Raw genomic sequence first — 72,089 nt, 5'->3', positions numbered from 1 at the left:
TGTTAATTGTGCAGTTCTTACGTGTTTGCAGCACTCATTTATTAATATATAATTGCAGGTTGTAACTTCGAACAATGATGCATCTGGAAGAGTTCTTTATGAGTCTAGTGCCTGCATTACGGTCATTTTGTCTAAAGTTGCTCAGGTGCTTAGATTATCTCAAGTGTCAGGCTCAGAGACACTGAACGCAACAGCTAACAGAATTATAGAGCATGCAAAAACATCTGGTTTAGTAGACCATTTGTGCCAGTGCTTAGCGACTTCAGGCTCGAGTCTTATTGCTGGTTCTTCCAATATGCTACGGGCTGCTTCTGAAGCATGCAGAGCTGCCTGGTCCTTGATTAATGCTCTGGACACCCTTTTTAATAAAAAAAGTGCCATTTTGTTTCCAATCAGTGCATTGCCGAGTCATTTTTTGAAGAGGACAGAAATTGTGGATCACAGACAAGATCCCTTGTACGATGAAGAATCAACAAAAATGGTTGATGCAGTGACAAGAGCATTCGTGAGATCCAAAGCTGTTCAGGTTGCTGTGTACTATTGTTTTCATCAGCGCATTGAGTCCGCTACGATTTGTGGTCTTCAGGTACTTCTCGGCTTTGCCCTTGTTTTAGGGATTCCTGTTATGACAGAAAGATGCATGTTTTATATTGGCTTCCTAAAGTAGATCTTTCCAATATTTATTTTATTGTTTCTCTAAAGTTATAGTATTTATTTTTGTTGGTACAAAGGTTATTGTTGCAGATATGGCATAGTTGAAGGTAATTCAAATTTTTATATTCCATCATTCTTTTGCCTTTTCAGCTTTTGTCTAGGTGCTGCCTCCATAGTGGAATTGTTCCAGCCGTCCTTTGTGGTATTCCCAGTTCGCTTCCTGTGACCACTGTTGTTAGTGGTGGTGGTGATGGAACAATTGTTTCAGAGATTTTCTCGGTTTTGTCAATATGCAGTTCCTCTCTCAACAAAGATGAACACAGTGTAGAACCAAGTAACACTAAATGCAAATTAGCAAATCCTTCTGCTCTGATTCGTCATTCATGTCTTATTCTTACAATAATTGCACAATATTTGAAGTCAACTGGAAGAAATTCTGCAATTTTTATGCTCACCAACTCACCAAAGAAGCAGCTTGCTCGACTCTCAGTTCTTGCTCATCATGTTTCTTATGATGATAAAACAAAAGCCTCTTTCCAACTTCAATGTTCATCAGCCATGTTGGCTTTGGCATCCATTCTTTCGCTCGAATCTGGGACTTTGGTTGAGTCTCCGATATCTGAAATTGCTACGCCTTTAATTCCTCGAGCTTCTACACTAAGTGATCATCTAAAATTTTCTTCAGGAAATGAAAATGAACCGGGCCCTGGTAATTTTACTGGGAAGCTCCCATATTGGCTAGGGGTAAGAGATGGGTGTGTTGGTCTTGTAGATTCCAAACTCAAGTTGGGAGGACCATTAGCTATTCAGCAGTTGTGTGCAAGTGGTATACCACTACTTCTAATCGGCTTATTAAGCGATGTATTTTTAAATCCTTCTCAAGAAAACGAGTGCCTAAATGATAGAGTTGGATTATCTCCTATAGGCGTTGTGTGGACAATTTCATCATTATGTCATTGTCTCTCTGGTGGTGCTTTGATTTTTCGTCAGATTTTGATTAGGAATGAACATGTTAAGCTTGTATCCAACTTAATATGTGATGTGCATCTTAAATTGATAAAATGCTGGACCGGACCTGGAGGAGGGAGAGCAGGAGTCAGAGATATCATAAATGCAGTCATAGACCTCTTAGCATTTCCTTTTGTTGCTCTTCAAAATGCACCTGGCTTGCCATCAGCCACTGCTTCTGTCAGCAGTGGGTTTCTTCTTAACGTTGGTTCCCCTGGTCAGAGAGTTTACATGGAAGATAAGGATACAGTTAAGGCAATAGAAGAAGACATGAGCAAATACATTAAGATCCTCGTGGAGGTAAAATCCTCTTTCAATCACCTTTGGTTATCTATTTGAAAGTGGTTTCAAACAAATATCATTCTTTCATGGGATACTAATATGCTACTGCATGTAATTAATGTTTGTTATTAAGCAGTAGCTGATGGTAGGTTACGTTTTTGAAAAATCACAGCTGGTACACTATTTAATGCATCAATTATTAGTTTCTGTGATTGTAAGTTTACTTTTAGTACTCCCTCCGTCCCAAAATAGATGACCCAAATGGAATAAAATTTGTCTCAAAATACTTGACCTACTCTACTTTCAATGCAATATTTTGCCATTATACCCTCTAATATTTACTACTTTCATGACTCCCAAGTAAGTCATCAATTCTTTTTAAGGGAAATTAAGTAAAAGTCACATTCTCTCTCTCTCTCTCTCTCTCTCTCTCTCTCTCTCTCTCTCTCTCTAATTATTACAGTTTTCTTAAACTGTGAAATGGTCAAACAGATCATCTAATATGGGACGGAGGGAGTATTATTTTATCCGTTGTTTTAAGTTATAGAAGTTTATAATTATATTTGAAATGGTTGCTGGCTAATTATCTTTTATTTTCACTTGACTACTAGTTGAATTGCCATCTTATAACATCCATCCTCCTAATCAATTGCTTTGAAGTTCAGGTTGGTGTGCCTAGTATTATCCTTCGATGCCTCGATCATATGGAGTTGCACGATTTGGGCAAGCCTGTGGCTTTCCTTGCTAAAATGGTGTCCCAGCGACCTTTAGCAGTTCAACTTGTGAGTAAAGGTCTTTTGGATCCAAATAGAATGAGAAGGTTGTTTGACTTGTCTGGGCCAAAAGAGGTTTTGCTGGATACTCTTATGATAATTTCCGATCTTGCTCGTATGGACAAGGTTAGTTTTGACTCCACCAAATTGTTTCATTATATGAATGCTAAGTTGATTGGTTATTGCCTTTAATATACAAAGGGTAGTGGGTACACAACTACACATTAAAGAAAAGACATAGATTTGTGCACATATTGTAGAACGCATTACTCCCTAGAAAAGTGATTTTTAGCTTATAATAAGGAGCGAAGGAGTAGTTTAGAACAACTAACTGGCATTACACAATGACGATGAAAATAATTAGATATACTAGAGAGAATCTCTCAAAATGAGGATAAATAAGAAGCTAAGGAAACTGTCTCAATAATAATAAAATAGAGAGAATAATTCTAGTTATGGCTATGATTAACACTTCCTGTCAAGTTGGTGCATATCCAATATCCATCATATGCATCCAACTTGTTACATATAAAATCAATTTGAGGTCCTCTAGAGATTTGGTGAAGCAATCATTGAACTGATTATTAGAGATAGATCCAATGACTTCATTTAATCCTTATAGATGGATTGGAATCAAGTGTTTTAAGGCTTAGTTCAAGGTATTTGTTCTTGTAATGTCAAAATATCTGTGATTTCACCTGATTAAAATTTTACTTTGAAGAAAATTCTTTTGTGGTTTCTAGAATACAATGCACATGCATTGTTTGGGTTATTTTATATTTGGACCAGGATAACTGTTTCACGTGTATTTGCTTTCTGGATGTTCCATAATGATAGTTTGAAAAATTATTTTTACTTTCTGTTTCTTGGTGTTCAGGGATTCTATGAGTACATTAAAGGTGCTTCTATTTTGGAGTTCTTAAAAGATTTTCTTTCACACGAGGATCCGAATGTGCGTGCCAAAGCTTGCAGTGCTCTCGGTAATATGTGTCGCCACAGTGCCCTGTTTTACAGTTCTCTTGTAAGTATAATAATGAAAAATATAGAAATATATTATTGTCGGCATTCTCCTCATTTTTTCCCCCTATAATACAATTTTTATATTTTCATGTTGACTTGTTTTTATATATTAAGTTTTCATTGAATGAGTGTACACATTTTCATTACATTAAAAAAATTTCAGACTCTCAATAAAATATGAAAAACCAAAATCTGACACATGCAGTTATCATATTTTGAATTCTCTTATAATACAATTGCAATTTGCAGGCAAGATATCAAATTATTAGTATCCTCATTGAAAGATGCTCTGATCCGGACAAACGAACAAGGAAGTTTGCTTGTTTTGCTGTAAGTTTTGTCTCCTACTGCTAAAGCCAATATTTGATAGTGTATTGTAGATTATGTTATGGCCTTTTGGCATCCGTACGATGTTCGGATGAACTTTTGCAATGAATACTTTCTTTTATGTTTTACGTGTCAAACATTTTAAAGTTAGTTCTTGTCAATTTACATAGATATGTGCATAAATTTCCCTTCCTGTTTTTAGAACAGATACCATCATGCTAGTGCTTAGTTCTTGTCAATTATACTTTTTCTTATCTCTTTTAATCTACTATCCTATACCTGAATTCAGATTGGAAATGCGGCTTACTACAATGACGTGTTGTATGAAGAGTTGAGGAGGTCGATTCCTCATTTGGCCAAATTGTTGCAAGTGGCAGAGGAAGACAAAACCAAGGCAAATGCTGCAGGTGCACTTAGCAATCTGGTTCGCAACTCTGACAGACTTTGTGGAGACATTGTGTCTAAAGGAGCAGTTCAGGTACGTGCACACTGCATTTTTTAAAGTGATATTATTTAGTTTCTAATTCTATTTATACAGTCAAATGCAATTTCATCAATTTTCATAACGAAATAATTTAACGGTGAACTGTTTGTCCTAAACAGTTTTAGTTTCCTTTAAAATTTAAGATGACGCAAACATTTTTTTTTTTACTAATGACGAAAACATTTCTTATTTTTAAAAATATATGCAATTTGATGTTTGTCTTGGATGGCCTCTTCTCTTTGCAGTCTCTTCTGGAGTTAATTTCCGATTATGCAGTATCCGCTCTAAATCCAAGCAGAAATGATTCAACAGGCGAGTCTCCTTTAAAGATTGCTCTCTTTTCCTTGGCAAAGATGTGTGCCCATCCACTCTGCAGACAGTTCATGCGTTCATCACCTTTGTTCCCTGTAATTGGAAGGCTTCAGCAGTCTCCAGAATCATCCATTGCCAAATATGCATCTGTGATTATTAGCAAAGTTGAACCTTGACGTTCAAAGTCTCGTTGATGGTTGTACCACTGTTTGATTGACTTTCACTGAAGTCAATTCGGTTAACTCTTGAATATTTTTGTAAGTAGACTGTAAAATTGCATATAAGTTACTTTGTCATGTCATGCTTTGCATTGGCCGTTGGAAAGATATAGTAATATTAGTATGTGATCTGAACTGTTTCATATTTAACCTGTGCCAATTTCAAGATATTCATGTAACAGAAATAGTAAAAAATGGTATTAAAGTTTAGGTTGTGTAACTGAAACTCGAGTAAATTGACTAAGCCGCCGATGCTGTTACACCCAATTTTTTTTTAGTAACACCCGTAAAAAATACCTGGTTACACCCAAAATTTATTTAAAATTGTTTTTGTTCATATAATTTTTTTTTCCATCTCTTCAAATCTTCACCTCTCTAACTCACAAACATCCATGATTATGATTATGTGATGACCAAATTAGATGAAAGATTAAAAATTGAAGCACTTAGACCATCTCTAATGAGGATCTTACAGTATGGATTATTTTAAAAAGGAGGAAATGATATTACTAACTTTGGTTATGTAATGACATAATGACAAAATGTATACATATTTGTTTTTTAAAACTCCCGTTTTGAGTTTAATAGGAAACAAATCAATGAAGTATAATTCATGATGCTCTTGCAAACATAACTACATCTATAGCTAATCTTAATATTTTTATGGATGTACCAATATGTATTAGTTGATTACAGATGAAATGCTCTAAACATATCTTTTGGTAAAAAAAAAATGTGAAATAAAAAGTGCACATGACAAAATTTTGATTTCCCTTCGAATTTAATTTATATGTAAAGTTATCTTAGTCATGTATCTAATAATGTATCGACACAAAATGTAATGTGTTTCAAAACACATGGCGTGTCACATTCATTAAATGATATTGTAACACATAACTGAATGCATATGTAAAATAACTTTACATTTTTTATTTTCCTTTGAATTTAATTTATATACACGATGTAAAGTTATCTCACACATGCATCTAATAACGTATTAACACATCATGTAATGTGTTTTAAAACATATGACGTGTCACATTCATTAAATGATGTTGCAACTCATAACTGAATGCATATGTAAAATAACTTTAATCAAAGAATTTAGAATGTAAAACCAATAATTGAGTTTAAGTGGTTAGTGAGCTCCACCTAATACGAATCGTGTCGTTCGGAAGAACCTGAGTTTAAGTTTTTTTGAGAACAATTCTTGACAGACTTTATATATCTCGTGACCGAACTCTGGATTATCAAGATCCATTTCCCCATAAAAGCATATAGTGTTAAAACCGGAAAAAATAAAAAAAAATAAGAATATGCATAATTAAAAACCTTATCAAAGAATAAAACTTTTATGAAGAAAAACAGAATACAACCTAACAAAAATGATGATTTTAAAAGGAAATGATTTTAAAAGGAATAATCTCTTGTGTTACAAAATATAAACTAACTATGTAAGAGTATATTTTAAGCATTTATATATTGATAATGTAAAACTTTTTACACATGTATCTAATTAAATTATTTTATAACGACGCATTTGTTTTTGTTAGTTCCTAAAATATCTCAATAAATACTAATTTTGTATAATTTAATTAGATGCATGTATAATTTTTTTTACACCACCAATGCATACAAATCATTCTTTTGGTCAAAGGAATTCGCTATATGAATACGTCCTCCGATACAATCAAGGCCAACAACTAGGCCAACAACTGCAAAATAAGTTGTATGAGTTAGAGATCATCATATTCAAACCACATAACAAAAGACAAGGTAACAACAATAATACATGCTATTACATACTTTAAACATTAAAATGGAGACACCTTAAATGACACACATATATATGTATAATAATACTAAACCACTTTTTAAAATAAATTTATTTATATTAAGCTAAGCCTAAAATCAATTCCATTTTATAAACAATTTAAAATAAAGACAATGTTTACACCCAATCTCAAATATAAAATAAATGTTCATTTTTCAAGTTTATTGAATATTTAATCTATTTGGCCTACATTTTAAATAAAAAATAAAGACAATGTTTACACCCAATCTCAAATATAAAATAAATGTTCATTTTTCAAGTTTATTGAATATTTAATCTATTTGGCCTACATTTTAAATAAAATACATCAATTTAAGGTGAGAAAGGCAGGGGAAAGAGGGAGAGAATGAGAGGGGGAGAGATGGGAGCAGAAAGAGAGTAACAAGGGATGGCCCCAATATTTTGGATCTAGATCGACTACGGTACAAAAAGCATGCAGTTTCACACAATTTTATATCTCAACCGTTAAATAGAGATTAAACAGCGGTATGTATTACATATTTATAAAATCAACTAATAATGATCTCAAATGTTCCTCTTTGATCAGACGACTGATGTAGTAACCGTGTATTAAATCATTATCTCAATATTCTAGTATTCTAGTATGTCATATTCTAGTCTAAGATTCCATTATTTCCAAAAGAAAAAATTATTTTCAAAGAGCTAAAAGTTATGTATGTATTGTTGCACTTACATCTAATGAGAGTTGCTTGCAGAAGATGGTCCCAATGAAGAAGAACCACCAGAAGCTTTTGAATTTTCACATTCATCGTCCTGCCACATGAAGTCATTAATTTTTACATAATGTATAGATAACAAAAAAAAATTCACATATAAAAGAAAAAAGTGAAACCATACAAGTTTCATGTCAAAGATGCTTTGGCGCTTGTTTCTAAACATTGGGTCAATCTCACTTCTTTGAAAATACTTTTGTGCATGACTAGCAACTTGAGTAGGAGTCCTGGTAATCACATAGTTTTTTGATATAGGCTTCCATTTGCCTTTTCCAACTGCCTTTAAACCTTCCAAGAAAGCCATATGCTCTTTCGGTGTCCATGGTATCACTGTAATGCAACAGCTATGTTGTTAAACTCAGATAGTGGTTTGTAGCGCCGACTCCCAAAAATGCTACGGATAGCGGGATGACGGCTATTGTGAAAACTGAAAAGTCACATAGAAAGTAAAAAAAGTATCACATAAACATATCTTATCAAGCATGTTATTTTGGTAAACAAAACTAATCTCTTCGCATAACTGAAATCCATTTAAAAGGTTGATTTTTTCTAACAAATGTTTTTTCAAACTCAAAGATCATAGATCTAACTCTGGAAAATACTAAGAGATCATAGTTCCATTTAAATGCTTGAATTATATTTGATAATATAAGTTTTTTTGAATAAAAAATATATTATATATAAGGAAAATACTAACTAGTGCACCAAGTCACCGGTTAAGAGTACAAATTTAGAAAGTTAAAGTAAAAAAGAGAATACAAAGGAAGGAAAATAGGCAAAACAAGACACCCATCACCCACCAAAAATCACCCATAGAAGAGGAGAAAATATCATATACAAAGAAATGAAAACAAGCTGCTGCAAGTCAGTAGCCAACCCAACCCTTTGAGACCCATATCCTCCCCCCAAAAAAACTCTATCGATTTCGGCACAAAAGAGGTTGCATCTTCATATTACAAAATTCTTATGCATTAAGATGAAATATGTATTAGGAGTACATTTATGTTTTGGGTTTATGAATATGATATTTTTTGGACATTTCTAATAATATCGATCTTTATTCTATTTTGACATTTCTAATTTCTGGAATTTTAGCTCCGATTAGAAAAGGTCCAGAAAAACTTTCTAGTTATGAATCTGGAATAGAACCGATAGACGATGCTTGGTTAAAATTTCAAATCCGTTATTATATGTTTGCTCTAGTTTGTTTTTGATGTTGAAACGGTCTTTCTTTATCCATGGGCAATGAATTTTGATGTATTGTGGGTGTCCGTATTTATAGAAGCTTTCATCTTCGTGCTTATCCTAATTGTTTGGTTCAGTTTATGCATGACGCAAGGGAGCATTAGAATGGTCTTAATTCTTGAATATTTAGATAATTAAACAAAACATTGAGACAATTATGAATTCTATTGAGTTTCCCTTACTTGATAAAAAAACCAAAAAATCAGTTATTTCTATTACATTAAATGATCTTTCAAATTGGTCAAGACTCGGTCATAAACAGAGCAGGGGTACCAGAGTTTTTACTTCCATGAGGAAAATATCACCCTATCAACTAGAGATTCAATATATGAGATTCTCTATGCAAAGATTATTTCATTACGGAAGTTCCAAATAGACCACACAACAAAACGCCAAACTAACAACCACGTGGATGATCAATATATCTCTCATACCCAACATCCTCTAACCTATAGAAAACACAAAACATATTACCAGGGACCCTAAAAAGGTTTTGTCTAATTGGAAAGTCTATCCTGAACAAGTTGCAAAGAGAAAAATATTAACTTTTTTAGGAGTCCACGACTTCCACACTATAGGCAATAACCTACTCCTCCCTAGAGTAACCATCCTCTAGATGTGGTTAAGTTTAGAAGATCACTAATCTATTAATGTACATTTGATATATTTTTAACATTGATTATATATAATTATTAATACTATTTGTTCTGGGCCGAGCTTAGACGCTCGAAATACAAGTCAGCGAGCTTGTACAGCCGAGACAGCACCCAACGTGCGGACATATCATGAATGCTCGGGATACCAACGGCTACTTCCCTAGGGCTTCTGTAACGTCAAACTCACCGGAATGATGAGCATTAACTGCTCATCAAGGCTCATTAGCCGTTTTCCGGCAGCCACTTGATGGCCATTAATGCCATCAAGGGCCTTGGCCCTGCGCTGGGGGCTATATATACGTGAACTCACTTCATTCCTAAGGTACGTATAATCTAGCATCAGAAAACCTTCACTCCACACTTAAACTGACTTGAGCGTCGGAGTGCCTGCAGGTACACAACCCCCCTCCGCTTCAACAGGGGCTTCGCAACTTCAAACACCGGCGCGGTCGCACATTTCTGGTCAGACATGATCACTATTAATATAGGTTCTCAAAATTTTGATACACAAAATTTACTGCAAATTTTTTAAGCCCAGTGCAGTCGCGAGTCGCACACCCGACACATGCATTGTGACCGAGTCTGATCTAGACATGTGAATTTAGAAGATCAAAGATTACAATTATGGTAGTCTAGACGTGGTTAATTAAGTTTAAATCCACTGGAAGAGCATAACAATAAAAAAGCTCCGGAAAGAGTCACTTGTTCAATTATTGCTTATACTCTTTTGATCAATATATCTTCTACCGTTTCAAAACAAAAAAGTACATAAACTACTCTAGCCAAGACAAATAACATGAACAAGTTAAACTATAATAAAATATATAGCTACCATCACTAATTAGGAAGCAAGCTTAATATATGACTTTTACAAACATACCCTTTTTCTTTTCATCATGGTTGGCAATTTGACCAATATCCATGTTTGGATCTTCGTTATTATCATTGTCATTATCACTCTCACTCCGTTGTTCATATTCTACATAAGACAAAAAATCACATGAACTATGAAGATTATGAACAACAATTATGGTAGTCTAGACTCTAGACATGTGCCAAGTTTGAATCCAAGGAAGAGTATAACACTAGAAGAAAAAAAAAAAAACAGAAGAAAGAAAAATATTCTAGAAAAGAATCACAAATTCGAATATTGTTTATACTCTTAGAAAGATATATATTACTCTCTCAATAATCAATTCTACCATGAATCTAAGAAGTAAATTTTGGATTAGAGGGATATTGTTTCAATTCTACAAGAATACATAGCTAAAAGAGTGCATAAGATACTTTGACCATAATATTAAGGGTCCGTCTAGTTCAACTAAAGTGAGATGAGACCCCGAACTAAACACACCCTAAGAGAAAGCAAATGACATGAACAAATTAAACTATATAATAGAACATAGCTACCATATCCATAACTAATTAGCTATAATAACCTTTATATATATATATAATAGTATTTACAATACCTCTTTCCATGTTTTCATGCTTTGAAACTTCATTATTCCCATTCTCATCCTCATTCTTGTGTTCAACAATAGAAATATCTTTATTGTCATGAGGGATATAATTGATATTTTCCATACTAGAGCTGTCCTTCGGGGTGACATGAACTTTGGTTGGTTTCTTTCCGATGTTCACACCAAACAACATCACAATCCTTTCACCATTATCATCGTACTTGTTGGAATCGCACGTTGTTGGGTCATTCCTCATGATAATTGTTTCTTATCTTTTTTTGGTTAAGGGTTTTGTTTTTTGTTGTCGGGTTTATATTTATAAACAACGCTGTCTTTTTGGTATCGGTTTATATTAGGGTTTGTAGAACAGAATATCCTTTAATATAGAAAAATAAATACACGCTTAACATATCCATTACAACGGCGGTAAAAAAAAAACATATCCTTCTACCAAAAAAAAAAAACATATCCATTACAATTATAATTTCTTATTTAGGGAAATTTTATTTTATTTTATCAAAGATATGATTTGGATATAATACTTAATCCTTACCGTAGAAAACAAAAAGATAAATCTCATCACCTTTTTTTTTTTTTTTGACTAATAAATCTCATCACTTATATATTTATTTTACTGAAATTGTTACGATAGAAAATATAAAGATAACAAATCTCATTACTTATATATCTTTTTATAGGAATTTTTTTTTCTTTTTAAATAATTTTTTTTATCAAATATCCTTCGTTGATAATTTTTTTTTTTTTACGCTGCTTTTGTTGTTGGTTTATATTTAGGGTTTGTAGAACTAAACGCCCTTTAATCTAGACAAATAATTATGCGTTTAACATATTCATTTTATTTTTATTTATTTATTGGTCAAGTAGTCTAGTGACTACAAAATTTTCCCGACATATATAATGCAATGTCCTGCCAACCGAGTTAAGCTCACACGACAACATATCCATTTGATAATTATAATTTCTTATTTAGAGGAATTCTACTTTATCAAAGACTAGCTGCCAGATAGGGCGTGTTCCGCGTCTGTCTGTGTCTATTTGTAAGTAAATTAATGTAAAAAAAATAATTAAAAAAGGCATGTCTTATGTTATATTAAATTTGTTAATATAAGATTTTTTGCTGCTAAAAGAAAAGATATGCATTTTGTTATGGTAAGTTTGTTAATAAAAGATTTTTGCTGCTAAAAAAAAATCAATGATATTGCTGATATTATGAAAAGTCCACACCAAATTTTCTTTTTCTCTTTAAATATAAGTAAGATATAATTTGGATATCATATGTAATCGTTACGACAGAGAAAACAAAAAGATAATAAATCTCATATCTCATTTTGGCTTGTTCAAAAATAAAAAATAATAATTCTCATTATTTATTGAATATTTATTTGATTGAAATTATTATAATAGAAAATATATTTATTTTACTGAAATTATTATGATAAAAAATACAAAAATAACAAATCTCATTATTTCTATATTTATTTGACGGATTTTCTTTTTCCTTTTTAAATTATTTTATCAATTTTATCAATGATCCCCTCACCAAGATTTATTGAATTTCTTTTTGAATAAGACATGTACTATTTTTAATTTTTTTTAACAGAATCCACTATCGAACCATGAGTGTAGACTATTTGAATTTAATAAATAAATAAAAATATTATATTTGTCGCATCATAAACATCGTTTCTTCTATATAAAAAATGTTATATTTATTTATGAAATATTTTTTTAACATTAAAATTTTTACTCATTTATAAAATGTTCATTTCCATGTATAAGTATTAACTTTAATATTGTTCATAAAATGATGCAATATTTTTTGACTAGAGAAAATATGTTTGGGAAAATTACACTGAACTCCCCTAAGGTCATCTTAAATAGCACCGACACCCTCTATTTTTTAACTAAACACTAACCTCCCTTAATTTTTATTCAAAGCAACAAATACCTCCCCTCCATTTAATACCGATAGTTCTCAGTTAAGTGAAAAAAAAAAAACTACTACTCCCTCCAACCCAAATTGAGTGACACAGTTGAATGTTTCGTGCATGCCGATGCATAACTTTGACGATTAATATTTTTAATTATATTAATGTAAAAATTATAAAAATTTGATATTTTGAAAATACTTATCGAGACGAATCCAACAACATTTTATATGCTAATATTTAATTTTATTTATTAGTAGAAAAATATGATCAAAACAATATATGTGAATAGTGTAATATAGTCAACTATGTCACTCAATTTGGGAGCAAAATCCACCAACAAATGCTTCTTCTCAATTTTCAACTGATTTTAATTTTTTGACTACATAACTTCTCAATTGGTTGGTCAGCGTTATTGAATTTGTGCTCGACGTTTCTCTCAACGTCTCCAATTCAGTACTGTTCTCATCATTAAATTGCTTGATTTAAAAGTAAAGGGGATGTTCGTATTATTTAAGAAGACCTCAAGGGAGGTTAGTGTAATTTACCCATATTGCTTTTACATATTTTTTAAATCAAATATATAAATATATTTTAGATTGTAACAAAAAAAAAATTTAGATTTTCTACAAATTATAGATCGTAATAATTAAAAAATAGTTTAACATTTAATATTAATCCTTTTTTTTGTTGACAAATTTAATATTAATCCCTTAATATTAGGGTTTCCTGTTACATATCCGTATAGAATTCATGGCGCAATCCGTATAGAATTTGATGGTTTATGGCAGAATAATATTGAAAACTAAAGTAAAGTATGTTGAAGAGAATAATACTGAGATGAAATAGGGAAATTCAGTTTATTAATGACTGCAGCAATACACTAAATAGTAAGTTCAAAATATCAAAACAGAACACAACCACATCACCATAGAATTAGGAATGTGGGATAATAAAAGCTACTTTCTCTCGTAGGAACCACTTATTGACTCAAATAAAAAACTGAAACAATAGAAAATAAAGATAAAACAGCCACGTAATGCAGTCCAAAAGCAATAATTAACACTCCTCCTTGCTTTAGGATCTGCAAACTCCAATTTTCTGCCTTAAAAACTCAAACTTGCTGACAGGAAGTGGCTTTGTAAACAAATCTGCCAATTGATCTTCTGACTTGCAATAAACCAAATTCACTTCTCCATTTTGCTGCATTTCTCTTAAAAAATAGAGCTTGATGTTAAAATGTTTAGTCTTCCCATGACATACAGGATCCTTTGAAATTGCAATTGCTGCCTGGTTGTCAATAAATACCTCTATCTTATGATTTTGTTGGAGATGTAAATCAAATAAAATCTTTTTTAGCCACACAGCTTGATTTACAGCTGCTGTTGCTGTTATGAATTCGGCTTCTGCAGTGGATTGTGCTACTGTCTCTTGCTTCTTTGTGCTTCATGAAAAAACTCCTGAGCCTAGACTGAAACAATATCCAGAGGTACTCTTCATGTCATCAATGGATCCAGCCCAGTCACTATCAGAGAATCCACACAACTTGAATGTTGGACAGCTCTCAAATTTGACACCATAATCAACAGTGCCCTTAAATGCATTTCACTAGCACAATGCATAAATCGAGAGAGAATACTTACAGCAAATAGAATGTCTGGCCTTGTTGCAGTGAGATGCATTAAACATCCAATAAGACTCCTATAGTATCCTTCATCAACTTTGTCAAACCCATCTTCCTTGCTCAACTTCTCCTTTTGGTTCATTGGTGTGCTAACTATTTTGCACTCCTCCATCTGAAATTTTTTCAATATTTCCTTTGCATACTTGTTTTGGTAGATGAACACATCATTCTCATTTTGCTTGATCTTAATTCCAAGGAAAAATGTCATCAAACCAAGATCTGTCATTTCAAAAGTTTGCATAATTTCTTGTTTGAATTCCTCAACAAGCCTTGTATCATCTCCGGTTACTAAAAGATCATCAACATAGAGGGAAATTATGAGAGAATTTTTACCCTTATGTTTTACATAAAGAGTGGACTCAGATAAACTTTTTTCAAAACCTATGCTCAATAGGTGATCATTTATCTTACTGTACCAAGCCCTTGGTGCTTGTTTTAAGCCATAAAGGGCCTTCTTAAGAAGATAGACTTTATCTTCTCCACCTTGCACCACAAATCCCTCTGGCTGCTCCACATATATCTCTTCTTGTAAATCTCCATTTAAAAAAGCTGATTTAACATCTAACTGGAATACTTTCCAGCCTTTTTGTGCAACAATTTCTAACACCAATCTAATTGTATCTAATCTTGATACAGGTGCAAAAGTGTCAGAATAATCAACACCAAAAATTTGTGCATACCCTTTAACTACGAGTCTGGCCTTGTATTTATTGATCGAGCAATCTGCATTAAGCTTTGTTCTGAAAACCCATTTAACTCCAATGATGTTTCTATCTTCAGGCTTGTCAACGAGTTCCCATGTCTTGTTTTTGTGAATCATTGACTTCTCCTCCTCCATTGCATTTTTCCGTTTTGGATCTTTTAGTGCTTCTTCACAGTAAGCAGGTTCACATACTGCAACATTGCATCTTTGATAGATATCTGACAGCAGCCTTGTGCCTCTAATGGGAGGATCATCTTCTAATTCGTTCTCACACAACTCTGTTGTTTGCTTTTCAAGATAATCATCTTCAATATCATTGAAAGATCCAATTGTTTTTTTAGGATTCTTCCAGTCCCATTGTTGATCTTCATTAAAATGCACATCTCTAGAGACAGTCATCTTTCCACTTTGAGGATGATACACCTTGTAGGCTTTTGAAACAGAACTATATCCGACAAAAATTCCTGGAATTGCTTTCTTGTCAAGTTTATCACGCTTAACTTGTGGAACATATGCAAAACAAACATAACCAAACACTTTAAGAAAGGTTAGTGAAGGCTTATACCCATACCAAGCCTCAAAAGGAGTTTTATCTTTCAAAACCTTTGTGGGGAGTCGATTTTGAAGATAAACAGCCGTGTTGGCTGCTTCTGCCCAAAATTGTTTTGGCAAGTCTTTCTCATGCAACATGCATCTAGCCATCTCCATTATGGATCTATTTCTCCTTTCACTATCTCCATTTTGCTCCGGAGTGTATGGAGTTGTGAGTTGATGTACAACGCCAGCTTCTTCACAAAATAAATTAAACTGTGTTGATGTATACTCCTTCCCATTATCGGATCTTAGAAATTGAATCTTGCAGCCACTTTGAGTTTCAACCATATTCTTGAACTTTACAAATACTCCAGCCACTTAATGCTTAAATTTCAAGAAAAAAATCCAGCACATTCTTGTAAAATCATCTATGAAGAGAACAAAGTACAGACTACCTTGTAATGACGGTGTTCTTTTAGGTCCTGCCACATCAGTGTGAATGAGTTGCAGCTTTTGAGAGGCTCTCCAAACAGTTTTTGGAAATGGTTTTCTGATTTGTTTACCAAATTGACAAGCATTACAATTTGGCAAATGATTAGAAAGCACCGGTAGACCTCTTGTCATATCATTATTCTTCATGTTCATCATTCTTTGAATATGACAATGACCAAGTCGCTTATGCCACAGTTCAGTGGGACTGACTTCAGTGAAATAAGCACTCTGCTCCTCCTCAATTGGATCAAATGAGAAGCTTTTACCTCTCATCTTAACCCTTAGAATCTCCCGACCAGTGGTGTCGAAGATTAGACAAAATTGATTTTCAAAAGATACTTTAAATCCTTTTTCAATCAATTGGCCTACACTAAGCAGATTTTTGTCAATATCAGGTACATAAAGAACATCTGAGATTGTCTTTATACCTGAACTCGTTGAAATTACCACAGTTCCTTTTCCTTTTGCTGAAATATAGCCACCGTTCCCAATTCTGACTTTTGATATTTGAGTAGGCTTCAAATCTTTGAAGAGAGTTCTATCATATGCCATGTGGTTTGTACAACCATTATCAATCAGCCAGCATTCTGAACTACTTTTAGTTGAAAAGCACGTTGCCACAAAAATCTGATCTTCTTCATCTTGCTCTACAACCTGGGCATTGACTTCATGTTTTTGAATTTTGCTTTTGCAAATTATAGCTTCATGTCCAAGCTGATTGCACTTGCTGCACTTTGCGTCTGGTCTTCTCCAACATCTAAACGGTGGGTGACCGTCGAGGCCACAGTGCTTGCAAGAGGGATAACTTTTCTTTTTACCTTTGTCTTTTCTTGGGTTGTTTGCGGTACTTCCAACTTCATGATGCTTGGCTTGTAAAGCACCTTCCACCGCATGATCCTGTCTCATAAGCCTTCGTTGCTCCTAGGCTTGCAAGGCGTGCAACACCGCTGCTAAAGTGATTGTGGACAAATCTTTTGTGTTCTCCAAAGCCGTTATTGATGCTTCGTATCTCTCTGGTACTGTAACCAAAATTTTGACTACGATCCTCGAATCAGCAAATTGAGTTCCGAGTAACCTAACCTTGTTTGCAATGGAAATCAATCTATCTGAGTAATCTTTAACTGTCTCAGACTATTTCATTTTCTGCAATTCGAATTCCCTCATCAAGTTCAGCACTTGCATGCCTCGAGTCCTCTCATCCCCTGTGTATTCTTCCTTCAAATAGTCCCAGATGGCCTTGGCTGTTTTGAGCGTCATGATTCTAGTGAAAACAGTTTGTGAAACACCGGCAAAAAGACATGATTTTGCCTTTCTAGTTTTTTTCTCCTTGTGATTTTTTAACTGAGCCATGGTTGGATTATTCGGCAGCGGAGGAACTTCATAATCCTCTTCCACGGCTTCCCAAAGGTCCAAAGCTTCTAGGTAAGACTCCATTCTTACTGCCCAAAGGTCATAGTTGTCCCCATCAAAGACAGGAGGAGCAACTTGTGAGAAACTTGTTTCAGTTTCCATTTTCACAGGTCCCGTAAGATGATAGCTCTGCTACCAATTTGATGGTTTATGGCAGAATAATATTGAAAACTAAAGTAAAGTATGTTGAAGAGAATAATACTGAGATGAAATAGGGAAATTCAGTTTATTAATGACTGCAGCAATACACTAAATAGTAAGTTCAAAATATCAAAACAGAACACAACCACATCACCATAGAATTAGGAATGTGGGATAATAAAAGCTACTTTCTCTCCTAAGATGTAGGAACCACTTATTGACTCAAATAAAAAACTGAAACAATAGAAAATAAAGATAAAACAGCCACGTAATGCAGTCCAAAAGCAATAATTAACAAAATTCGTGGCAATCATAATATCTATATTGTTTTTTTTTTTTTTTAGTTTGGCAATACATAAATAAATGGTAAAAAAAAGTTGAAGGCAATCATATATCTATATTTTTTTGAGAATAGATTAATTTCATATGTTACTTATATGGTCAAGAAATTGTTCAACCCAAGAATTAAACTCGAGGACCATAGTACTATGAAGTTCGGCTACATGATAAATAAAGTCTAACCAATAAATTGTTCTATCTAAAAATCGAACTGAGGTTCTCCATGAAGGAGGAGTATCAGAATGTTAAAACTAAACAAAAATCGAAAGAGGTGTCCTAGAAGTACTCCCCACCTAAAAACAAAAAAAGAGAGGTGTACTACTATCTAACAAAAATGACTCCTCAAAAAGCAAAACCATAAAATAGCAACCCTACAAACCAAATTATCTAAATCTGAACTAAGACATCTAATAAAGCAGACGACAGACCATCCACCAACAGGAGGCATTAGACCTAAGCAGCAAAAGCCTTTGAATTTTGATGTTCATCATCCTGCCATATCAAGTAATGAAATCATAAATTTTTTCATATGTTATGGATAACAAAAAAAAAAAAAAAACTCACACATAAAAAAGAAAAAAAGTGAAACCATACAAGAAGTTTTATGTCAAAGATGCTTTGGCGCTTGGTTTTATGGACTATTGGTTCATTTCTTTGATAATATTTTTGTGCATGACTAGCAACTTGAGTAGGAGTCTTGGTTATCACAAAATTTCTTGATATATGCTTCCATCTGCCTTTTCCAACTGCCTCTAAACCTTTCAAGAAAGCCTTGTGTTCCTTCTCTGTCCATGATTTCACTGTGTAGTGCAACAGTTTTTTTATTTACATGATTAAGAAAGGTAGCACATAAAAAGCTTTTATATATCAAGCATATTGTTTGGTAAATCAAACTAATTTAATGGAGATCAATTTAAGAGGTTGATCTCTTCGAACAATTTTTTTCTCTCGATCAGAGAACAAGTTTGGACCAAATAATTAATTAAGGGACACAAACATCTACCACTTTTGGTCCCCTTGTATCTTATGTTGGAATGCATGAATTAATTAATTTTGATGTATCTCAATATCAAATGATTTTGTTTATAGTGAACCATTGGTTATTTATGGTGGTGTGTATTGAACCATTGGATTGTCTCTCAAGGTTATAGTGATATAGTGGCCTTGTGGTCTTTGATTCCTTTGTCTCTTCATTGTTATAGTACTATCAACTATCAACTCCAGCCAGGTGAGATGAGGTAGTTCAACTGGTTGAACTAGTTGAAATAAAAGTTAAAGGAGATGGAGATCATACATAGAGTCAAAAGAGATATGGAGTCCGACTGGGAGGGGGATTTCTTCAGGCTTGAGAGATGAAATAGATAGGGCTCAAAAAGTGTTGAATCAGTCGGAGAAAAAACTAACATAACAATTAACATGCTAACAATTTACCATAAAAAAAAAAATTAAGCTCAATTGATACTGGAAATCTAAGAATGAATATACTTAAACACCAGATAAATAATGAGTCCCATATAAATGTTCAAATTCTATAGAACATAAAACTTCACATGTTCAAATTCTATAGAACATAGATACCATCACAAATTAGCTAGCAATCTTTATATATAATTTTCACAAACATACCCCTTTTTATCTTTCCATGGTTAGCACTTTGACCAATTGCTAATTCTAATTCTGGAACTCTGTTATTATCATCGTCATTCCCATTCTCGTTCTCACTCTGATGTTCAAATTCTACATAGACAAAAATTCACATAGCTAAGAAAATCGTGAATAATAAAAGTTATAAAATACATTGCTAATAATAATAATAATAATAATAATAATAATAATAATAATAATAATAATAATAAGTGAGGTCTATTCCTTTTGGTGTATTTATCCAACAATTAACAGGTTATTTTATTTCAGATTTATTCTCATTAGTTGTTGGCTAACAAAATTATCAAAAGGTAGATAATAAAAAAAAAAACTTAACCGAAATGCAGAGAATCCTGTATCCGGCTTAATGACCAATTTCACCCTCCACTTAGGCGATCCATTCAAAGCCAAAGGTTTTTCTATGGATCAGCCTAGCGAAATTGACACTAAGGTGAATCTAACCTAAGAAGAGCACGCTGCAGATCGCAAGCCAACACCGCTATGTCAAACCAAATGAGTAATAACATAGCCACCATGACCGTTTGAATTGACTTATGCAAATAAATAAGCTGTTATGTATTATTCTAAAGTAGTCTATAAGAAAACAAGTATAAAAATACAATTTTTGCAAAGGAACTTATGAATTTACAAAAAAAAAAAAAAAAATTTCATAAGCTAAAAAAATAAGACAAATTCAAATGGTCGGCTTAACAAACAATGTAAGTGGTTTTTAAAAACATACCCTTTTCCATCTTTTCATGGTCGGAACTTTCACCAGTATCATGAATAGAAATCTCATTCTTATTGTCACCATGGATAGAATTGATGTCTTCCATGATGTTCTTGATGGTGTCATCAACTTTGGCGGGTTTTTTTGCAATGTTGACACCAAACAACATCACAATCCTTTCTCCATCATCATCATACTTCATTGAATCATATGTCTTTGTTTCATTCACCATGACTTGGTCTGAAGATGTTTCTAGAAAAAAAAAAAAACTTTATTTGTTAAATATTGATTTTGCACCGATTTATGACTTTTTTTTTTTTGGGGTACAAACACCGATTTATGACTCTATCTCTAAACTAGTATTTATAAACAAACGCTGCCTTGTATCCCAAGTAATGTGGTCTATTTGTTAGGTCCGTAGAACTGAATATTCCCGTATAATAGTGTAAAAGAAAACGTATCCAATTATAATTATGGTATCTTCTTATCTAAGGAAATTTTATTTTATCAAATATATAGTTTTTGATAATGTAAGGAATTATTACAGTATAAAACAAAAAAATAATAAATCTCTAAACCTTAAAAAAATAAATAATAAATCTCATTAGTTATATAATTATATATTTTTTTGGCTTAAATGCAGTTTTGCCCCCCCCTATTTTGATTAAATCGGAATTTTACCCCCCTGTTTTAAAACGCGGACTTTTATCCCCTCTGTTTTATAATTTTTTGGATTTTGCCCCCCCTAAAATTCTGCTTTCGAGTCACAACTTTAAAGCTTCGCACACAACTCAATTTTGATCAATAATTCACCAAAAGGATACCTAAATGACCGTAATCGAGTTATCTTTCCACATAATCAAACCCCACTGAATTTGGAGTTACAAAGAGAGATTAATTACCGTTTTAGTGAAGGTATGTCCCCCAAAATTTTGCAAAAATCTGCTTTCGAGTCACAACTTCAAAGCTTCACATACAACTCAATTCGGATCCATAATTCACCAAACGGCTACCGAAATGACCGTAATCGAGTTAGCTTTACACAGAATCAAACCCCACTAAATTTGGAGTTACAGAGAGAGATTAATTACCGTTTTAGTGAAGGTGTGTCCAATTACTAATTCTGCAGAAATCTACTTGTGATCTTAAAATTCAACATCGTCTACCGAACCCATCGTAACTCCAAAATCGACGAAATTGAAATGCCAACAAGGGTAATTTCGTTAGATTTCCATACATGTAAATAGTATTAAAAAATGAGCTACAGGGTGAGAGGAATGACGAAAATACTAGTAGTAGTTTCATACGATAATTAATTTGAACAGACCTTCACTAAAACGGTAATTAATCTCTCTCTGTAACTCCAAATTTAGTGGAGTTTGATTCTGTGGAAAACTAACTCGATTGCGGTCGTTTCGGTACCAGTTTGGTGAATTATTGATCTAAATTGAGTTCTGTGCGAAGCTTTGAACTTGAGGCTCAGAAGCAGATTTTGTGCAAAATTTTAGTGGGGGGCAAAATCCAACAAATTATAAAATAGGGGGGGTAAAATTCCGCATTTTAAAATAGGGGTGGTAAAATTCCGCATTTTCCAAAATAGGGGGGGTAAAACTGCATTTAAGCCTATTTTTTTTATTTGATGGAAAATCCTTACCAAAAAAAAAAAAAATTGATGGAAATTCTTTTTCTTTGCAAATAATTAAGATTTCCCATTCCCTCACTGAGATTTTTTATTTCTTTTAGAATAAGTCGTATACTATTATTGGTTATCTTTTCCAAAAGAGAAATTATTGATTTTGCCTAGGATAATTAAATTTAATTTTTTAATATATAAAAATTAAGGTGATGAATATACGGTTGTCTTTTTTAATATACCAGCTGTTGTATATTTGTAATTCGGATTTGAATTTTTTATATATATGGTGCCATGGTGCTAATCGCAGAAAATTTGTTGGATTTGATTTAATTAAGATGAACATTATTAACACGTTGAATGTTTATGAAGATTTTTCCAGTATTTGATAAAGTTCAAATTCAAACAGATAATATTAATATATACATATCCATCACACACGTAGGCCGTAATTTTCGGAAGAAAAAAAAGATAATATCCATATCCGATATTGGATTAAGATTATTATTATTTTATTTTTTATTTTATGGACATTCACTAAGATATTTTTTTTAAGCCATTCACTAAGATATGTAGTATTCCATTTCCGAAAAGAGAATTATTGATTTTGCAGAGGATAATTAAATTTAAAATTAAAGTGATGATGTATAAGATATAATCTCTACTTGTACCAAAAAAAAAAAAAATATAATATCTACTTGTATATTTGTAATTTGAATTTGAATTCTTGATATATTGTGTTTATCACTACTTGTTTGTAGGACTATGATGAACATTTGCGTATCAAATATCTAGTGGAACAAATAAAAAGTTGATCTCTCATCTCTACTCAGGCCCGGTTTTGGGCCAAGGCAACCAGGCCTCCAGTCCAGGGCCTCAAAAAAGCTTGGGCCTCAATACTTCAGGGTTAAGTATTTGTTCGGACAATTAATTTCAACAATGAATTTAAGTATTTGTTCGCCCAAATTTTTTAAAATATGGGTTAAGTATTTGTTCGGACAATTAATTTCACAAAAGACTCCTTAGCCTGTTGGCGCGCGCACTTGCTTATTATTTAAGACTTCAGGGTTATGAATTCAACTCCCCCTTGGGCAGTTTTGTTTTTATTTATTTATTTAAGACTTCTATAATGAATTTACACAACTATTATTTTTTATTTTATAAATAAAAACACTCTATAACTCTGACAAAAAAAAACTCTATAACTTATAAATAATTTGACTACTTTATTTATTTTTTTCAAGAAAATTATATTAATAAATAATTAATTTCTAAATTTAAGTTGTAATTTTTATTAAAAACACTATCAATATTTCTTTTTTAAAAAAATTGTATTTTTATTAGTTGTCCATTTTTATTATTTGTCCCGAGGCTTCCAAAATCTCGGAACCGGCCCTGTCTCTACTATTATAAATGATGGAACACTTGATTGATGATTTGTTCTTCAAAGGAACTCTTTTCGAGAATTGATACAAAAAAAAAGAAGATAAATATGGATAGCTTTTCAAGAAAAATTGTAATTTTTTAAAGTAGTTTAGTGACTAGAAATTCCATCCTTAAAGTGGATAAGTGAGATGGTCGGGGTTCGAACTCCGGCCATTTGCATATATAATGCAATGTTCCTGCCAACTGAACTAAACTCACCAGACGATTCTTTTTTAATTTCATGGTCACATATATCATCGTGTTTATAATTTTTATGCACGTAAATATAAGAACAAATAATTAATCGTTAGTTGGTTCAGTGGTGATTAACGTTGAACTTGGCAGGAAGGACTGCAATTTAATCCCCGCAATTGTGATAGAAAAAGAGATGAAACCACTTGATATGAAAAAAACAAACAAATTAATTGCATTGGTCACATAAATCACCGTTTGCATGTACGGTAGGCCCGGTTTTGGGCCAGGGCAACCAGGCCCCTAGCCCAAGGCCTCCCAAATATTGGGGCCTCAAATTTTTTTCTTCAAGTTCATCATTGTAAATATGGGTTATGTATTTGTTTCGGAAGAACATTTTCATGAAGTGTTGCTTGGTGTAGTGTTGCGTGCATGACTCCTTAGTGCCAGTCTTGAGGGTGGTGTGTTTGAATCCCACCAGTGATGGTTTTTTGAATTTATTTTAAGTGATCAATGCATAATAAATACAGTTAATTTTAATTTAATATTATTTATAGTTCATATTGAATATGACAAAAATTGTTTCCTTTTATAAAATAATGAGTTTATTATAAATAGAATTACTCTAGAGCTTACAAATAGTTTTACTATTTTTTTTAAAAAATATATATATTTTGTTATTTCTTTGAAAATAAATAATTCATTTTTAAAATTAAGTTGCAATTTTTATTAAAAACATAAGTTTTTTTTTTACAAGATTAAAAATACTATCATTTTTTTAAGGTGTATTTTGTTGTTGTTGATTAGAATATGACATTTTTTATATTATTGACGTTTTCATTTTCTTTAAAAAAAGTTACGGATCTCTTTTAAAAATTGCATTTTTTTTTAAATAAAAAACATTAATTTTACTAAATTTATTTTATCTTTATAGGTTTTTTTTATCCAATTTATCTGGGAGCTCCAAATGTATTGGGACGGCAATATGCTATTTTCAATTTAAATAGATGATGTTCTTTTAAAAAAAAATTGGAAAAAAGCTTATTACGGGTCCTTTTAATTATTTGCCCTGGACCTCCAAAATGTCGGAACCGGCCCTGACGTACGAGTTATACCGTTTATAGGGTAAGGGTTTAATATGTTTTTAAATTTGTTTTTCAATTTTTATTGATTTTTTTAATAAGCAAAATTCAATATAAGGGAGTGGAAATGGTATTCATTCCCTTACACAACAAAGCATGTTATTAGATGCATTGTAAACTAACAAAAGGATTATTACACCAATCAGAGAAGAAAAAATAATTTACGGCCTGAGCGACGCTAAACCAAACCCAAGAAGTAGCTAAAATATTATCCACCAAAGAGGAAGCCTCTGGCAAAGCACCATTGAAAATAATATTGTTTCTAAGCTTCCAAATACATCAAGTGGTTACAACATTCCAACCTTGTTATTGCCTTTTATTTGTTTGCTCGCGTTACCAAACGATAAAAAGTGATTTTACAACATTCCAACCTTGTTGGTAACCCATATCTGTGTTATGCAACAGACGAACTCTGACAAAATTCTATTTGAACTTCAGTGAACTGATTGACAAACATTTTGTGGATCGCTGACCAAATCATCGTTACCGTGTAACAAGTATTTTTTCAATACACCGTGCGAAGATTCAACTCTATTTGTGGTAGTATTATTGCCCATGTGCATAAATTTGTCGGTCCAAGCATCGACAACCATCTTGATAAGCGACTGCTTAGGATCGTCTTGAAAACAGGTAAAGGAACTTGACCCTAACCGCGACTTGCCGGTAGAACCAAAGTTATCAAGCAAAAGAGGAACTTGACTGTAACCGCGACCTGCCGGTAGAACCAAAGTTATTAAGTAAGTGCGATCCTAACCGCGACTTGCCGGTAGAACCAACACTATAAAGTTCTTATCTCAAGTACAAAGGAAAAGTTCTCACAATAGAAAACTCTCAATTATATTAAACTTCAAGTTGTCTTTTGAAAAGTACATGAGATCCCTATTTATAGTCTATCCTTATATAGTAGGATTTATTGTCCACTACCATACATTAATTCATCATAGGCCTTAGAAAATTAGCACTAACATGCTTATAAAAAATTCCCACTAGCAAATATAATGACTTAGTGCACCACTAGGAAGCATCTAGAGAGCGTATGGAGAACTAAAGGTCATCTAAAAATTCTCCTAATACCAAAAATGAAAATTATAATAAAAATAAAGAAAATTGGACTGAAATGTTTTCTATTTAGTACAATATTATTAGACCACAAATCAGTCCATGAATGCTTCTTATCATGTGAATTGTGCTTCATTCAATCTATGTCTTTAAGTTAAATACTTCTTCTGACCAATAGGAATAAGAGCTGGAAGATGCCAAAATATTTGAGTTGCAATTTTTTTTATAAGTTTCCTTCCACATGCTTAGGTAACTCATGATCGTATCACATCTTTTTATTAGTGTCTAAAATTGTGTCTTTAACATAACTCAAAAATCTTGGCCATTTTGACATACCTTCCTGAACTCCACCACAACATCAACATAAGCTTCCTCATTAGGCGAATCCAATACATCCTCAAAAGAATCTATGATGACATGACGTTCTTCCACACATCTGATTGCTTCACCTTTTCTCCATTTTTTTAACATGAAAACGACAAACCAACGCAGTCGATGTTGGAAATACTTCTGAAACATCATTCATCAGTGCGGTATCCCTGTCAGTCAAAATCACCTTAGGTCTAATGTCTTCACTCTTTAAAATACTAAGACATATTGCCGTAAAGCCCAAGTAAAATTGTCTTCTTTTTCATTACTAAGAAAAGCAAATCCAACGTTGGATGTCTTCTCGGTGGACGTGAAACCGACTATCTCAAATGACATATTGTACTGGTTTGTTTTGTAGGCCAAATCCATCAATAACACAGTAGGAATAGAGTTGAACAAACTTACGGATTTAGGATGTGCAAAGAAAATATCCTGAAGAATTTCAGTTTCAGAGTCACCAACTGATCTAAATTTGAAAAAATAGTTGTTATCCTCAAGTTATTTGAACAGGTGTTGCATTTCAGTCCTTGACGCCCTACTTGCATGTTTTAATCTATGAAGGGCATTGTACACTTGCTTTATTGTAGTCTTATTATCTGCATCTCTCTCTTTCAATGTGGATATTACATTCCTAGGCGGGACCAAATTCCTTGTCATTTCACAAAAACTCCTTCTCTTGAGGTTTCAAACGACGCGCAACGAGATGACCTTTTAGCTCTTTGTCCAACTCATGGTTGTGTAAGCTGGACACAACATTTATACAACAACTAATAAGCCAATTGTACAACAAATTATAATCCATTTATACAACAACTAATAAGCCGAGGCAGTAAGCTGCGCAGCAAATTTTCAGTCTCAGGAAACTTCGGTACGTGTTTACTGAAATTTTTCTGGGCAAACTTCGGTAAAGGTTTACTGAACGATTAGGGTGTCAGAAAACCTATGAAAGTAGCAGCTACCTAGTATTTGATCAAAATAACGAGATTAAAACGAAGATTACTTAAGTTTGAGCTTCAATGCGTGAAGAAACCCCTTGCCAATGTTCCAACGTTGATTTCATGCCACCAATTGAAGAAAACACGGGTTTCATTCAACAATCACTTTTATTGTGTATTGATCAAGAATAACAAGTGACAAAGGTGATCTGATAACGTGTCTTTATAGCAAATCATTAGGGGAATGTTCCTCGAATTTTTTAAGCGAGCGGAAACTATTTACTGACATTTTATTCTTTCGGTTTCGGTTCGTATAAATCGAAGTTATGTGTTCCTAGTTTTTTTTAGGGACAAAATGGAATATTAGGGGGAGGAAGAGAAACTTCCACTAGTACTAAAGATTTGCTAGAAGTGTCATAGCACATTCAGAGGACTAACAATTAAAAACTAGAAAGTGACCAAATAACAAGGTTGATGGCTAGAAAATGAAGCAACAATATTGTGCTCAAGATAAAATAGTACTAAGAAGACTAGCTTGTCAATAAAAAATCAACCAAAATAGTAGAGTTTAGAGCAAACATCAACAAATATACATATCTTAATTGCTTGTTACACTCATCCATTTTGTTTTCTACACCCTATATATCCCAATTCTTCTATTTAATTTCTCTTGTAATAAAATGAAAGAGAGATATCGCTTGGTAACTGAGGTTAGGTCTAATTAACATTTAAATTTTAATCCTAAGAAATATGCACTACCCTTCTTGCTTCCAACATCATAGAAGTTCATTTGATCATCATTATAAATTAAAACCAATGTAACTAATTTTTATTGACTTGAAAATTCACTTTTTCTCCATTATTGATAAGAGCTTCTCATTTAGAATATCGGTTTCTAATCTCTGAGATTTATCCACCTGCCAAAAACACATAAGGAATTTTTAGTTTATAAGTTATCAGATGCATAATGTATAGTACCACATCCCTCTCTTGCCATGACTAAAAAGACCTGTTTGGTAAATCATTTTCAAAAAGAGCTTACAACTTATTTTACTAGCTAGTTTATAGCTTATTTTTCAAACACTATTCCAAGTAGCTTATGAGCTTATAACTTATTAATTTTTCTTTCAATTTTACCCGTCATCTTACTTGGAAGCTACTTGGAATACTCATAAGCTTGTTCAACTGCTAATTTTACCAAGTTAATTGATAAGATTGAACTATATATGTGTTGCAAAGTTAACTGACCTGTAAATGCAAATTATAGAAGTCCCTCCCTCCAAATGTCTGAGAAGAAGAAACATTTAGCAGAAAAAGGCCATCATTTTCTAAACAGAGCAAGATCTCAGATAATGGAATCTTGTTGACAGTGTAACATGAAATCTGAATAGTAATTTCACTATCATTAAGTCTACTTGTTGAAACTACAAAACCAGAATTGTAACTTTGCTTCTTCATTTGAGATTCTTTGCTTATTATAACCTCGTCAACTTGAGGAGAAAATCTCAATAAGATCTCTTCTTTTCTCTTAATTAGTCCTTCCACCTGTTTTTGTAACTCCGGTATGTATTTTAGAACTCGCGAAATTGTTGCTGGAATGCTCAACTTCTTCTGCAACACATATGTATACATTATTAACCACAATTGCAGGCACAATATTAAGGGATTAGAGTTCTCGAAAAATGGCATCACATTCACAACTATGCAATTGCAACCACATCAATCACATTGGCTTGCATTTTGCAGCAATAAAAAGTTTGACAAAGTAAATAATCACAGCGATCAGTTTTTTTATTAAAGTGAGGGTGATTGACCTGTTCTTTAAGGTCCGTTTGATCTTTAAAATATAAGTATTTGATAGAATAATATAATACAGAACAACATAAGATAAATATTGAAGGTATAACACAATACAAACATTGAAGATATAAAACAAAATTTGTCTCGTATGATATCTGGTAGACAAAATGTTATTTGAGTATTTTAGACAAATCTTACTGAGGATACGAATTTCAGTTTTTGTCCACTCACATGGCCTCCAGTTTGTCCAGTCCCAAAAACAGTTTTCAAATCAAGTACAACCGAAATTATCCTATATAATCCCTTATTTTTTAGCAAATCATAACAAGTGTTTATATGTGAAAAAAATCATAAATTTAGTTTCCGGAAAAGTAAGTGCTTATCTGTGACTTGTGAAGTGATATTTTGAAACATTAAGAAATAAATCAAACAGCACTTTAATTTTTTTTAAGAATTAATGTTAAAACACATAAAACACAAGGTAATTTGATAAAGTAAATAATCAAAAGATGAATAAAACAAGAGAAAGATTATAACTATGTACCAATTGATCTGAATAAGGAAGAAGTGAACGTAGTGAAGAATACAAATTATTGATCTTCTTGCGGCGATCGCGCTCACTAGCATTATGGACAAGCTTCTTGACCAGACTAAGGTCACAGCTTGTGGCTTGTGATGGATCAGTTGAATTTTCAGCTTCAAGTTGGTTTTTAATATGAAATAATTGATCAGTAGTAGTAATGTCTTTGTAGAAGTGATTCTGATGCAGATTATGGCTTATGTGCTCTTCAAAGGGCCATCCAATTGTTGAGAACAAAGGTGGAGAAATGGCCAACATTTTGATATTGTTGATGGAGTGGTTGAAAACAGTTGATTATGAAGTTTTCAATACAACATTAATATATATACAAGCATCAATGTAAGCATCCTCTATTCTCTATGTAAGCATCCTAATATTTTAAGGTTAGAAAATTACTAGTCCCACACCCGTGCGATGCACGGGTATTATGCGGTATTTTATATTGTAATGTTGAAAAATCATTCGTATAAATTGAAACAATAAGTATTATGAAAATTATAATAATAACATCAACAACAACAAAATAATAATAATAAAAAAGTGATGTAAATATAAGATAGATATTAAAGATGTGTTTATACATTTCGAAAAGATTACAATGGATCCTATTGCGTCTACCAAAATAAGTTGGAAATCCATAAATTGTTATGTCGCTATGAAAACGGTTTGTGGTCATACTCGTACACTGTGCATTTGATTCTTAATTGGACACTATAATTCAATATATAGTATAAAAGATTAATTAGTGCGTATAATTTAGTAAAACCTATTATTATTAGTTGAGTGGGTGTATAATGAAAAGTAATAGGTATATAAATGTAGGCATATAAAAAAGTGTATAGAGATGACAATGATGTAAGTAGAAGTGATGTGACATTATTGAGTGGTTTAATTGGATATAAGTGACTGACGTGGATTAGAGTTAGATTAGTGGTTGCACAACTATCTAGGAATTATATATATATATATAGATGTTTATACATTTAAAAAACTTATTTATACATCACATTTGAAGTTACTTTGGTATCTTCTTCATTAACACTGATTAGCAATATCTTTAACTCATTCTTCAAAATAACTATGGAAATGATAGCATATAATTGACCATGGAAAACAATCGATGTTGAAACATAAGTTTTTATTTATATTATAAATCTCATTGGAGGATTCTGAGTTGGATAAACTACTTCATTATCTCTTACCAAAAAACTACTGTATTATCGAATTTGACATTTATATTAATTTGAAACTTATTGGAGCAAAGATAAACCAACTTAACTCATACTCAAATATCGAATATGATAAAAATCATATAGGGCATAACAACAATTAGTAAAATTTATTTTATCTATTTTTTTTACTAACATTAGAAAGTAGTCCTGACAATCGACCAACTCCTTATATTTATAAAGATTGGACAAAAGATTATTAACAAAAACATTAAATTTTTTGAAAAAGAGACAATAAAATACACAAAATAATAAAATGAACAAAAACATTTAAAATGAATAATAACCTAAAATAATAATAATAATAATAATAATAATAATAATAATAATAATAATAATAATTACAATTATTACCCCACATTAAATGAATGTAAGTGGATGAAGTGGCTAAATGAAAGGTTTTCATTGGTTTGTGGATTAGGGTTTAGATATGCAATTCCACAACTATCTAGGATTTATATATATAGATAAGATATAGTTTTGGTCCCTACAAAATATAATTTTTCACTATAAGGGTTAAGACATTTTGCAGCGACTTTTTCCTAACAACAATAAATTTGTTGGTAAAAATATACATGTAACAACAACATTCTTAACTCGTTGCCATTAACAAAAACTAATTTCAACAAGTTCATTATTGTTGGCAAAAATGACTTGTCCCAATGACAATTAAAGTTGTTGGGAATAATACTTTTTGACAACAACATTATTTGTCATTGTGAATAATGCAATTTTGACAACAGTATAATTTGCGGCTACAGATTTTTTATTTTATTTTTTTTGCAATGTTGTTGCAAAATTTTTTGCAATGATACTTATCGCAACGATATACAGCGAGTTTTTATTTGCTGGAAAAAACAACTTTGCCAACAACTTAAGAACTTTGCCAAGAACTTTTGTTGCTGCGAAATATCATTTATCTTGTAGTGTTTAGATATTCATATATATGTCCGTTCAGTTGGCGTTTTTATTGAGCGGAGCGCCAAAATATCTTGCAGGTATGCCCCCTTCTAAAACAACCACACGAACGTGGTGTTTCACTGGCTAGAAGCTTCTGATCGGATAAAATCACATACCGTGTAGGTTTATCTCTTGTGATGAGTATTAAATTTAAAAAACTAATAATAAGAAAGATCAATTTTTTTAGGCGTTCCGCATATATATGGCGTCATGTTATGTAGTTACTTTTTACCGATCTCTATTCGTCTTGTGCGGAGACCTGATTAATAATTAAAAAAAGGGTCATGCTAACCAGTGCCCCCGGGGCACCGGTTAAAGAAACCAAAATTAGAAAGTTTTGAAAAGAAAATAACACTTTTTAAACTTTCTAGAAGTTGACTGCACAAACTCCAATGCCAAATTACTATTTTTGCATCCTTAACTAGTGCCCCGGGGGCACTGTTTAGCATTTTCCTTAAAAAAAAATCAATTTTATTAAACAATGATTAAGTGGGGACACAAAGATAAGAGAATTCACCAATCGTTAGTTGGTCTAGTGGTAAATGACGTTGGATTTGGTAGAGAGGACCACAATTCGATCTTTCGCAACTGTGATCGGGAGAAGATTGAAACCACTTGATGTTATAACTGATCCCGAACTAAATTAGAGTTAGATGGTCTAATAACTAGGCCGCATAATGGTGGTGGAAAAAAATTATACAAAAACTTATCTTTATTTTTGACAATTATAGAGACTAATATAATCTAGATAGAGACTAATCTAGATAAGAGTATTCTCCTGAGAGAAAATTAATAGCTGATATTAAATAAATTATATATGGACATTGTCCTTTTCTATTCTATTTTTAAAATAAGAATAGATCTATAGACGTACTCAGAGACATTATTAAACATTGATCAGCTAGGGTGACTATATGCGAAGGCATTAAATTATTGAGTTGAGAATTAGTTAAGTTAATTACAAGCGCATGCAAACGTATGTCTGCAATGTGGTGTGTGTAGAAGGAGGAGGGTGACATGGATAAAGAAACCAAATGTATTAGGTTGTGAGATTCGATTCCACACTTCTAGCTGTGCAATTCAAAATTAAATTAATTGTACACCGTGTTAGATGACGATTTTACCCACGTCTAGTCTGCATATGATATGGCCTATGGGATGCCAACAAATTTGCCAAGTCATATATATCATGTCTCTTTGCCCTTTCTTGCCATTTAGGTCTAGAGCAGTAATCAACTCTCTCCATTTGAGGGATAGGATCGGTACCGACCGATATGTACCCGGTACACGTACAGGCGTATCTGCACCTTAGTTTTTCAAAAAATGCCGTATTTCGTATTTGTACTTGTATCGGGTACCGGTACCATACCCGTACTTAGACAACGTAGGCGGATATCATATGTAAATCTACTTATGTGACTTGTTCTCATTGATTGATGGATAAATATTCTAAATTATGAAGTGATAGAGTAGACCCTCACCTAAAAAAAAGCAACAAACCTCATACGTACTGGAAGCATAATTGCACGCAGTTACTGCGTCAAATCTGGCCGTCTGGTCTAGAATTGGTGGATTAGATTGTTTTAATATATAAAATTGTGTATAAAATCAAAACCGTCCGATCTCAATGGAAGGTTGTGATCTAATACTACGTAGAACTGCATGAAATTCCCACGGCATGGAATCCGGATCCATTCGTACTATGCACGAGCCTATGCATGGCATACACGAGCTCTTAGTGTGCTGGCATCTAATCTCCACGTTCCAATTAATTAAGACTGCTTGATGAAACAAACTAGAATATACCAATGAATTGATGCGTAGCATATGTTTTATATTACATGCTCGTAATAAAAATATTCAAATTGTTCCGTAAGCATAACTTGAGTCAACTAGTTACTTGAATAAAAAGCATATTCAAATTAATTTGTAGCAATACGATTTTTTCCATGCAATATTTTTTTTAAACGGCTAAAATGATATATATAAAATAAACTGTCCCCTCGGTACAAGGTGTACCGAAAAAGATTACAAACATTTACAAAGAGTCAAAGAAAAATATCCAAAAAATAGATCATACAAAACCCAAACATAGCAAAGGACTAGACCGTCAGCTATGACAGTTAGAAGCTAGAGTAATATTTTTCGCCTTCAACCACCTAAAAGAAAAGAGCTTGATCTTGTCCATCAACTGATGAGTAGTGCTAAATGAGCCTCTGAACAACTTGTGATTTCTCTCCGTCTACACAACTTAAACACAAGCAAGCCAAATGAGCTGCAAAAAGGAGCGACGTGTCCTAGAACCACCTGCTAAAAATGTGAACTGAACGAAGTGATCACGTAAAGAAGTAGACTCCACCACTAAATACCAATCCAAGAACATACTAAGGTCCACAGAGATCCAAAAGTACCACATGAGATAAATAAGTGTGTGGCCGACTCGGCCTCTTCACAACCGGAAACATACAACTGAGCTGCATGAGATAGAATACTAACGGTGGTTCTGCAAGTGCACAAAATCGCTACCAACTAATAAAGTAATAAGTTTATCGTTCTCCACAGGGATTGTGCCAAGGCTACTAGTTTTGCTTAGGAATATCGTAGTTGTCTTCGCTTTGTTTGTTTTGAAAAGGTATCTTTGCGGGTAATTAGTAAATGACAGGAAATAAATGCTGAAATTAAATGACTGAAACGTAAAAGATGTGTGTGTAACCACACGTGGTGGTTAAGTGTGGTCAGATCCCTCCCTTACTTCTGCTTGGTTGTTCAATTCTTTCCCTCTATTAGGATTTAGACTGTTGAAAATATGTTTGAAGCAATATTTGTTCCTATTTCTATTACAAGCTGTACAGAGCTTAGTTAAAGATTACCCTTACTCTATTTAAGCATCATCGCCCCAAAGTTCCACTTTTTTGTATATAAGGTTGGTATTATTACCTTGGTGACTCCGTGTGTCATAAGCTGTCACGTGTGCCTAAAACTAGTCACTTACCCACAAGCAACTCTGTAAGGTAGAAATTATTGTGCGTTCTAATCCTATACTAAGACCTTAGATACTGAATTTAATGGTCTCATGTTGGCCCTAGCATACCGTCCTTCATTCGGGATTACTAGCTTCGTTTCATGTGCGATATCTACTAGGTCCTTAGATTTTATTCTAATGTGATCAATATTAAAATAAATATAATACTAGATGATAAAAGAGTTTATAGTAGAAACAATTGAATTTATACCCAAAATATATAAATTACAAACCAAGCATTCGTAAGGGAGCTCCTCAACTCCACCTAACCTAGGAAAAATAAATTACAAAACCAGAAAGAAAAGAACCTTGTTGGCCTTGGAGTTCCTTGGTCTCCTTGCCTTCTTCTTTGAGTTCTCCTACTCTAGAGTGAATATTCAATGTCTCTGAATATTTTGGAATGTTTTTTTGGAATGAATAATAGTGGAGGAAGGAGACTCTATTTATAGTTTGTCAGCTGGGTTTGGGCTTTTTCTGCGCATCCATCGCCCCATCGTGGCCACGATGGATCCTATCGTGGTGCGATGGAAGATCTTCTCAGGATTTTCGGCGTATTTTTCAAGTCTTCATCGTGCCACAATAACAAGCCATCGTGCCACGATGGAAAAGATTTTCTGCAGATTTTCTTCAATTTAACCGCCTTCTCATCACGCCATGCTGAGACTCATCGTGAGTACGATGGTTGCGCTGCTTTATTACATTTTTGTCCTTTTTTGCTGCTTTTTCCACTTTTCTTGGTTCTAGGTCTTGTAACTTCACTTTTCCCGGTATTTGCTTGCTTTTGGGCTTCAATTACTATTAAAACTATCCTAAATTACCACTAAAAACATCATATAATTGGCTTTCATCAAATACCACGGGTGACCAGGTTTGTTTTTATGGGCAACCTGTCACGCAATAGACACCACACAAAGATATAGACCTTCAGCGGAACCTGAGAGTGCCAAATGAGTTTTTTTTTGTCATCCATGGAAGCCGAATCCTGAGAAGTCAAAAGCTGATATGGTCCCCAGATAGTGTAACCTTTATTAGGGTCAGACTGCCACTGCCACCTATCTGAGGAAAGAGCCTGCAATGGAAAGGTAGAAAGTAAAACCTGACACTCCCTCAACTCCTCCTCCTCCCACCCCCGCAACTGCTTCCGCCACTCCCACGCACCCCCATTTATTCCCCACCCTAATAAGGACATCGCAACCACTGTACGCAGTTTGTTCTCCGCCAAATTAAATAGGCGACTAAACCGCTCACACAAAGAAATCTCATCCACCTAGGGATCGGTCCAGAAAAAAGTATCCGACCCATCCCCCACCCTCTTCAACACATGCTCCTCAAACCATCGACCCCAAGCTCACATCCCTCCTCCATGCAATATTTTGAAGTTCAATATATAATACAGATTGAGCTTTCAATAAATAATGACATGTTCTATCCAATTTTATTTAGTAAATTTATATTATAGGAGAAATAATTTTAAGCAATTGTAAATTAATTGTGAAAATAACTTCTTAGTTAAAGCTGTCAAAGGGGCCGGCCTGATCCAGCCCGACCCGGGGGAGCCAGGTCATATAAAGGGCTCGACCCGGTCCGACCCGAAAATTTCATGGCCCGGCCCACTTAACCCTGTCCACTTAGCTCTGCCCGATAAGCAAAAGTCTACATGGTCCGATGGGCCGCCACACTAATTTTCATAGTATATATATATATATATATATATATATATATATATATATATATATATATATATATATATATATATATATATATATTTTTTTTTTTTTAAAAAAAAAGATAGATTCAACTAAATTTATGTTATATTTCTCAACTAAATCTCCAGTAATTCGTATCTCTATATTTTCTCACATAATCTTCCAAACAATATTTTTCTCTTTATTTACATTAAACAAACAAATCTCTAACGAATAATATCATCCTAATCCAACAAGTATTTTGTCATATTATTATTATTTTCACCTCGTATCTCAGTATTTAAGGGGCCGGCCCAAAAGCCCGTGGGACGGCCCATGACGACCCATGAAAAGCTTGACCCGATAAGGTTCAACCCCCTTTTTATGAAGTCCAATATGTGTAAAACTATAAGGCTAATGGGTTGCCCGATAACCCGGCCTATTTTTACAGCTATACTCTTAGTTATATTTTTTTAATAGAATCTTGTTAGTTATCATATTCATCTCAATTAAGGAACATGTACAAAGTCAAAATACATGGTATGTTGCACATAAATTGAATTTAGTGGACAAACTATGGTTAAATAACTCTCTAACCAACCAATCATTACTAAAAGTAGAATATGTTGACAATGACATACTCTCTAATAATACTTTCTAGTTTCTCATGCTGAAGAGTCGATGGTGATATACCAATTTAATAACATTTCTGTATTTTAAAAGTTATTTTTCGTATAAATAATATGGATATTATTTTGTTAAGTAAAGACTTTTTTTTTTTTTAATTAAGAATGTGCTAAACATTATAAGGGAAAATCTAAACATTCCAATTAGATTGACATGTTCAACAAACACTCATCCTATGTAACATACTCATAATATGTGTATTAAAAAAATGTGTCTCAAGCGATACTCAATTTTATAAACGGGGGACTTCGCACACCATATCGACCATCACACACATGCATGCCCTGCCGTTAGGGTTGGGAATAGGCCAGACGGCCTGTTTAAGTCTGGTCTGGTCTGGCTTGTTTATTAAAAATGTTAGGTTCGGGCTTTGAAAAAAGCCTATTTTACATAAATATAGGTTCGGGCTTTGAAAAAAGCCTATTTTACATAAATAGGCCAGTCTCAGACTTTTAGAAAAGCCTACAAAGCCTGATAGGCCGGCCTGTTTATATTTAATAATTATTATTTATGTAATATTATTATTTATATAATAATTTTATTATGGCATACTTAACTTTGTCGTAATCGTATTTGTTATTTTATTAGCTTTTAATTCTTGTGCTAATCATTTTATTAGCTTTTTCTTAATGTTGTAGAAATTATAAAAATTTAAATGTGAAATAGGCTTTAAGGTCTGTTTAACCTATTTAAAAAGACTATATAGAGTGATTTAAAAAAAGCTATATAGAGACATTTATGTAACACAAGCTTTTAAACAGGCTACAAGGCCAGACCAGACTTTAAAAAGGCTCAGGCCAGGCCAAAAAAAATTGCATTTGATAGGTCGTAGACCATGCTTAGGCCTGAAGAAAAATCGTAGGCCAGACTCAGGCTCAGGCCTGTCAAAGCCTGGCCTATTCCCAACCCTACCTGTCGTCCAGCCGGGCTTGGACTTGGGTGAAATGTGTTATTTTATATGTACCAAATTTTTTTTTAAGAGGAGGGGCCATAAAACCTAACACCCTCAAGAAAGAAAATAAAATAATTCAAATGATAACATGTGCCCAATCAAGGACACATGATATACAAATATTTCTCTCAAAAGATATGCATTTAACTTTTCAAAGGTTAAATCGTAGTATTTTGAAACCTACATATTCCTTATTTATGTGTTTAACTAATGCACCGGGTACATTATTTAACATTTTCCTTTAAATGGAATTCGAAGGGCCATATATGGGGATGCGCTAATAGAGAAAAATTTAAGGATATGAAACTCAAACATGGAATTCGAAGCAGACTTCCTAGCGTGATTACCATTGAAGCGAACTTGATTTCTACTATACCAAATATATTTTTTCATTAACATGATTGAAAAAATATAGACATAATTAAAATTTGTTGTTTTGGGTTCTTGAAAGAAATGCTTTTTTAAAATCCTTAGGAAATTAAAGTGAGGTCATGGAAATTTTTTGAGAGGAAAATCTAAGTATTTAAAAATTTTATTTCCAAAAGTTGTGACTTTAATTTATATATGATGTTGAAGTTTGGGGCTTTATGGTTTCCAAATGATTTAGAAATTGTTTAAGTGAATTTTGTGTTATAAAACATGGCATTCAAAGAAAAGTAGAGAAAAAAATTAGAAAATTCTTTGTATTAATGGTAATGAGCAATATTACAAATGAGGAAATTACCTTATAATGAGGTGCTTATATTTATATCTAGGTACTACTATTGTGAATTTGGTTGCTCATACATCATACGCTAGCTAGGGTGGCCAATTCCTGGATTAGTTTTCATATATTTGAGATTATTCCTTTATGTATTAGAATTTTTGGTGATTAATGAATTGCATTAAGTTTTTTTAATTCATTAAAAAAAAAACAAGACGTTATTACAGAGACCGTTTTCATATTTAAGTCTATTTTCAATAGTCTCCCACAAGTTTCGATGATCAAGACGAACATCAAATCGAAATTAGAAAGTACACCATGAGAAAAGTAGGAAACATTTCGGCAGAAATCAAATCCAATGACGGCCACCAAGCCAATGAAGACAACAATCTTAACCAATAAGCTATGAAGCACGGACACAGACACGAACAACGGACACGACACGGACACTGACACGTCGACACCGATAAAAATTTGAAAAAATAACATAATTTAGTGTAATCATAAGTGTCGGTGTCGGACACGGACACGCCTAATCTGAGGAGTGTCGGTGCTTCCTAGGCAATAAGAGTACAAAAACTCAAAACAGAAGCAAACTAGTGAATATGAGAAGATCTGATGGCTACAAAATAAAGCAACAATAATACTTGTAACACCCATCTATTTTGTTTTATACACCCTATATGTCTCATATTCTTCAAATTTCTCTTTATAATAAAATGTAAGAGAGATATCGCTTGGTTACAGAGGTCAGGTCTAATTAACATTTAAATTTTAATCCTAAGAAATATGCATTACGTACCCTCCTATTTAATTTTTTTTTTTTTGGTACATTGCACTACCCTCCTTCTACCAGCTATATAATGTGATGATCAATACACATATTGTGGAAATGTGTTATAAATTAATTACTCCCTCAGTCCCTTGCTTCCAACATCATAGACGTTCATTTGATCAGCATTATAAATTAAAATCAATGTAACTAATTTTCATTGACTTGAAAATTCACTTTTGCTCCATTAATGATAAGAGCTTCTCATTTAGAATATTGGATTCTAATCTCTGAGATTTATCCATCTGCCAAAAACACAAAAGGTAATTTTAGTTTATAAGTTATCGAATGCATAATGTATAGTACCCCATCCCTCTCTTGCCATGGTACTTAAAATTAATTATATTGAAATTTTAGAGACTATTTGGTCAAAGATAAATAATTTCACAATGATAAAAGATTATTTATAATTTTCTTACACAAATATATTTTGTTAACATAATGTTCTTAAAATATATTTATAGTTTTAAATATACATCTAATTGAATTTCACAATTTAATATTTGTTAAAATAATTTAAAAATTTAAATAATAAACTGACATCGTAATTATATGATTAAATTCAGGTGTAAAACTTTTTAAATTTATCACCGCACATATATGAAACTCGTCTTATATTACATGTAATATATAGAGATCCAAGTTCGAACTTTGGTATATCCACTTAGGCTCTGTTTGGTAAGGTCGGATTTTGAACTTATAATTTATAGTTTATTTTTCAAACTAAAGGTTTATGAGCAGCCAGACTCTATTTTGAAACTAAATAAGTAAATAGGAAAACAGCTAAAAAAAAATAGCTTATTGCACACAAACTAACTTTTAGCTTATAAGCTAACTCTGGTATATCCAAGTAGTTTACGAGCTTATAGCTTATCATTTTTTCTTTCAATTTTACTCAGTCATATTACTTGCAAAAATTAAATATTAATAAACTTATATTTTTTATGTCATTTCATATTTATAAGCTAATTCAACTGTTAATTTTACAAACACTACAAATTCAATCAGCGAGCTTATTCCCTATAAGTTAATTTATCAGTTATCCGCTATTTTTTACCAAACTTAAAAGGTGAAATTTTAGCCACTAACTACCCCCAACAATATGTGAAGAAATATTGCAAAATGAAAAAAAAAGTAGTATTGCAAAGTTAACTGACCTGTAAATGCAAATTATAGAAGTCCCTCCCTCCAAATGTCTGAGAAGAAGAAACATTCAGCAGGAAATAGCCATCATTTTCTAAACAGAGCAAGATCTCAGATAATGGAATCTTGTTGACAGTGTAACATGAAATCTGAATAGTAATTTCACTATCATTAAGTCTACTTGTTGAAACTACAAAACCAGAATTGTAACTTTGCTTCTTCCTTTGAGATTCTTTGCTAATCATAACCTCATCTACTTGAGGAGAAAATCTCATTAAGATCTCTTCCTTTCTCTTAATTAGTCCTTCCACCTGTTTTTGTAACTCCGGTATGTATTTTAGAACTCGCGTAATTGTTGCTGGAATGCTCAACTTCTTCTGCGCGCAAAATATATGTATACATTAACATTTATTAATTAAAGTGACACTAATGATAATTTTACAACTGTGTCTGATGAGACTGAACTATGTTCTTTAAAGTTACAACGATAAGTTCTTACCGCTGAACTAGCACCTCAAAATTTTATAGATTAATTTATAATAAGTGCTTATATGTGATTTGTGAATAGAAATTCTATCATTAACAAATAAATCAAAGAACACTATGTAATTTGATAAAATATATATTAAAAAAATGAACAAAAGCAAGTAAGTACAATGACATAAACAGAGAGAAAGGATTGGCTATAGTACCATTTGATCTGAAACTGGAAGAAGAGAACGAATTGAAGAATACAAATTATTGATCTTCTTGCGGCGATCGCGCTCACTAGCATTGTGGACAAGCTTCTTGACCATACTAAGGTCACAGCTTGTTGCTTGTGACGGATCAGTTGAATTTTCAGCCTCAACTTGATAATTAATGTCAAATAATTGATCAGTAGTAGTACTACTGTCTTTGTAGAAGTGATTCAGATGGTGATTATGGCTTATGGTCTCCTCAAAGGGCCATCCAATTGTTGAGAACAAAGCAGGGGATATGGCCAACATATTGATATTGTTGATGGAGTAGTTGATGAAAACAGTTGATTATGAAGTTTTCAATAGAACATTAATTATATATATAACCATCAATGTAAGCAATATCCTCTATTCTCTATGTAAGCATCTTTTATTTTAATGTTTGAAAACTTAAAAATTAAAAATAGTTTTGGTCCCTACAAGTTATAATATTTGGGTATTTATATGCCTGGTTAGTTGACACTTATTGGATTGAGCGTTGGAGTGTCTTTCAGGAACATCTTCCTCAAATAACTGCACGGACGTAGCGTTTTATCTTATCGGCCAAAACCTCCTGATCAGGTAACTGTAATGAAGCCTAATACTACAAGCCTTCTAGAATGTGATGAGCTGGTAGAATCACAGTGGAGCCCACAGAATGTGCAAGAGAGCAATTCGGTTATGGAAAGGAATGAAAATATTGGACCACGTGTTAGCATGAGGACAAAGAAGGAGCATAGCATGTGGAAGGAGTTTGTTAAGGAATGATAGTATTAATAGTAGTGGCATTTGCATTTTATCATTATGTGTATTTTGAGTAAAGTTGTTATTTCTCTCCCTCAAACTTTCTTATTGTACACATTTGCTGGGTTTGTGATCGTTATTCTTGCTTCCATCATTGGCTTGAATTCCGGATCTATTCCTTTTAGCTTCATTTAATACAAGTTGCTATTTCCTTCCCTATCATTTACGTATTATCCATTTCATTGGTGCTTTCATCACACCATGGCTCACAATTCAAACAATGCACAAAACGAAATCAAGCGCAACACCGAAGAGATGAAGTTGTTCCAAGAAGAAATTCTTGAACGGATGGAACGATTGGAAGCTGGTAATGCATCAAAGTTTGACAAGATCCATGCAGCGCTTGACATCTTGATCGAACAAACACCATCGAAGCAGAACCGTGGTGATGGACTCAATAACAGGGCACCGTTTCAGGTAAGGAACGTAAAACTTGAGTTTCCATGATTTGATGGCACGAAGGTGCATGAATGGATCTTTAGAGCTGAACAATTTTTTGATTATTATGATACGCCTGATCATGATAGATTAACTATTTCATCGGTCCCTCTTGACAAAGATGTAGTACCATGGTATCAAATGGTGCAGAGATCTCACCCTTTTACATCATGGATAGAATTCACAAGAGCACTAGAACTGGATTTTGGTCCTTCAGTTTATGATTGTCCTCGAGCTACCCTATTTAAGTTAACTCAAACTGGAACGGTAGCTGAATATTACTTGCAATTTACATCATTAGCTAATCGTGTTTATGGTCTTAGCAATGATGCACTGATTGATTGCTTTGTGAGTGGATTGAATGATGAAATTCGCAGGGATGTGTTGATCCATACACCTATATCCATAGTGAAAGCTGTCTCATTAGCCAAAGTGTATGAGGAGAAATACTCATCAAACCAGAAACAAAAAAACCAGTCATATGGCCTTTCCACCAACAAACCCTTATATAATAAGCCAGAAAATACAACCAGAAATACAGCCCCCATCCTCAACACACCTCCTACACGCCCTATGAGCCAATTTCAAAAAAACCCTAACATAAAAAGAATATCACCAGCAGAAAGACAAATGAGACATGAAAAAGGGCTTTGCTATTGGTGTGATGAGAAATTTTCATTCACACATAGATGCCCAAATAGACAGTTAATGTTGCTACAAAGTGAGGATGATGAGGAAGACCAAGTGCTCGATGGATTGCCTCAATCAGCTGAAATAGCCACAAACACCTTGGACATAACACAAACCGAACACCATTTGTCATTGAATGCCATGAAAGGGACCAGCAATATGGGAGTATTGAGGTTCACAGGCTCCATTGAACACTTAGGAGTGCAAGTCTTAATTGATGGTGGAAGTTCTGATAATTTTTTGCAACCAAGAATTGCAAAATTTTTGAAGCTGCCTATTGAACTAGGACCACAGTTCAATGTATTGGTGGGTAATGGTGAGACCATGACAGCTGAAGGGATAGTACAGAAGTTACCATTGGATATACAAGGTCACAAGCTTGAAGTGCCAGTGTTTCTTTTACCTGTAGCTGGAGCTGATGTGATACTAGGAGCATCATGGTTAGCAACATTAGGCCCTCATGTTGCTGACTATTCATCATTGAAACTGAAATTCTTCTTGAAGGATAAATTTGTCACTTTGTCTGGTGAAGCTATGCCTAGGCCTATACCAGCACAATTCCATCACTTCAAGAGACTAGTGAATACTGACTCTATAGCTGAATGTTTCACAGTCCAATGGCTCAAATCTAGTGAGTCAGATGATGTGTTTAAAGACTTGCCTACCAACATTGAGCCAGAAATTGCCATGATCCTATACACATATAAAAGCCTGTTTCAACCTCCAACTGCATTGCCTCCTAGCAGAGCTCACAATCACACCATTCCATTGATGGAGGGAACAAATCCAGTTAAAGTGAAACCTTATAGATATCCACACAGTCAAAAAGCTCAAATTGAGATCATGATACAAGACATGCTGCAACAAGGTATCATTCAGACAAGCACGAGCTCATTTTCTTCTCCAATTGTGTTGGTTAAAAAGAAGGATGGAACTTGGAGGTTTTGCACAGATTACAGGGCTTTGAATGCAATTACTGTGAAAGATTGCTTTCCAATTCCAACTGTAGATGAATTGCTAGATGAGTTGTTTGGTGCAAAAAAATTTTCTAAGTTGGACTTGAGATCTGGTTACCACCAAATTCTGCTACAACCTGAAGATAGGCATAAGACAGCATTCAGGACTCATCAAGGTCATTATGAATGGCTAGTCATGCCTTTTGGCTTGACAAATGCTCCAGCAACATTTCAAAGCCTGATGAACCATATATTTCAGCATGCATTAAGGAAATATGTTCTGGTTTTCTTTGATGACATCTTGATTTATAGTAGCAATTGGCAAGATCATTTGAAGCATTTAGATGTTGTGTTACAGGTATTACAAGAGAACACATTGTTTGTTAAATTATCAAAGTGTTCTTTTGGAGTATTAGAGATAGAATACTTAGGCCACATGGTTACAGGGCAAGGTGTGTCCATGAATCAGGACAAGGTACAAGCTGTATTAGAGTGGCCAATACCTGGAAATGTGAAGCAGTTGAGAGGATTTTTAGGTCTTACTGGATATTACAGAAGATTTATTAAATCATATGCTAAGATTGCTTCACCCTTGACTGACTTACTCAAGAAGGAAGCTTATGAGTGGAATGTTAATGTAGAGATGGCCTTTCAACAACTCAAAGCTGCAATAACATTTGCTCCTGTTCTGGCTTTACCTGATTTTCAAAAGCCATTTGTGTTGGAAACGGATGCTTCAGGAGTAGGGATTGGTGCAGTGCTACACCAAGAGGGGCACCCTATTGCTTACTTTTCAAAGAAATTGGTTCCAAGAAATCAAAAGAAGTCAGCTTATTTCAGGGAGATGTTTGCAATTGTTGAGGCTATAGCAAAATTCAGGCATTATTTGCTAGGCCACAAGTTCATAATTCGCACGGATCAGAAAAGCTTGAGAAGCCTGATGGATCAATCATTGCAAACACCAGACCAGCAAGAATGGTTGCATAAATTTCTCGGCTATGATTTTACAATTGAATACAAACCAGGGAAAGAGAATATGGCAGTTGATGCTCTATCCAGAGTAATGACATTGTCTTGGTCTGAACCTCAATGTCAGTTTATTGATGAAATTAGAGCAGCCCTGAAGAAAGATCAAAATTTGGTGGAAATAATACTGAAGTGTATCTCAGGCAAGGCACCAATTCAATACACTATGAAGGATGGACTACTGTACTGGAAACAAAGGCTAGTGATTCCTAAAGAAAGTGACTTGTTGAACAAGGTATTGTATGAATTTCATACATCACCTATTGGTGGTCATGCAGGAATTACAAGAACAATAGCAAGAATCACATCTCAGTTTTATTGGCCGGATATGAAAACAGATATATGGGATTATGTGCAGAAGTGTGTAATATGTCAACAAGCAAAAACAATTCACACTTCTCCTGCAGGATTGTTACAACCTCTTCCAATACCTTCACAAGTTTGGGAAGATATAGCTATGGATTTCATCACAGGACTTCCTTCCTCTCAGAGCTATACTACTATTATGGTAGTGGTGGATAGATTGACAAAATATGCACATTTCATTCCCATGAGAAGTGATTATACCAGTAAGTCAGTAGCTGAAGTTTTTATGCAGAACATTGTTAAACTCCATGGCATGCCAAAATTCATCGTATCTGACAGGGATAAAGTATTCACCAGCAATTTTTGGCAACAATTGTTTAAATTGCAAGGCACTAGCTTGGCAATGTCATCTGCATACCACCCACAGTCAGATGGGCAAACAGAAGTCCTCAACAAAGGGTTGGAATTGTTTCTTAGGTGTTTTTCATCCCACAATCCTAAGGCTTGGTGCAAGGCACTAGCATGGGCTGAGTACTGGTACAACACAGCTTTTCAAACAAGCATAGGTATGACCCCTTTTAAAGCTCTTTATGGAAGGGAACCACCTTATCTGACAAAGTATGAAGTTCAAGCAGGAGATTCTTCAGCACTACAAGATGAATTATTAGAAAGAGATAAAATTCTGCAGCAATTGAAATTGAACTTAGAGAGGGCACAACAGTATATGAAGAAACAAGCTGACAAAAACAGAACTGAGGTGAATTTAAAGGTTGGAGAATTAGTGTTGGTTAAGCTTCAACCTTATAGACAGCAGTCAGTGGCCCTGCGAAAGAATCAAAAACTAGGCATGAGATACTTTGGTTCATTTGAAATCATAGCTCGTGTTGGCAATGTGGCTTACAAATTGAAATTGCCAGATCATGCAAAAATCCATCCTGTGTTTCATGTATCTCAACTCAAACCCTTCAAAGGCACGAATCAGCAGCAATATCTACCATTACCCCTAACAATGTCTGAAGTTGGTCCTATCATCAAGCCAATAGCGATATTGGGTGCTAGGACAATTATGAGGGGGTCTCAGAAGGTCCATCAAATTCTGGTACAGTGGGATCAGACATCTATAGAAGAGGCTGCGTGGGAGGATCTCAGTGACTTGCAGAAGAAGTTTCCTACGCTCAACCTTGAGGACAAGGTTGTTTTTAATGGGGAAGGTATTGTAATGAAGCCTAATACTACAAGCCTTCTAGAATGTGATGAGCTGGTAGAATCACAGTGGAGCCCACAGAATGTGCAAGAGAGCAATTCGGTTATGGAAAGGAATGAAAATATTGGACCACGTGTTAGCGTGAGGACAAAGAAGGAGCATAACATGTGGAAGAAGTTTGTTAAGGAATGATAGTATTAATAGTAGTGGCATTTGCATTTTATCATTATGTGTATTTTGAGTAAAGTTGTTATTTCTCTCCCTCAAACTTTCTTATTGTACACATTTGCTGGGTTTGTGATCGTTATTCTTGCTTCCATCATTGGCTTGAATTCCGGATCTATTCCTTTTAGCTTCATTTAATACAAGTTGCTATTTCCTTCCCTATCATTTACGTATTATCCATTTCAGTAACATTACATATCACTTAGAATTATCTCTCGTGTGAGAATTAAATTTCAAAAACTAATAGGAAGAAGGATCAATTATATAAAACAAAGATTTTTTTTTTATAAGCATGTAAAACAAAGAATTAAATTTGACAAATATAGAGATTAATTAATATTAGATGGAGTATTTTGTAGGGAGATATTAATTAAAAGTTGATCTTAAATAAATTACTTATGGACATTGTCCTTTTCTATTATATTTTTAAAATAAGAATAGATCTAGAGACATTATTAAAAAATGATCAACTAGGGTGACTATAGCATTAAATTACAAGCGCATGCAAGCGTATGTCTGCAATGTGGTATCAATGTTCTTGTGTGTGTAGAAGGAGGGTGACATGGATAAAGAAAATATCCTCTATTCTCTATGCAATGTGGAATCAATGTCCTTGTGTTTAGAGGGAGGGTGACATGGATAAAGAACATGGATACAAACCAAATTACATGTTCCTTCATTTCTTATATTTTCATATATCAAATACAATGTTTCGAGCAAGTGAACTAAATTACATAACTTACCCCCCTTTGTGTATTTAGGCAAGACAATGAGGCGAGGCAGGGATGAATTTTACCTTCCTAAACTCAAACTTATAAAGTTTGGATATCCCCATATTCGTCCCAATTATTAACGGGGATGAAAATCATATTCGAAAACTCATACCCAAATTGGGTTTGAGTATCCCGTGGGGTTCAGGTATTTTGCCCTTTCTCCATATGAACTTGAGCTGCGTTTTTTTTTTAATTAATTTATTTATTTAATAAAGAATTAAAAGTGGAAAACCACTTTGTTTCAACAATCTTTATACCGAAAAAATAAAAATATAGAAAACAAACTGTTTAATACTCAACTTAAAAATATGACTATAAGTTTGTCAAGGATTTCTAATTTAAGAGTGATAATGTTGTAATTTATGAGCATTAATTACAAAGAGTATGTTCCAACATGACAAGAAAGTGAAAGCGAGTAAATGCTAGTGTTTTTGAATTTTGAATTTGAAAGTTGCAACATTTCATGAATTGTTGCAGAATGAAAACATGCAACTGTTGGATATGTTGCTATTGGCCAAACATTGTAACTTTTGGTAAAAGGAATTGTTTCACCAAGGGTTGCTACCTTGTGAAACAATATTAATGTAACCTATAAATAATTCATTCTGAATTTAGAAATTCAACAACAAAAATCACAAATCCTCTAGAACACAATTCCAACACTCTTTGCTACATTCGAGTTTTCATCTATCTTGTACAAACTCGAGAAGGCTGAATTATCCTAGATATTGCTGCATTAAAAATCTAAGACAAATCAAGAGTGCTTGAAATACTATAAGGAAAGTGTTCCATACAAGATTCCAGCCTGGATCCATTCAACTTTGAAGCTTTACATAATAGATAAAATATAGTAATTCGATATAAGCAGACGGGTTCGGGGACGGATTAGGGGTGGGTATCAATATCCCCAATTACCAGACCCACCCCGTCTTTTAAAATCGGATAAAACTCAAACTCAAATCCAGTCAACTCGGATTTTCCCCGTCAAAATCTAGGTCCTATTTAGTAAGGATCTATCTGTTACAAACATAAAACTTAAATGTTCTGCTTGTAACTTAAACCTTAAAACTTAAAAATTTTAAAGGGTCTACCTGTTATAAACGTAACAGTTAAAGATTTATTTGTAACTTAGAAAATTTAAAAGACCTATTACTACAAACATAAAAGTTAAAGACCTATTTATTACTTTCAAACCGTTATATTTTCGCCCGTGTTTTCAACAATTGACCTTTCAACTCTTTATTTTCTAAGCGTTTACTTTTCAGTCAATTTAAGTTTGCCTAATTTATTTTCAGTCAAATTTACCGTTTTCGTTCATTTTTTCGAGGATCAAACTGATTAACAGATATGTCTTTAAGGGACCAAACTGATTAACAGAGATGTCTTTAAGGAACCTATTCAGACCTTTTTTTTTCTTTAAGGGACTTATTCGGTCCTTTTTTCTATAAGGGACCAATGTGAAACCAAAAATATCTTTAAGAGACCATTTTACTAATTAAGCCTAACAAATTTAATGTTAGTACTCCCTCCGGTCCTTTCTATAAGGAACACATTGAAAAAATCATATAGACCAAGGAAAACACATTTAAGATAGTTATTTTCATTTAATACTCTTATAAATTTAAATTTATTACATGTATACCCTTATTTAATTACTTTTTATTCAACTAACTTACTTATTTTTAAATTCCCTCTCATAATAATAAGGGCATATGTGAAATTGTACATTTAAAACATTTAAAAATTGGTCAAAGTTAAGCCACTAGTTTCAGTCTAGTGGTGAGAGATTTGGGTAGTATGTTATAGGTCTTGGATTCGATCCTGAGCTCATTGTAAACCAAAAAAAAAATAGTCAAAGTTTCTTATAAAAAAGATCAAATTTTCTTCCAAAAGTGTTATTATAAAAAAGACCGAAGAGAGTATTACCTTAAAGACACATGTTAAAATTAAAATTTAAAACAAAAATTGCTTAAGTTAACATTTTTAAGACTAATTTTACTTTTAATATTCTTAACATATATGCCACAAAATAATATTTTTCTTAAAAAAAATATATAAATATTCACACACATTTATATATTTTAGAGCGACTCACATTTATCGTGAAGGGAACTGTTGTGCAGATCGAATGGCTGCTTTAGGCATTAATGTTAATGGTTTTTACTGGTGGGACAATGTTCCGCCGAGTGTTCAAGGAGATTATATTAGTAATTTAATGGGTCTTCCGTCTTTTAGATTTCATTAAATCCACCGCACTCTTTTTCCCTTATCCTTGGTTTTATCCCTTGGGGTTTTCCAGGAAAGATTTTTAATGAGGTAGTGGTAGGTTCCTTGTATTATTGTTTCCTTGGGTTTTGGTCTAGTCCCCCCAAGTTTGTCTCTTTTTTCTTTCTTTTTAATAAATTTATTAGGGTGCTGCAAATGATAGGTGATGATTATGGGGTGTCAACATAGTTGAGATGTCATAATTATTATGTGATGCCTATGCACGCTAATGTTTTATAAAAAAAATATATAAATATTCACACACGTATATGGGGTCTAATCTGAACTGTTTGATCTAAAATTAACTATAAATATTTGAAATACGATTTAACCGAATGCTGCTTTTAGTGCAACAAATCCTTATCCATGTGAAGAGTACTTGTAAAAAAAAGATGAGAAATGTTATCTAGACTTTTTTTTGTGACAAAAATACAACATTCAGAGATAATTATGTCATTTTTCTAATAAACGATGCAAGAAAATCAAACGTAATGCATACACGAGCCGATACATGGCATTGGCATACACGAGCTCTGAGTGACTGCCATCAATTTTTCACGTTCCAATTAATTAAGGGCTTCTTGATGATGGAATAAACTAGAATATACCAATGAATATGTGTGACGTACAATAGCATGATCATAATAAAAATATTTTAATTTGTGGTTCTACAATACGAGTTTTTTCCTTTCAATTTTTAAGTTCAATTTAGTAATTGTAAATGAGATTAATTGAACTTTCAACGAATGATGACTTGTGCTAACCAGCATCCAAATTTTAGATAGTAAATAATACTATTAATAGTTTAACAGTTATGTTAACTTATGTCTTAAGGAAACATGGTAAGCAGTCTAAAAATAGAAATTTTGTATTAATTATTTTATAAATTTTTTTAAGAAATTGAATGCATGGATTTCAACTTTCAAGAGAGTATTCTTATATATAGAGTCGCGGTGATATTCATGGTGTAAAAATTTGTCGTTATGCTCCAATTGTTTGTCATTAGGGCCAATAGTAATGAAGCTGGGGTGATGAAAAGCATCTTAGCAATCTACAAGGCAGCGTCGGGACAAGTCATTAATTTTCAAAAAACTAAAATATTTTGTAGTCGGAATGTATCAAGTGTTGTTCGAGATTTTATATATTGTCAACTGTCTGTCTGGTATTCATGTTGTCTTAGGCATTGGAAAATACTTGTGATTACCTGGCCTATATGATCGGACACATTAAAAAATCTATTTTCAATTTTATAATAGACGTAAAGATTTTGGAAAAAATTAACTCTTGGAGTAGTAAAAGTATCACTAAGGCGGGACGTGAAGTTCTTATATCAAATCAGTTTTTCGATCTATCTCGTCTTACTTCATGATGAATTTGAAAAAATGATAAACTTCTTTTGGTGGGGTTATTCTAGAGCGCGCAACAAAGGCATATCCATCGGTGGGGCCAAAAGTTACTTTGTTGTTGACCTTTTGGTCTTTGATATGCTTCTACCAGAGGAAAAGAGTTGGGATGTGCCTCTGCTAATGTCATTATTTGAATTTTGAGCATTTTGGCCGCTAATATTACAAATAGGGTTAAATTTTAATGATAATTTTAGTCCCTACTAAATTTTAATGGTAATTTTAGTCCTCCATAATATTGCAGTTTCTAATAATAGTTCCTATTTTGAATTTCTTTAAAAGAATTGGATACTTTTAGTCCATCAAATTAGTCCCTATAAAATGCAAATAGGGACTAAAAATGAATAAAAAAATTTTAGGACTAAACATAAAAACTCGCGATTTTGTAGGATCTATAAAACATAGGGTTAAATATGTTCTTGATCTCTATAAATATTTCAAATTTAAGTTTTAGTCCCTACAAAAAATTTCATAAAGTTTTGGTCTTCAAATATCTCCTGTCATGATTTTTGGGTCTCTGCTTTTCAATCAACCTGTGTATATCATTCAAAATTTTAATTCTTTTTCTTTCCACGATCATGTTTAGTATATTATAAGAATCTCTCTTGTTAGAGAGGTTCTTATAATATTATAAACACGAATACAAAAAACCATTTAAAAATGTGAAAGTACATAAGAGTTGATTAAAAGTAGAGATCAAAAGTTGTGATAGAAAATATTTGAGGGAACAAAAATTGCTGAAATTTTTTATATGGACTAAAAACAAAATTCAAAATATTTATAAGTAACCAAAATTTATTTAACCTTATATATCTACTACTAATATATTTATAAGTAGAGGGTACGTGAACCGTTTTCGTGTTGATGGTCGGTTCATTTGCTTGAAATTTTTAGGACTTTAGTTTGTCTTCTAGGATTAACTAGCAGTGGATATTGGTTTCATAGTCATTGGACTCACTGGGTTAGGTCTATGTCCCCCATTTTTTTTGTAAATATTTTTTCTTTTTTTAATATATTAATAAAGAGATATAGGCATTAGATGAGGATGTAGTCTGTTTTGTCGCATGATGTCTAGATGTTCTTCGCCTTATAAAAAAAAATTCACTATATATATATATAGAAAGAAAATAATATAAATACAAAAAAAAAAGATGATATGCTTAAAAATAGAAACTAAACAGATTATAGATTGGAACAAAATAGAACAATATATACTCATAAAAATAGCAATAAAACAGATTAATACGATCAATTCAATAATCTATTAATAAAAAGAATAAAATAGTCAATAAAAAAATTATAAAAAAAATAAGATGAACATGCATAAAATTAGAAATATAGAAATAGAAGCATAAACAATACTTTTCATAAACAAAATATACTATTAACTATTAATAATAATAATAATAATAATAATAATAATAATAATAATAATAATAATAATAATAATAATACAATAAAGTTAATTACTAACAAATTTACTAAATTATCCTAAATATTTCTAATCAAATTTCTAATTTTTTATTAAAAAATATACATGGGACAATTATTTGTGACAAATACACAAAAAATTGGATAGTTTATCATTGATAATTATAATCAAATTTATTCATTTAATAAGTTTTCCAAAAAATAGCACAATAGTTTCATTTATATTTTAACAATATTATATTACAAATTTTTAAATATTTTATTTTATCAAAGTACACCGAGTACTGGTTAGGTACACCGATGTATGTAAGTTTAATCTTTTTAAAATATCCATTAAACTAGAAAAAAAAATAACATTTACTTTTCTTTTTTTTACAATAATAGTAACACTTACTTAAAAATAAAATAATGGCATTATTATTATTATTAACAGAACAACAAAATAAGATATAACAATCTAGTGTATATGAGCATTAAAGTTAAATGATACGTATTAATTAGTTCTATTGCGACTAATTCGATACTCTGTAACTGCGATCGGTAGAAGTTGAAACTATTTTATGATAGAACTGACTCTCGAACTAGATTAAATGGTCCAATACTATCTGGTGAAAACCAAAAAATATATAAGCAACTAAATATATGAAATTTATTTAACCAACTTTTGAGTTTTTGTGTTTGTCATTGCGTTTTCAATCGGACAGTGTCTTGTTCTATCAAATCCTGGTCTGCTTCATCTTCTTCTTCTTATAACTTTTTAGTGTCATCTTAGGCTCATTATTTTCAAAATCAAGAACATATTTCCCCTTCTTAAAGCCAAGTTTCCCAGCCATACAAAGCTTCCTCAACTGAATATGAAGAATAGTTGTGTGGGCGCATGGTAAATCTTCGCCGTATTCGCTTCTTATAAACCCAGAAATTGCTTCCTCAGTCGACCCATATTCTTCGTTCAACTCCTTCATTGCTTTCTTTATCATCTACATTCACCCAAAAAATAAAAACTTTTAAGAATATTTAATTTAATTGAAATAAATAAAAGCAGAAAAAATAGACTTAATGTTAATCTTTAGTTTTAATCCTCCATTTATGAGTCAAAGGTATTGATAATTCAAAATTTGGCTGAAAGTTAATAACACTAGTGGAAAAAAGACTTTTTAAATAGGTTCCTGGAGGCTATTTAAATCGGTTCCTGGAGCCAATTGCCGTGTCCTATATTTTCAAGGCTTTAAATCATGTGGATAGCACCCGATTTAAAATGTGTGATTTAAAATGTGTTTTTTGCACTAGTGTAAAATATTACAATTTTTTTCAATCAAACTTCGATTATTCCAAACATTTCATCCTTAAATAAAACTCGTTAACTTTCCAAGACATTAGAAAATAACATAAACTGACTTTATATGAAATTAAGAGAGTTACATACCAACTCATAAGGAGGGTGAGTGGGGGCGTCGAAGGATTTGAAAACTTGTGGAAAACGATTGTCAATGAAAGAGGAGACGATTGAAGAATTGATGATGGAGCTAGAATTAGGGTTGATTGCTACCATACGAAACAATAGTGATTTTTTCAACTTTTCCATTACCACCTTGTTCCTTTCATCTTGCATCATTGTCTTTTAATCAATCGCACTAAATAAAAAAAAAAAAAAAATTGGTATCCACTCTACTCGTTTCTTCACTTGTACTTACTCTTTGCACTTATATAAGAAAATTTTATGAGAAACTTTTTGTTTCTTCACTTCTTAAACTGTATTTATTACTTAACCAGTACTCCTTTGTATCCTAGATTTATTGATTGGAAATTTATACAATCAAATCCGTCAAATTTTGGTTCTTTCGTCTACCGATAAAAATAATAATTACAGTAATAAATAACTAAAATCTCAATCTCTAATCTAATCAAATCCATTGCGATTTATGTTAGGTTTGTATTGATTGATTCTTGATTTTTATTTTTTTCTTTCACAAAAGATTGATTCTTGATTTTAGATTGTATTAGATTTTTGAATCCGGATAACAGGATTCGAACTCATGAACTTTTAGTTATATTTCTTTATATACTTACCAATAAGCCATATCAAATATGTTGAAATAATTTTGTAACAAGAAGTAATCAACATCATGTAAATGCACTCTTTTTAAACTTGATACGTTTTATTTTTCTTTCTAAAAACAAAAACAAATTTTTTTTCCATCTACAAAATCAAATATGTTGCTGCGTTTTTTTAACATTTTTTTATTAAAAACCCGATTTTTTCCCCGTTTTATACATATTCATTTTTTTTGTTAAATAAAAATCATTAATTAAAAACACATCAATATATAGATGAAGTTTCACGTGTTTTCTGTTTTCATTGCCAATATGGATCATCAAAATAGAGAAACTCAACTTGCGCTACGTTGTTTAAAATGTTTTTATTGCTTTCATCTCTCTTTTATGTGTTCTAACTAATCATTCTCGCTCTGTTTTATATTTATTGATGATTTTTGTTGTTGTTGTTATTAAATACATAGCACCATTGGATCAAAATCCAATAACTGGCTTGGAGAAATACGTTAATTATTGTCGAATCAAGTATCAAACTTATTATGTTGAATTTTATCTTGATGAAGTAAGTATACCTATTATATCATATGATTGTATGTGTGGCACCGGTCCTCCCCATTTATCTCACTGTCGTCCATGAATATCTTGCCGCATTTGCTCACCGGTTTCTTTGCTTTTGAGATGTATATTGCTTTATCCTTTTGACATTTTTCTTTATTTGTTACTAATTTCAATATCTAAAAGGATTTTAATTTATTTGACTTATAGGGTACAAATTATTTTATTAATTTGTTTAGTCTTCAATTAGATTGATGTTGTCCCTACTATTGGAGATTCAAGTTTGGATATAGTCTTCATTATTCAATCATTGTTGACTCCCTCGAAGTTTTGCATTTGCAGGAAACATTAGATAGCTAAGACATATTCTTTTTGCATCCCAACCAATGCAAGTTTTTAGAATTTGAATTTTCCACTCTTTTTTTTTAAATTTTTAATTGATATATATATATATATATATATATATATATATATATATATATATATATATATATATATTGCATTGGGAAAACTTCTCAAGTCTTGGATCAGATATGTATTCTATTTAGTGGTTAATTTGTAATTTGGAGTTATTTATTCTTTGATAAATCTGTGGTTTTTGATGTATTTGTTGATTTCAACTTGGATGCTTTGTTTGAAAAAACAAAGTTTCTGCATTGGAGACTGTTTTTTATTGCAGATTTTTTTTCCTGCATAATGCAGAACTTTTGGAGCGTTTTAGCTAAGTGTAAGGAGTGAACAACTGCTACTGGTGCAAAAAAGTGAGGTAACTGCTACAGGTTATTGAGTACATTATTTCTAAGTGTCTTATAAGTTTTCTAACTTCAAATAAGAGTAATTTTTTCTTTCAATTTAATTATTTTATGACTTGATAGATGAAGAGTCACTTCAACAATTTTGGAATGGACAATGAGTTATGAAGAAGGTTAAGAAGAAAAAAAGAAGAATTTTCAGGGATAAATTGGAAGAACATAATAAGTTGTGAATCAAATGAATCACTTGATGTTTAGTTAAATTTTTTATAGATTATTACTTCCCTTATGATACTTTGAGAAATTAAATTTATTTAATATTATGTCATAATAAAGGAGACTATTCCTTTTGAAGAACAATTAACCAATTTAACCTTTTGTTTGAATTCATAGGTAGCTTATTCCATTTTATTTCTTTTTTGTGTATTTTAAAGTTGTCTTGGAAAAACTCAAATTGTGTTTGTTTTGTATTTATTTTAATTTCATCTCTTCTCTATTCATCATCTCATTGTTGTTGATACTACTCTTTGGAAAGTATAATATGGATTTAAACTGTTCATTTTTCTCCATATCATGTTTGTCTAATAATTGTTTGTATATTCATAATTGGTTTTCCTTTAGCTATTATTTGTTCACATCAGTATATTGGATATATTATGCAGGTTTATATATGTATTATTCAATCAAATAAAAAATGTGTTGTTACCACAAAATCCACAATATTCACCTGTGTAATACCCGTGCATCACACGGGTGAAATATCTAGTCAAAAATAACAAGAGAAGACAAAACCAAAACCAGGAAATACTGATAATCTGATTAACTAGAGAAGACAAATTTGTAACTTCTACTCAGAACAAAATACTATTATGTAGTCTTCAAATACTCCAAGTAGTAACTAACCAAATTAAATGACAAGTCTTAATTCCTTTCGTGTTTCTCACCAAACCACCAAAGGAATTGAAATGAATCTAAACTTTCTCATGAGAAATAAATTTCATCTTCAACCATTTATAAATACTCATCCAAACTACGGTCGAAAAATAGCAATTAAAAAATAATTAAAGTAATGATAGAATAAGTTTTTTTTTACTCAAAAACAATAATATTCATTCATTCATTCAAATTCATAGGAAATACATCAATCGAAATCATTACATATTTAATTTCGCTAAAAACTAATAAGGATGAATCTGCAAACATGCTCACAGCATCCGAGTTAATAGCATAAAACGGCATAATATCAAAGCCTACTATTGATTTGACAAACTTCAAATGTCCGGAATAATCATGTATTCGGATCTGCAACGTTGATGATGCTAAAGTCATTGAATCTACACTGAATTTGAATCGAAACAAACCTACAAATCTGAACAAAAGAACAAACACCATACAAAGACGAAACAAACACCGTACTAAGACGGGATAAACAAAACAAATACTCCGCACTAAAACGGGATTAAAATAACACCAAAGAAATCTCGAATAAAACTTAAAAGTTATCTACAAGTCCAACGTCAATCACCACGGTACTAACTAATGATTGGTTAAGAACAAATAAATATTTTTTTAATCAAGATCAAATAAATATTACTACCTTTTATTATTCAGAAATAAAATTATTAAAGATCTCTTTTCTTTTTTTTCTTTTTTTTTTTAAAAAAATAAAATTATAAATGATCTCTAATTAAAGATTCAATGACGAAAACAATATTGTTTTTTTAAACAAACGTGTTGCCTATGGAAAAATGGAATAGCTCAGACACATGCATATATACATAGCTGGTAGAAAAATAAATACGGGTAACAATCATTTTCTTCCTATTTTATTTTATTCCTTCCATATCCATGACACGTTGAAATACCTATAAATAAGCCTACTTTGTGACTGAGGACAAATTTGGTGAGAATCATATTGTTTTTTGGAAAAAGAGGAAGGAAGGGACAGTATAGGTGAGGTAAGTTTTATTGTCACATTTTTTTCCTTACTTGTCGTTGTTGATGCTAGATTAGGTTATGTTTTTTTATATGAATGATGCTTGACTAATTGACTAGGTTTATGTTTGTGTAACATTATTTTAGGAATTAGGATCTTGTATGGTTATTGACGGTATATAGCTAGCTACATATTTTTTTATTGTTCCATCTATTTAAAAGCTGAAAAATTTTGGATTTTTTATTGGTGTTGGTGGTGATCTTTTTATTGGTGATTAGAAACATATATGTAAAAAAAAAAAGTAAGGATTTTTTATTTTTATTTTCTTGTTTAAATATTTGCATTCCAAAAAAATATAATTTCTTTTATTAAAATTTATTGATTCTTTTAAAATTTTCCAAATATACAAAACTTTCATAATATATAAAGTATTATGAAATCTTATTGTAAAAAGTCTTTTGAAAAAAATCTCTCAAAATCCAATCAAATCATGTATTAAAAATCTTGATTGTAAAAAAGTCTTGTAAAAAAAGTCTTTAAAATCTAACAAAATCAATATAGTCCAACAAAATCTCATAAAATCATCAAGATTTTTTTTGCCAAAATCTCATATTAGTTGTCCTTATTTATTGTTGTCCTTATTTATATGTTGTTTTGCCAAACCTAAATCTCAAATATACTTTGTTTTTCCAGACCAAAATTTCAGAGAAGAAAGATGGAAATTTTAAAGGTTTATTTGGTCGTTACTATGTCTTTTTTATTTTTGTCTCTTGTCGTGGCTGATTTGAAATTTGGAATGCCCCCAAAAGGGCCTGTTCCGCCTTCAGGACCTAGTAGAGGCTCTTCTAATTCTCCACCTCCACCACATCATTCCGCAAATTTGAATTTTGGAATGCTGCCAAAAGGGCCAGTTCCGCCATCGGGACCTAGCGGAGGAATTTCTGCCTCTCCACCTCCACTACATCATCCAAAAAATTTATATTTTGGAATGCTGCCAAAAGGGCCAGTTCCGCCATCAAGACCTAGCGGAGGAATTTCTGCCTCTCCACCTCCACTACACCATCCAACAAACTTGAATTTTGGAATGCTGCCAAAAGGGTCAGTTCCGCCATCAGGACCTAGCGGAGGAATTTCTGCCTCTCCACCTCCACTACATCATCCAACAAATTTATATTTTGGAATGCTGCCAAAAGGCCCTGTTCCACCATCAGCACCGAGCAAAGGCTCTTCTGATTCTCCTGCTCCACCAAGTCGTGTTTAACAATTTTAAATTTTAGAATATATTACCAAATGGTGTAACAATTTCTTCATCTTATTTTGTATTTGGTACTTTAAATTATTAACCTTTGCCTCATCAGATTTGTGATAGATATAACCAAGGGTTTATTTACTTATTCCTTTTGCCTCCTCATTATTTACCAAATTGTGATGTTTTCTTTTTGTTTTAATAACTAAGTCCTTTTTTTTTTGACGAAACATAAAAAGGGTTAAAGTCTACAAAAAGTGAAGGATAATTAGCGAAAGGAGTGACATATGTATTCAATCACAATCAGTTAATAATCTTTAAATCCCTTGCACTAATTAGAATTCCGGTAATCTTTTTGGGCTCGGTCTAGGGTGGGGAAGTGGGATAGGTCTCCCACGGTGGGTTATCAATTTTTTTGCATGTGCACCGTACTCCTGCATGTACCATATCATTTACTTTTTTTTTTTACTGTAACAAACAAACACTTTGTTGTCTGTGTATTCTCCTCCACCAATCCACCATAGTTACTCTTCAATATCAAAAGCACAAAGATTACAGACAGAGGAATTTTTCTTTTGCAACGACCCGGATAAATCTGCAACGATTTTCTGCAAAATTGATTGAGATGCAACAATAACCTTCTACAAATTTCTGTTTTTATTGAAGCCAGGGGACTAAATTTAAGGTTGAAAACATAACAATGACAAACTGAGTAAAAAAATTGGGAAAAATAAAAAAACGATTATTTTGAAACTTATTTAACACAATCTTTAATCATATATTCACCCAAAGTTTGCTTAAAATTCACTTAATATTTGAGAGGTTGTGTGCTCCATTAAAATTTGGTGTTGTTGCAGAAACAAGGAAAGGGGTTGAGAGAAGAAAGGTGAAAGAGAAAAAACTATTATGTGGGAACTTTATTAGAGTCTATTGTAAACCTTCTTAATCTAAGGGTAAAAATAAGTCTCCTACCATGGGAGACCTATCCCATTTCCCCACCCTAGACCGAGCCTTCTTTTTGCCCTAATCAACAAACATAATGAAAATAATGATGACTTATACATATATATTTTTTTTATAAGCAAATCTATTATTTATATGTTTATGAGTTTCTCTCTCATAGTCTTATTTTTATGTGGCATCATTTCATTGATTCATGTCTTATGTGGCATTCTAATATTTCTCCAATTCCTACGCGGCTAACTATGAAGGCCTTTGCAATTTCTCTAATACATGATGATATCATTTTACTTAAATTTTTTGGCTAATTTGAAAATTCAATCATTTTTCAATTATTGTTTATAAATCGTATTTAATGCACCTATTAAAAAAAATTAAAAGGAAATAACTCAAATTCAAATATAAATAATTATATCTCATTAATATATATATATATATATATATATATATATATATATATATATATATATTAATATATATATATATATATATTAATATAATACATAATATTATACATGAATTTTTTTTTTGTGAAAGTATTATATATGAAATTTTATATATACCAAACAATGGAGTTTTTTTATGTAATATATTTTTTTTATATATCCCACAAGAGTTTTTTTTATAGAAATTGCTCAATCAGGTTTTATGAACAAATGTCTATATATTAATATTTTGATACAATTGAAATTTTACGTATGGAAATTTTTTATTATTGACCAACTCATTTTTGGAATATATATTGATTAAATTAAATCAATGCTGAAATGGATGGAAATTTCAAAAATTAAGGACCAAAAATCTACTATAGTTTCTATATATACGGGTCAACATGTAAGAGTGAGGGTCATTGAGTGTCTCAGCGCCCTTCTCTATTTTCTCTTCTCTTCTCACCTTCACTACTCTTCTTTTTTTTTTTTTGACATAATCACTACTTTTTTTTCTATCTATTGCTATTGTTGGTTGTTTTTTTTAAATAAAAAATCTATTGCTATTGTTGGTTATTTCTTATTTATTTGTTCAATATAATTTTTGTTGCTCTCAAGTGGAATGAAATCTAAATTTTATTTGTTTTTCTTTGCAGGTATTTTGTTTACTTGTGTTAGGCTACAATAAGAGGATTCAACATAAAAAAGAGAAATCATTTTCTTCTCTAAAGTCAATAATATTTTGTAAACTTTTTTTTTGGTAGAAATTGTAAACTTCTTTTTAAGAAGCCAAAATATTATTCATCTATCTTTGTAACTTTTATTTACTATTTGGATTCTTGCAGAGACTGATGAAGATGACTACGAGGGATAAATAACATCTGGATTGGGAACAGATGAGTGGATAAAATATTCAAGTTTAATTCTACAATCAGAAAATTGTACTAATTTTGAGTTATAAATCTTTATTTGCAGGTCCATATACGGAAGAACAACATTATTTGTTATTCAAATTAGGATTAAGTATTATCAATTGATGTTAGAGTTTTAAGTATTTATTTATATTTTTTATATTTTATTGTCATTTTTTTTAATCATATGTTTACTTATTAAAAAAGAATTGTTGTTCATATTATTTTTTATTGGATTTAAATGAAAAGAAATAAAAAACAATCAAGAGTTTGTCTTTGTTTGATGTTTTTTTAGAGTTTGTTTAACATGTACAATATTGCACATGTTAAAACAATTAAATTGTAGTAACTTTTTTATTGAAAAACAACAATTATTTACCAAAAGATTACATTTTTTAATATAAAATGAACAAGTCTCAATATAAATTTACTATTTCAAACTTCTTAACATGTGCAAATTTACACGTGATAAAAAAAAATTAATTCAAAATTCAACTGATTAAAGTAAGAATCAGATACAATGTCAGCAGCTTTGGTAAGGTATATCCTCAAGCCAAATTTAGTTGGCTCCAAAAGGGCTAATTGGGCTGTTTATGTGCCACTACATTATCATTTCTTTCTTGTTTTCTTGCGTTAATACATTTTTTCTTGCTTAATCCTCTTATCTTAGTGCAAGTATCACTTCGAGAAAGAACCATAATTGAGCAACAATGAGTCGCAACATCTAATGATGGAATAATTTTGACTTTTCGTTGGAATAAAAACAGAAATGTTTATGAAATGTATCCACATAGAAAAGTGAGAACCAACCTCCTTTATTCATAAGTGAAGATTGAGATATTTACAATCTAGATGGTGCCCTCATTTTTCATGAAAACAACAACAATCAGAGTCGGTACTTTGAAAGAAAAAATCTTGAAAGAATTAGAATTGATGAAGGAGTATCAGACTCTATATGTTCCATTTGTCTCGATGAGGTTCTAGTTGGGTCATATATATAAGCTTTTCAAGGCAAATGGAACATATAGAGTTTGGTGCTCCTTCTCCCATCCTAATTCTTTCAAGGTTTTTTCTTCCAAAGTACCGACTCAGATGGCTCTTATTTTCATGAAAAATGAGGTGACTATCTTAGTTATAAATGTGTCCCAATCTTCACCGATGAATAAAGTTTGGATCTCACCTTTTCTATGACGATACATTTCATAAACATTTCTGTTTCTATCCCAACGAAAAGTAAAAACTAGACCGTCACTAGATGTTGTGACATGTCATTGCTCCATGCTGGTTCTTCTTTGATAAGAAACAAACACCTAAAATATTAGGCTCTCGTTACTTTACAAAAACATTTACTATTTTCGTTTGACTAAAATTTTTGTTAATTTTTATTTACTACAACAATCAAATATTAAATTCTCTTGAAGTGGACAACTATGTACTTTTTTTTTTTTGACTTAATGTACATTTTTTTTTGAATATGTAAAATTATTGTTAGTAACAATCTTGAAGTACTTCATCTTCTTTTCATCGCAAGGGTTCATTTCAAGATTCTTAAATTTTCTTATTTGTGTATTACTTTAACACAAAATTGTACAAAATAAAAACCACAACAAAAAAATAATAAAAACACATTAAAACCGGCCACAACTTACTTACAAATATTGTAGTTGCAAATGACTTTGCACTTTGGACACATTCAAAAAATCTATATCTTCATCATGTTCCCCATATCTTAATTCAAGACAAAATAATTGTTAGCATTCGAAAAAACAAAGACACAATAAATATAGATATATAATATTATTGAAATAAATAACCAAGAAAATATAGGTAAGCAAAATAATATATATAATCATCCTGTGGTTTTTTTTTTTTCTGATAAAAAGAAATATAGTAGCTGAATCAATAGAAAATAATGAACTATGATAGAATGAAAGCTTTTACCGTTTCCAACTGCCATTCAATTGTGATGAAGGGGAATCGTTTTCCATGTATTTAGTGGTGCCATGAACCGATTGAATTGTAACAATGAGAGAGAGAGAGAGAGAGAGAGAGAGAGAGAGAGAGAGAGAGAGAGAGAGAGAGAGAGAGAGAGAGAGAGAGAGAGAGAGAGAGAGAGAGAGTGGTTTTTTATTTGAATGTGGAAATTTAGTGAAAATGCAGAGAGGTTATAAATAAGGTCCAGGAAAGATCGACTGGTGTGCAAATTTTGAACACTTTTTGAATAAATAAAATATTTTTTTTTAAGATATACTGTAATAGTATATGGATTATCAAAAAAAGAAGATATATAGTAGTATATGGAAAATATAGATATATTTTTGTATTTCATGAGTAATGTTGAAAATATAGATTGAGTGTTTGGATAGTAAAAGACTAAGACCATCTCCAATGGTGTAGTACCTATTAGGTACTCATGGTACTTATTAGGTACTACCATTGGAGCACAACACATTTTAGTACCTAATAGGTACCACTTCTAATATAAGAACTCTCTCTCTCTTCTTATTATGGGACCCACTTTATTTAATATATTCAAAAAAATTAATTTGGCAATATTATTTTAAATTAAATTTCAAATTTTAATGATGTGGAGTTATTGATGGGACCCATTTTAGAACTTTTTAATAAATGCTCCATTGGAGGGGTTGAGTACCTATTAGGTACTATTATTAAAAAAATAATAAATTGATGATGTGTCTATGTGGGACCATTTAAGTACTCAAAAATAGAGTGCTCCATTGTGGATGCTCTAAGAGTCTTGTTTTAGAATCTTATTTTGAGTTAAATAATAGTTCAATCTGTTGTAATTATTATACTAAATTATTAATTTTGAGAGATCTATTATAATAATGTTTAATATTTAGTAATATAAGGTTATTGTGTTCCTAAAAAAAAGATTCGTCCTTTGCTTAATATTTCGTTAAATAATGTATGAAAATCCAGAATGTTACAGGATGTGCCTCTGCTAATGTCATTATTTGAATTTCGAGCATTTTGCCCGCTGATATTACAAATAGGGTTAAATTTTAATGATAATTTTAGTCCCTATTAAATTTTAATGGTAATTTTAGTCCTCCATAATATTGCAGTTTCTAATAATAGTTCCTATTTTGAATTTCTTTAAAAGAATTGAATACTTTTAGTCCCTCAAATTAGTCTCTATAAAATGCAAATAGGGACTAAAAATGAATAAAAGTTTTTTAGGACTAAACATAAAAACTCACGATTTTGTAGGATCTATAAAACATAGGGTTAAATATATTCTTGATCTCTATAAATATTTCAAATTTAAGTTTTAGTCCCTACAAAAAATTTCATAAAGTTTTGGTCTTCAAATATCTCCTGTCATGATTTTTGGGTCTCTGCTTTTCAATCAACCTGTGTATACCATTCAAAATTTTAATTCTTTTTCTTTCCACGATCATGTTTTGTATATTATAAGAATCTCTCTTGTTAGAGAGGTTCTTATAATATTATAAACATGAATACAAAAAACCATTTAAAAATGTGAAAGTACATAAGAGTTGATTAAAGGTAGGGATCAAAATTTATGATAGAAAATATTTGAGGGAACAAAAATTGCTGAAATTTTTTATATGGACTAAAAACAAAATTCAAAATATTTATAAGTAACCAAAATTTATTTAACCTTATATATCTACTACTAATATATTTATAAGTAGAGGGTACGTGAACCGTTTCCGTGTTGATGGTCGGTTCATTTGCCTGAAATTTCTAGGACTTCTAGTTTGTCTTTTAGGATTAACTAGCAGTGGATATTGGTTTTATAGTCATTGGACTCACTGGGTTAGGTCTATGTCCCCCATTTTTTTTGTAAATATTTTATCTTTTTTTAATATAATAAAGAGATATAGGCATAGGATGAGGATGTAGTCTGTTTTGTCGCATGATGTCTAGATGTTCTTCGCCTTATAAAAAAAAATCGCTAAATATATATATATATATATATATAGAAAGAAAATAATATAAATACAAAAAAAAAAATGATATGCTTAAAAATAAAAACTAAACAGATTATAGATTGGAACAAAACAGAACAATATATACTCATAAAAATAGCAATAAAACAGATTAATACGATCAATTCAATAATCTATTAAAAAAAGAATAAAATAGTCAATAAAAAAATTATAAAAAAATAAAAAAATGAACATGCGTAAAATTAGAAATATAGAAATAGAAGCATAAACAATATTTTTCATAAAAAAAATATACTATTAACTATTAATAATAATAATAATAATAATAAGACAATAAAGTTAATTACTAACAAATTTACTAAATTATCCTGAATATTTCTAATCAAATTTCTAATTTTTTATTAAAAAATATACATGGGACAATTATTTGTGACGGATACACAAAAAATTGGATAGTTTATCATCGGTAATTATAATCAAATTTATTCATTTAATAAGTTTTACAAAAAATAGCACAATAGTTTCATTTATATTTTAACAATATTATATTATAAATTTTTAAATATTTTATTTTATCAAAGTACACCGAGGTACTGGTTAGGTACACCGAGGTATCTAAGTTTAATCTTTTTAAAATATCCATTAAACTAGGAAAAAAAATAGCATTTACTTTTCTTTTTTTTTTACAATAATAGTAACATTTACTTAAAAATAAAATAATGGCATTATTATTATTAATAGAACAACAAAATAAGATATAACAATCTAGTGTATATGAGCATTAAAGTGGGTGTGGTTATGGTGCATAAGCCTAAACTTATGCACCATGCATAAACTTGCTTTCTACACCCACCATATTTGCTTCCTACACCAAAAGTCAACCAAAGGTCAGCCCAAGCCCAAAATTAGGCAATCCATTACTCGCGCGCCCCCCATATACTACCCCATTACTTGCGCGCCCCCTTTTGCTTAGCGCACCCCCCAGTTTTTTTTTCCTTTTTTCTCCTAGATTTCTTGTGAGCCCCCCAATTTTTTTTCCTCCCCTAGATTTCTAGCGCGCCCCCAATTTTTTTCCCTCCTCCAAACTTCTAGCGCACCCCTCCCCCAAATTTCTAGCGCGCCCCCCGTTTCCAATTAAATAATAATTTTTGTTCCTTTGAAGTATATATTATAAAAATCCATTTTTAATTAATTTTCGTCATACACCCCCTCGAAGCCCAACATAATAACGAATGGTTCATGTATATATAAAGCATACTTGTCAAACATACAATTTAATTTTAAGTTTTATCGATTTTTCTTTACAATAAAAATATGATCGAATCCAATATCGCATGCATACTATCCAAATTTTTTTCAACTAAACTAACCCTAATTGCTTTATATGATTTTTTGCTTTATGTAGCATGGTTTTGTAAAATGGTTATGTGATGTTTTACTTAATAACAATGGTTTCAGTGTATAACATCTTGGCACTAATGCTCATATGAAACCATTTAACTAAAATAATGGTTTCAGGGTATAACGCTATGAAACCATTTAACTAGACTAATGGTTTTAGTGTATAACATCTTGAAACCAAATAACAAGACTAATGGTTTCAGTGTATAACGCTATGAAACCATTTAACTAGAATAATGGTTTCAGTGTATAACAGTATGAAACCATTTAACTAGACAAATGGTTTCAGTGTATAACATCTTGAAACCAATTAAAAGGACTAATGGTTTCAATGTATAACATTTTGGCACTAATGCTCATATAAAACCATTTAACTATAATAATGATTTCAGTGTATAATAGTATCAAACCATTTAACTAGACAAATGTTTCAGTGTATAACATCTTGAAACCAATTAACAAGACTAATTGTTTCAGTGTATAACATCTTGACAATAATGCTCATATAAAACCATTTAACTATAATAATGGTTTCGGTGTATAACGCCATGAAACCATTTAACTAGACTAATGGTTTCAGTGTATAACGGTATGAAACCATTTTTGCTGTGGAATGGTTTCAAAGAGTTGTTCTCCAAAAACATATTTAACCCTTAATAAAAATTGTGAAATAAATTTAAATTTTTAAGACGATATAAAACCGAAGAGAGTGAGGTATCCCCAACCGTTCCAAATAATACAAAATACCCTAAATAAAATTTTGGGAAAATTTTATTAATATCTTATATTTATAAAACCATATTTACCTCATTTAATTAACTAAAAATGGTTCCAGGTCTCAGAAAAATATCAAACTGGTCCCAAAATTCTCAGAAAATTATTTACTATTTTTATGTAAAAATAATAAAAAAAATTGGAGTCTCCTTGGCACCGCACGCGCCCCCACGCGCCGCCAGTGAGAGTGGGCGTGGACGCGCGTCACTGTTCATAATCTTCCTCACCCATTTTCTGCAGAAACGGGTCACTACGACACGGTTCGTCGACCCGGTTCGTTCTCCCTCAATAATCAACGAAACTCGACGTTCTTTATACCGTTTTGATCGTCGTTCGATTTTATGAATGTTTCCGGTATTATTTTTCGAAATCGGTGATCGAATCGCATGTAAAATGTGGCTGAAATTGAGCAAGCAAAAATAGAAAGTTCTTCAGTTATGATTATTACATGTGTAAAATCATCTGATGGCTGTGAATGACTTATGCACCATACATAAGAAAAGGCTTATGCATATTAACTTTTGTCCATTAAAGTTAAATGATACGAATTAATTAGTTCTATTGCAACTAATTCGATCATTTGCAACTGCGATCGGTAGAAGTTAAAACTATTTTATGATAGAACTGACTCTCGAACTAGATTAAATGGTCCAATAGCATCCGGTGAAAACCAAAAAATATATAAGCAACTAAATATATGAAATTTATTTAACCAACTTTTGAGTTTTCAATCGGACAGTGTCATGTTCTATCAAATCCTGGTCTGCTTCATCTTCTTCTTCTTATAACTTTTTAGTGTCATCTTAGCCTCATTATTTTCAAAATCAAGAACATATTTCCCCTTCTTAAAGCCAAGTTTCCCAGCCATACAAAGCTTCCTCAACTGAATATGAAGAATAGTTGTGTGGGCGCATGGTAAATCTTCGCCATATTCGCTTCTTATAAACCCAGAAATTGCTTCCTCAGTCGACCCATATTCTTCGTTCAACTCCTTCATTGCTTTCTTTATCATCTACATTCTCCCAAAAAATAAAAACTTTTAAGATTATTTAATTTAATTGAAATAAATAAAAGCAGGAAAAATAGAACTACCGTTAATCTTTAGTTTTAATCCTCCATTTCAGAGTCAAAGATATTGATAATTCAAAATTTGGCTGAAAGTTAATAAAATATTACAATATTTTTCAATCAAACTTCGATTCTTCCAAACATTTCATCCTTAAATAAAACTCGTTAACTTTCCAAGACATTAGAAAATAACATAAACTGACTTTATATGAAATTAAGAGAGTTACATACCAACTGATAAGGAGGGTGAGTGGGGGCGTCGAAGGATTTGAAAACTTGTGAAAAACGATTGTCAATGAAAGAGGAGACGATTGAAGAATTGATGATGGAGCTAGAATTAGGGTTGATTGCTACCATACGAAACAATAGTGATTTTTTCAAATTTTCCATTACCACCTTGTTCCTTTCATCTTGCATCATTGCTTTTAATCAATCGCACTAAATTAAAAAAAAAAATTGGTATCCACTCTACTCGTTTCTTCACTTGTACTTACTCTTTGCACTTATATAAGAAAATTTTATGAGAAACTTTTTGTTTCTTCACTTCTTAAACTGTATTTATTACTTAACCAGTACTCCTTTTTATCCTAGATTTATTGATTGGAAATTTATACAATCAAATCCGTTAAATTTTGGTTCTTTCGTCTACCGATAAAAATAATATTTACAGTAATAAATAACTAAAATCTCAATCTCTAATCTAATCAAATCCATTGCGATTTATGTTAGGTTTGTATTGATTGATTCTTGATTTTTATTTTTTTCTTTGACAAAAGATTGATTCTTGATTTTTATTTTTTTCTTTGACAAAAGATTGATTCTTATTATCAAAAAAAAAAAAAAAATTGATTCTTAATTTTAGATTGTATTAGATTTTTGAATCCGGATAAGTTGTTTTATCAGGATTCGAACTCATGATCTTTTAGTTATATTTATTTATATACTTACCACTAAACCATATCAAATATGTTGAAATAATTTTGTAACCAACAAGTAATCAACATCATGTAAATGCACTCTTTTTAAACTTGATACGTTTTATTTTTCTTTCTAAAAACAAAAACCACTTTTTTTCCATCTACAAAATCAAATATGTTGCTGCATTTTTTTAACATTTTTTTATACAAAACCCGATTTTTTCCCCGTATTAAATAAAAATCATTAATTAAAAACACATCAATATGTAGATGAAGTTTCACGTGTTTTATGTTTTCATTGCCAATATGGATCATCAAAATAGAGAAACTCAACTTGCGCTACGTTGTTTAAAATGTTTTTATTGCTTTCATCTCTCTTTTATATGTTCTAACTAATCATTCTCACTCTGTTTTATATTTATTGATGATTTTTTTGTTGTTGTTATTAAACACATAGCACCATTATTGGATCCAAATCCAATAACTAGCTTGGAGAAATACGTTAATTATTGTCGAATCAAGTATTAAACTTATTATGTTGAATTTTATCTTGATGAAGTAAGTATACCTATTATATCATATGATTGTATGTGTGACACCGGTCCTCCCCATTTATCTCGCTGTCGTCCATGAATATCTTGCCGCATTTGCTCACTGGTTTCTTTGCTTTTGGGATGTATATTGCTTTATCCTTTTGACATTTTTCTTTATTTGTTACTAATTTCAATGTCTAAAAGGATTTTAATTTATTTGACTTATAGGGTACAAATTGTTTTATTAATTTGTTTAGTCTTCAATTAGATTGATGTCTTCCCTACAATTGGAGATTCAAGTTTGGATATAGTCTTCATTATTCAATTATTGTTGACTCCCTCGAAGTTTTGCATTTGTAGGAAACATTGGATAGCTAAGACATATTCTTTTTGCATCTCAACCAATGCAAGTTTTTAGAATTTGAATTTTCCACTCTTTTTTTTTAATTTTTAATTGATATATATATATATATATATATATATATATATATATATATATATATATATATATATATATATATATATATATATATATATATAATATAGTTCAATTGGCGTTCTATAAATTCGTGGATTTAGTGTTGGATTACTCACACCATAATTCCAACATTGCATTGGGAAAACTTCTCAAGTCTTGGATCAGATATGTATTCTATTTAGTGGTTAATTTGTAATTTGGAGTTATTTCTTCTTTGATAAATCTGTGGTTTTCGATGTATTTGTTGATTTCAACTTGGATGCTTTGTTTGAAAAAACAAAGTTTCTGCATTGGAGACTGTTTTTTATTGCAGATTTTTTTTCTGCATATATAATGCAGAAATTTTGGAGTGTTTTAGCTAAGTGTAAGGAGTGAACAACTATTACTGGTGCAAAAAAGTGAGGTAATTGTTACAGGTTATTGAGTACATTATTTATAAGTGTCTTATAAGTTGTCTAACTTCAAATAAGAGTAACTTTTTCTTTCAATTTAATTATTTTATGACTTGATAGATGAAGGGTCGCTTCAACCGTTTTGAAATGGACAATGAGTTATGAAGAAGGTTAAGATGAAAAAAAGAAGAATTTTCAGGGATAAATTGGAAGAACATAATAAGTTGTGAATCAAATGAATCATTTGATGTTTAGTTAAATTTTTTATAGATTATTATTTCCCTTATGATACTTTGAGAAATTAAATTTATTTAATATTATGTCATAAAGGAGACTATTCCTTTTGAAGAACAATTAACCTATTTAACCTTTTGTTTGAATTCATAGGTAGCTTATTCAATTTTATTTCTTTTTCGTGCATTTTTAAGTTGTCTTGGAAAAACTCAAATTGTGTTTGTTTTGTATTTATTTTAATTTCATCTCTTCTCTATTCATCATCTCATTGTTGTTGATACTACTCT

General features: G+C 31.8%; 6 protein-coding genes across 7 annotated transcripts in view; 2 read left to right on the top strand and 4 right to left on the bottom strand.

Moving 5' to 3' along the window:
• The window catches only part of LOC123909188 (serine/threonine-protein kinase TIO), a 12,770-nt gene extending 7,526 nt beyond the window's left edge, over positions 1 to 5,244 (top strand). The window contains exons 16-22 of the mRNA XM_045959973.1: positions 59 to 586; positions 805 to 1,962; positions 2,610 to 2,843; positions 3,595 to 3,738; positions 3,987 to 4,067; positions 4,354 to 4,542; positions 4,794 to 5,244. Of these exons, the coding sequence (XP_045815929.1) occupies positions 59 to 586; positions 805 to 1,962; positions 2,610 to 2,843; positions 3,595 to 3,738; positions 3,987 to 4,067; positions 4,354 to 4,542; positions 4,794 to 5,036 (2,577 nt within the window). The 3' untranslated portion in view covers positions 5,037 to 5,244. The remainder of the gene's footprint in view (positions 1 to 58; positions 587 to 804; positions 1,963 to 2,609; positions 2,844 to 3,594; positions 3,739 to 3,986; positions 4,068 to 4,353; positions 4,543 to 4,793) is intronic.
• Positions 5,245 to 19,747: 14,503 nt separating this feature from the next.
• Positions 19,748 to 20,882, bottom strand: LOC123891687. The gene is made up of 3 exons (XM_045941596.1): positions 20,649 to 20,882; positions 19,889 to 19,999; positions 19,748 to 19,791 (listed from the first exon to the last, which is right to left on the bottom strand). The coding sequence occupies exons 1-3, from the start codon at positions 20,866 to 20,868 to the stop codon at positions 19,748 to 19,750; spliced, it is 375 nt and encodes a 124-aa protein (XP_045797552.1). The 5' UTR covers positions 20,869 to 20,882.
• A 7,040-nt stretch (positions 20,883 to 27,922) lies between these two features.
• Positions 27,923 to 30,043, bottom strand: LOC123924509 (transcription factor ORG2-like). The gene is made up of 3 exons (XM_045977435.1): positions 29,736 to 30,043; positions 28,640 to 29,002; positions 27,923 to 28,308 (listed from the first exon to the last, which is right to left on the bottom strand). The coding sequence occupies exons 1-3, from the start codon at positions 30,027 to 30,029 to the stop codon at positions 28,237 to 28,239; spliced, it is 729 nt and encodes a 242-aa protein (XP_045833391.1). The 5' UTR covers positions 30,030 to 30,043; the 3' UTR covers positions 27,923 to 28,236.
• Positions 30,044 to 39,818: 9,775 nt separating this feature from the next.
• LOC123924502 (transcription factor ORG2-like) lies at positions 39,819 to 42,057 on the bottom strand. 2 transcript variants are annotated; one of them, XM_045977423.1, is made up of 3 exons: positions 41,677 to 42,057; positions 40,999 to 41,358; positions 39,819 to 40,086 (listed from the first exon to the last, which is right to left on the bottom strand). In XM_045977423.1, the coding sequence occupies exons 1-3, from the start codon at positions 41,971 to 41,973 to the stop codon at positions 40,015 to 40,017; spliced, it is 729 nt and encodes a 242-aa protein (XP_045833379.1). In that variant the 5' UTR covers positions 41,974 to 42,057; the 3' UTR covers positions 39,819 to 40,014. The 2 variants fall into 2 exon arrangements, with proteins under 2 accessions (XP_045833379.1, XP_045833370.1); XM_045977414.1 differs by having other exon boundaries at positions 40,999 to 41,361; positions 41,677 to 42,027.
• An 11,883-nt stretch (positions 42,058 to 53,940) lies between these two features.
• Positions 53,941 to 54,836, bottom strand: LOC123891672 (histone H1-like). Its single transcript, XM_045941584.1, has 2 exons — positions 54,648 to 54,836; positions 53,941 to 54,201 (listed from the first exon to the last, which is right to left on the bottom strand). Exons 1-2 carry the CDS (start codon positions 54,834 to 54,836, stop codon positions 53,941 to 53,943), a joined length of 450 nt encoding a protein of 149 aa, XP_045797540.1.
• Positions 54,837 to 59,267: 4,431 nt separating this feature from the next.
• On the top strand, positions 59,268 to 59,780 carry LOC123891667 (proline-rich protein 2-like). The gene has a single exon (XM_045941580.1). It carries the CDS (start codon positions 59,268 to 59,270, stop codon positions 59,778 to 59,780), a length of 513 nt encoding a protein of 170 aa, XP_045797536.1.
• Positions 59,781 to 72,089: the final 12,309 nt, after the last annotated feature.

The sequence above is a fragment of the Trifolium pratense genome, linkage group LG1 (genome assembly GCF_020283565.1).
Source record: "Trifolium pratense cultivar HEN17-A07 linkage group LG1, ARS_RC_1.1, whole genome shotgun sequence".
NCBI lineage: Eukaryota > Viridiplantae > Streptophyta > Magnoliopsida > Fabales > Fabaceae > Trifolium > Trifolium pratense.
The sequence above is the reverse complement of the archived record's forward strand: the minus strand, read 5'-3'. Positions and strand labels throughout refer to the sequence as shown.

Excerpts from the sequence above, each read along its gene's own strand:
- LOC123891687 (XM_045941596.1), bottom strand. The coding sequence starts at position 20,868 with ATGGTGAATGAAACAAAGACATATGATTCAATGAAGTATGATGATGAT. Across the intron at positions 20,000-20,648 it reads CCATGAAAAGATGGAAAAGG|AATTTGAACATCAGAGTGAG; the intron begins GTATGTTTTTAA and ends TTGTCTATGTAG. Across the intron at positions 19,792-19,888 it reads CCATGGAAAGATAAAAAGGG|AATTTGAACATTTATATGGG; the intron begins GTATGTTTGTGA and ends TATGTTCTATAG.
- LOC123924509 (XM_045977435.1), bottom strand. The coding sequence starts at position 30,029 with ATGTTGGCCATTTCTCCACCTTTGTTCTCAACAATTGGATGGCCCTTT. Across the intron at positions 29,003-29,735 it reads TTCCTTATTCAGATCAATTG|AAGAAGTTGAGCATTCCAGC; the intron begins GTACATAGTTAT and ends TATGTGTTGCAG. Across the intron at positions 28,309-28,639 it reads TCTATAATTTGCATTTACAG|GTGGATAAATCTCAGAGATT; the intron begins GTCAGTTAACTT and ends TGTTTTTGGCAG.
- LOC123924502 (XM_045977414.1), bottom strand. The coding sequence starts at position 41,973 with ATGTTGGCCATATCCCCTGCTTTGTTCTCAACAATTGGATGGCCCTTT. Across the intron at positions 41,362-41,676 it reads TTCCAGTTTCAGATCAAATG|AAGAAGTTGAGCATTCCAGC; the intron begins GTACTATAGCCA and ends TTTTGCGCGCAG. Across the intron at positions 40,087-40,998 it reads TCTATAATTTGCATTTACAG|ATGGATAAATCTCAGAGATT; the intron begins GTCAGTTAACTT and ends TGTTTTTGGCAG.
- LOC123891672 (XM_045941584.1), bottom strand. The coding sequence starts at position 54,836 with ATGATGCAAGATGAAAGGAACAAGGTGGTAATGGAAAAGTTGAAAAAA. Across the intron at positions 54,202-54,647 it reads CTCACCCTCCTTATGAGTTG|ATGATAAAGAAAGCAATGAA; the intron begins GTATGTAACTCT and ends GGGTGAATGTAG.
- LOC123891667 (XM_045941580.1), top strand. The coding sequence starts at position 59,268 with ATGTCTTTTTTATTTTTGTCTCTTGTCGTGGCTGATTTGAAATTTGGA.